At 33.3% G+C, this 72,089-nt stretch overlaps 4 protein-coding genes and 1 non-coding gene across 6 annotated transcripts; all 5 read left to right on the top strand.

Annotated features, from left to right (window-relative positions):
* Positions 1-11,420: 11,420 nt before the first annotated feature.
* On the top strand, positions 11,421-20,965 carry LOC115991485 (ubiquitin-like modifier-activating enzyme atg7). Of its 2 annotated transcripts, none has more exons than XM_031115221.1 (14): positions 11,421-11,713; positions 12,436-12,653; positions 12,851-13,042; positions 13,143-13,197; positions 13,304-13,398; positions 13,521-13,710; positions 13,831-13,936; positions 14,021-14,165; positions 14,241-14,399; positions 14,484-14,672; positions 14,814-14,945; positions 15,034-15,149; positions 15,251-15,410; positions 20,511-20,965. In XM_031115221.1, exons 1-14 carry the CDS (start codon positions 11,587-11,589, stop codon positions 20,673-20,675), a joined length of 2,049 nt encoding a protein of 682 aa, XP_030971081.1. In that variant the 5' UTR covers positions 11,421-11,586; the 3' UTR covers positions 20,676-20,965. The 2 variants fall into 2 exon arrangements, with proteins under 2 accessions (XP_030971081.1, XP_030971079.1); XM_031115219.1 differs by having other exon boundaries at positions 13,521-13,729; positions 13,820-13,936.
* Positions 20,966-23,218: 2,253 nt separating this feature from the next.
* On the top strand, positions 23,219-23,289 carry TRNAG-GCC. The gene has a single exon. It is a non-coding gene; the product is annotated as a tRNA-Gly (tRNA).
* A 10,570-nt stretch (positions 23,290-33,859) lies between these two features.
* Positions 33,860-38,469, top strand: LOC115992518. Its single transcript, XM_031116726.1, has 2 exons — positions 33,860-34,514; positions 37,432-38,469. The coding sequence occupies exons 1-2, from the start codon at positions 34,036-34,038 to the stop codon at positions 38,279-38,281; spliced, it is 1,329 nt and encodes a 442-aa protein (XP_030972586.1). The 5' UTR covers positions 33,860-34,035; the 3' UTR covers positions 38,282-38,469.
* Positions 38,470-48,091: 9,622 nt separating this feature from the next.
* Positions 48,092-52,144, top strand: LOC115989395. The gene is made up of 4 exons (XM_031113067.1): positions 48,092-48,717; positions 48,923-49,553; positions 50,090-50,265; positions 51,445-52,144. Exons 1-4 carry the CDS (start codon positions 48,601-48,603, stop codon positions 51,646-51,648), a joined length of 1,128 nt encoding a protein of 375 aa, XP_030968927.1. The 5' UTR covers positions 48,092-48,600; the 3' UTR covers positions 51,649-52,144.
* A 5,514-nt stretch (positions 52,145-57,658) lies between these two features.
* Positions 57,659-60,187, top strand: LOC115989396. Its single transcript, XM_031113068.1, has 3 exons — positions 57,659-57,741; positions 58,265-58,440; positions 59,958-60,187. The coding sequence occupies exons 1-3, from the start codon at positions 57,696-57,698 to the stop codon at positions 60,147-60,149; spliced, it is 414 nt and encodes a 137-aa protein (XP_030968928.1). The 5' UTR covers positions 57,659-57,695; the 3' UTR covers positions 60,150-60,187.
* Positions 60,188-72,089: the final 11,902 nt, after the last annotated feature.

The raw sequence follows: 72,089 nt of genomic DNA, 5'->3' as shown, positions 1-72,089 counted from the left end.
GACTAACAACCGTCCGGTGATCAAGGCCTAGCCTTTCAGCCCACTCTTTACAAATTTTATTGTTTGGGCCTTTAACATACGAACCCAATACCAGTTTGGGATCGTTACAAATTGAGTCCTTACATATATTTATATAACTTGAATAAAGGTAATTTCCAAACTTAAAGAAATAGAACCTAATATATAAAAAGTACTATTGCAGCTTCACCGAACAATAAGTATCTAGCAATCTCAACCTACATAAAAAATGACATATTCATTATATTATTTAATGAATTAAAACTAATAAAAATAATATATATTTATTCTAAATATCCATTTTGGTACTATAATGTGTACAAGAAAAAAAATTGTGGTACAATGTGTGGTATTCTTCGCTCACACATGTATAATGTTTTATTTTTTATTTTTCTTTAGTATTATTATTTCATTTTGTTGTTTGCTTTTAGGGTTGATTTTTTTTTTTTTTTTGCTTTAGTCTTAGTGTAGTCCGTGAGTACTAATACACAACAAAATGCAAGATTTGGTAAAAGTGTAAAACACATCCTATAACAAAAAATATTAATAAAATGCAAGATTATAATAAAATAATATAAAATAAAAAAAACCAAAACGCCACGGCCCAAAAATAGAACCCAGCCCACAGCCACAAGTCTTTGAGTTTTAAAAGCAATCAATATCATTGGTCATCACTCAGCAGCCACAACAACCCACAAGTTCCACCCACTGATCCACGAGATTTATAATATTTGAAATAAAAAAACCCACACATCAGAGAGAGATACCTCAGCCGTGAGTGTGAGAAGTAAATGATAGACTAGATCGGAGGAAAAGTGGAGCCGCCAACAAAAGAGATTTAACTTTTTAGAGTAGTGACCACTGACTAGTGAAGAGGAAGAATGAGGAGCAAAAATTGCAAAGAGAGAGAGAGAGAGAGAGAAACGGTATGGGTAAAATTTTGGGATTTGGGATTTTTTGTGTGTATTTATTTGTGATTGTTTTGTGAGTAATTTTCTTAGAACGGATTTGCATCTTATTTGGTTGTAAATTTTGGTTTGTCTAAGGTTAAAAGTGTTATTTTTGGGACAATTAATTTTGTTTAGACCAAAGATTTTTGGTCTTGTTTTTGGGGTTTAATCAGGAACCATTTTTTTTTTGGCTAACACCTCTTTTTTTCCAAAATTTTGGAGCCCCCTTTCCACTTGAGGGCCTTAGGCAATGGTCTAACTGGCCAAGTGAAAGGGCTGGCAAAGTGTAATTTTTGCATGGGATGTGGGTGTTAGAGGTGTGGTCTTTGAATGTGACTCCCGAATTGTTGTTGATGCAGTAAATGATCTATTGGTAATATTATAGACGGCATTTGGCAAAAGTTGCAGGACTTCCGTAGGACCAAAGTTTCTCATATTTGTCGACAGGATAATCGCCTTGCTTATATTTTAGCTCAATATGCTTCTCATATCGTTGGTTTTATCATTTGGATAGAGGAAATTCCTTATATAATTGAGTCTGTTGTGACTCAAGATGTATTGTTTTTATTATCTAAGTTATGGTCTTCTTATCAATAAAAAGATTGTGTTAAGGCTAGGATTTTGCATGGATATGACGTTGGTTCATTATTTATTTATTTATTTTTATAGGTTTTTTGTTTGTTTGTTTCATTGTTGTGTCGTTGAATGTTTTATTTCTTTAAATTGTACGCGGTTACTTTATATAAAATAATAATAATAATAATAATAATAATAATAATAATAATATAAAAAAATTGTATGTGGGCCGTGGTAGCCTAATTATACTGGCTATTAAACATTAGGAGACTAGTTTTTAGGACAAGGAAATGTGGGTGTTCTGGATGTTATTTTTGAGAGTGACTCCAAAATTGTTTGTGATGCAGTAACTGGATGTAGTGAACCACCATCAACAATAAGCACTCTAATTGAGGGGATTAGACTAAAATTGCAAGACTTCCAGAGGGCAAGGGTATCACATGTTTTTTGACAGGGTAATCGCTCTACTCATTTATTGGCACAATATGTTAGACATATTGTTGGTTATGTAAGTTGGATAGAGGAAGCTCCTTATATGGTTGAGTCTACTACGACTCATGATTAGGGGTGGCAATTCATGTTCACGGATCGGGTTCGTGTCGTGTTAAGCCATGAGTATTCGGCTATATAGGTTGACCCAAACCCGACCTGTTTAGTAAACGTGTCAGGAATCCTCAACCCGAACATGACTTGTTTATTAAACAGGTCGACCCGACTTGACATGTTTAACTCATTTAATTAACAAGCCATGTAAAGGTCAATACAAATTACCTATTTAACAATCTATTTGATTAATAGATCATACCAAACCTATATAATTTTTATCAATTCCGATATATCTTTAAAATACAATTATAACTATAAATATAGTAATAAACATATAAAACAAACCATTAATGAAGCAATAATATCAAAATAAATAATAACTTTACAAGATAAATGGGTCAAATGGGTTAGACAAGTTCGCATGTTGAACACGAACACGACCCGTTTATTAAATGAGTTAGCCGTGTCAACCTGAATATGACCCGAACCCATTTAGCCTCAACCCATGACCTTATTTATAAATGGGTTAATTGTGTTGGGTTCGCGGGTTGTGCCAGATTTTGCCACCCTAACTCATGATGTAATGTTGTTAACTTTGTCTTAATAAAAGTTACAGTCTTCTTATCAAATATATATATATATATATATATATAGCTCTTAAACTAATACTGACAGTGGTAGATTAAAAGCATTGTCTTTTTTTTTTTTTTTGAGAAAGAGTTTCAACCTATGGCGTCCGCTCCTAATGATAACTCTTTATCATCAGGCTAAGACACCAATCAGTTTTTGGTGTAAGCCGGGATTGAACTCTAGATCTCTTATACAACCATCAGAGACTTTACCAGTTGAGCTAACTGGAACCCACAAAAGCATTATCTTTTAATTTCACCATTTGTGAGATTTTTTTTTAGGGCAAAGTTTAGTTACAAACTTAGTTATAGTCTAAGGCTAAAACTTATATTAAGATAATTAACATTATTACATATTTTGAAAATCTAATCATTGGATTGTATGTTTTTTATGCTCTTAACACACGGGTTAAATTTTGTGTCAATCGGATGTTATTTACTATATGATCCATAAACTTATTTTTTATGCATAATGTTATACTACAAAAACTTACAAATTAAACAATTGATTGATGACTAGTTGTTAATTTCTAATTTTCTAAAAATTTTATTCTTTTTTTATATTTTGTCTTTTATATTGTATTTAGGATTAAAGTAATGAATGTTTTGTTAGAATATACCTAAACTCATGAGACGTATACTTTCATTTTTGGTTTAATATATTTTATCAATTTAATAAAATTGATAGTTAGCCTGCATAATCTTTCATTATAGTAAAATTAAATGACAATTCTATTTAAATCTCTAGATTTGGAGGGATGAACACCTACAGCAAACTACCCTGACAGAGTGACACTTAGTATTGGCAGACCCAAATTAAATAATTTTCTTAATCATGGTACTCACATCATCTCAATGCAAAAAAGATTTCCAGAATCCCATTTTAATTCTCATTACAAGCTGAAAACCTTACGTAACTGTAGTTCTAGGAGCAAATTAAATTCATTTTACCCCTCTCAAATGAATAATAAGTCCAACCATTTTTCGCAAGTTGACCAATTTGTACTAGTTCTCATTTGGATCTACAACTGATTTTTTTTTTTAATCTTTCACTAACAATTTGTCATATCAACAAATGTCAAATATTGTGCCTATAGTGTATAGGCTTTATCCTCATTTATTGTATTGTGCTCTTGAAACACTAAATAATTACTCCAAAACTTTTTTACAGTACAAAGTTGACTATAAACTTAGTTGTAGCATAAAACTACAATTTCATTTAATATCTTTATATTGGATGTGAGTTTTGATAGATTCATCATTAAATTACATTTTCTTCTTATATCCTTTAAGTCAACAAAATTTCCAAAAGATCCAAGATTAATAACTTTATCATCAAGTTTTTGTAGTTTAAAATTATTTATAAAAAATAAGCTTATGGATGGAATAGTAAATAATATCATATTAAGTACAAAATTTGACTTGTGCATTAAAAATGTAAAGAACATGTAATCCAATAGTTAGATTTTAAAAATATGTAGCTATGTTAATTTTTGTAGAGAGAATTATATAATCTTAGACTACAACCAAGTTTGTAGGTTTTTTTTTTTTTTTTAATGAAGCCAGAACCAACCAATTTTCATTAATTTAGAGAACTAGCATCCAAATACAAGGCATCCACCATAGGTGGAGGATCCTCCTCCAACCAAACAATGTCATCATCAATTAATCTAGCGAATCTAGCCAAAGCATGAGCGACACTATTAGCATTGCGCCTAACACAAATAGTCGAAATGGATCTAAAGCCTGCAGCCAAGCACCAAATATCATCATAAATTAATCCAAGCCGTGAAAGATTCGGTTGAGCCTGGGAAACCGTCTACATCACCAATGCCCTATCACCTTCCAAAATTATCTCCATGAAGCCAGCATCTATTGCAAACTCGAGGGCTTTATAACATGCCATCACTTCCACATCGTCACTATCCCTTACAGCACCGCCCTTCGTAGCAAGAGCAGCCATTACTTCGCCCTTTTCATTCCTAATCATAGCCCCATAGCCCGAAGCAACTCCCTCATCAAAGCAAGCGCCATCAAAATTCAATTTGAATAAATTTCCCTGCGGAAGCTGCCATGTCTGTTGTGGTGGAAACTGAATTGGAGCTGGCACACTCAACAGATCTTGTGCTTCCATATACTCCCTTAAATAATCCAATGCTCGCTGAGACGACCTTGAAGGATGCTGGAATGCACCCCTATGCATGGCTGTATTCCGCTGATTCCATATCTGGCAACAAGTGACCCAAAACATATCCCATTCCTCACCTGAAAGCTTCGGCATTAAACCTGCAACTAATTATAGAAAATCAACCTGCGCAGTACTTGATTTTTGAAGTTGACTTAAACTCCCAGCCCAAACATCCTGTGTCGTCCCACAGCCCCACAACACATGCAAAACTAATTCAACCTCATTCTAACAGAAACAACATCGTGCCTCCTCTACTACCCTTCTGCATGCCAGATTTTCTTGTGTAGGCAAAATGTTAAGACATGCTCACCATGAAAATTTTTTAATCTTGTTAGGAACGTTGGCCTTCCAAATATGTGACCAAAGTGCCCCATTCGTTCTTTGCATCGATGTCTCCCCAAAATTGCTCTCTTCCATCCATAACTGCTTTGCAACATAATACCCGAACTTCACTATATAATTGCCCTTTTTTGCCATCACATCTTGAACCACCCACCTGCTCAAAGGAACTTGGAGAATAGCTTCTGCATCAAACGGATGGAACATGGCAGTGATACGTTCTTTGTCCCATTGGTGATTCGGCCAATCAATTAAATTTGAGACCCTCCACTCCCAAATCTCCTTCTCCAGTTGAAAAAGAATTTTTTTTGTTGGTTGATTAGGCAGCCAGCAATCCTTTAAAACCCGAATGGAAGCCCATTACCCACTCTCCAATAACATCCTTTCTTCATAAGTGGTTGAGCCGCAATCAAACTCTTCCATACATAGGAACTATTTTGACAATCCTTCACCTCAAGTAAATCACACCTTGGAAAATATTTTTCTTTGAAACAACTATACAAAAGAGAGTTTTTATCCTGCAATAACCTCCAACCTTGCTTTGCTAGCATGGCTAAATTAAATGATCGTATATCTCTGAAACCCATTCCACCCTTTTTCTTTAATAGTGTTAAAAACTCCAATTTTTCCAGTGTATTTTCCTCTTCTCCCCAATTTGTCCCCACCAAAATCTAGCACACATAGCGTCCAACTCATCATATAATTTCCCAGGTAGCTGAAAAACCCCCATTGTATACGTGGGAATGGATTGAGCCACTGCTTTATAAGAACCTCCTTGCTAGCCTAAGATAACAACTTCCCCTTCCAATCTTGCATCTTTTTCCAAACCCGTTCCTTAATGAAAGCAAAAGTATCATATGTCATTCTTCCTATCAAAGTAGGCAGCCGCAGGTAAGCAACAAACTTCTCCACTTCCTTTACCTTTAGTTTGTCAATTATCCATGTTTTATGTTCCATATACACATTACTACTGAAATAGGTAGAAGACTTCTCCAAATTTATGCATTGGCCCAAAGCTTCAACATATAGCTGTAGAGTATCAGAAACAACCTGTACTTCATTTTTATTAGCTTGACAAAAAAATCAAAGAATCATCAGCAAAAAGCAGATTAGTTACAGATGGGGCACTTCTACATACTGCCGCTTCGTGCAACCTCCCTTCAAATTTGGCTTTAGGAAGGAGCGACGTAAAGCCTTCAGCACATATTAGAAACAAGTAAGGGGACAAAGGATCACCTTGTTGTATACCCCTAGTAGGAATGATATTCCTATACGCTTTGCCATTAATTCAGACTGAAAAAGAGGGTGTAGAGACACAGCTCATAACCCTGTCCACCAAAACCTTTGGAAACCCCAGTTTAATCATCATGCCTTTAAGAAAGCCTCATTCCACCTTATCATAGGCCTTACTGACATCCAATTTAAGAGCTAAGGCCCCCTTCTTCCCCTTTTTTCTAATATGCATGGCATGCAAAGTCTCATAAGCTACTAACGCATTATCAATAATAAGGCGTCCAGGTACAAAAGCATTTTGAGTAAGAGAAATTAACTGTGGCAATATCAACTTTAACCTATTCGCCAAGACTTTTGAAATAATTTTATGGGATAATTACAGTAAACCCACCTGAGGTTAGGCCCGTTTACACTATGCTTACCCGTGGTTCAAAACTTATCACTTTGCCCACCTGAGGTGCCTTCCATTAGGGATCTGTTACCTACCTCTCCGTTTGCCATTAGAAAAACACATTTTTAAAGAAAAACAAACATAACAAAGATCAAAAAGTTAGGACTTTTTATTGCTTAAGAACTTCTTTGAGAACAAAACACAGGAATAGCACAGATCAAATGCTATTCCTGATTAAAAGTGATATCATTGAGCATTTGTTTTTTTATTTTTGTTTTTTTTTTATAGATCTCTCCAACTTTTATTCAAACCAAACCAAACCCAAAAAAAAAAAAAATTCCAAATCCCAGAAAACACAAGCCACAAATCCAGAAAAAAATCATATCTCGCCGACGCGATCGCGATCAACGTCGCGATCTCGCCGGCGCGATCAACGTCGCGATCTCGCCGGCGCGATCTTGCGAAGGCGAGATCGCGATCGACGTCGTGATCTCGCCTTCGCGAGATTGCGCCGGATCGAGATCGCGATCGACGGCGCGATCTCGCGTTTTTCGCAAGATCGCGACATCGCGATCTTGCCTTCGCGAGATCGCTCCGGATCGAGATCGCGATCGATGGCGCGATCTCGCGAAGGCGAGATCGCGCCGTCGCGAGATCACGATGTCGCGAGATCACGACGTCGATCGCGATCTCGCCTTCGCGAGATCGCGACGTTGATCGCGATCGCGCCGGCAAGATCGCAACGTTGATCGCGATCTCGCCTTTGCGAGATCGCGCCGGCGAGATATGATTTTTTTCTGGATTTGTGGCTTGTGTTTTCTAGGATTTGGAATCTTTTTTTTTTTTGGGTTTGGTTTGGTTTGAATAAAAGTTGGAGAGATCTATAAAAAAAAACAAAAATAAAAAAACAAATGCTCAATGATATCACTTTTAATCAGGAATAGCATTTGATCTGTGCTATTCCTGTGTTTTGTTCTCAAAGAAGTTCTTAAGTAATAAAAAGTCCTAACTTTTTTATCTTTGTTATGTTTGTTTTTCTTTAAAAATGTGTTTTTCTAACGGCAAACGGAGAGGTGGGTAACAGATCCCTAACGGAAGGTACCTCAGGTGGGCAAAGTGATAAGTTTTGAACCACGGGTAGGCATAGTGTAAACGGGCCTAACCTCAGGTGGGTTTACTGTAATTATCCCTAATTTTATATATCACATTACATAGACTAATAGGTCTAAAATTTGCCATTTTTTCTGGTTTCCTTACTTTGGGAATCAAAACAATATAAGTATAATTAATGTCAGACACCATATGACCAGTATGGAAAAAATCTAACACAACATTAGTCACCTCATTACCGACAATATGCCAAAATTTTTGATAAAAAAGTGCATTCATAACATCGGGTCCAAGAGCCTTTGTTGGTCCCATCTAGAACAACGCTGCTTTCAATTCTTCACTGCTATATAGTCAGGACAACACCTCCAACATATCATTAGTTATTTTTCTGTTAACTGTGTTAAGGCATTCCTCCATTCCTTCGATGCCACCTCCGCCACTTCATCCACTTCCTCCACCCATACCCCATTAGCATTCTTAATTCCCTCAAGGAAATTCCTTCGCCTTCATTGGGAAGCCTTGGAATGAAAAAATTTAGTATTTCTATCCCCATACTTTAACCATGACACTCGGGATCTCTGACGCCAAAAAATCTCTTGCTTAAGCAATAAATCATCCAACTGTTTACTCACTTCAAGAAATTTACTTCTGCTATCTTCGGTCATCTCCTCTGCATTCAGCACTTCCAATTTCTTTTGTAATCTTTTAATTTCCTCTATTTTAGGTTTAGTCTTTAAAGAACCCCACGCATTCAAATCAGCCCCACAGCCTTGGATTTGGTCCATAACACCCCTCAAACCTGGACTGCCATGCCCACCTTTTGTCCATGCCTCATGCACAACTTCCTCACAATCATCCCGTAACAACCAACTCTCCTCAAACTTAAAACCACCAACCCCCCTTCCCCTAAGCCGCCTATCATTCATAGTTCTCAACAGAATAGGAATATGATCAGAAGCATGGCTGAACAAGTGAGAAACTGAACTGGCAAGGAACTTTTCAATCCAATCTTTGTTAGCAACAACTCTATCCAATCATTGTTTTGTGTGGGTTGATCCTGGCCGCTGGTTTGTCCAAGTAAATTTATGCTCAGTAAAACCCAAATCTGTCAATTCACAATTCTCCAAAGCAACTCTGAAATCCTTCATCTGATTATGGTAAGGTGCATTGACACTTTGTTTTTCCGATGTGTGAAGTATGGCATTGAAATCCTCAATACAACACCATGGAACCTCAACAAAAGACTTTAAATGAGATAAAAGTACCCACGACTTCCGCTTTTCATTTGCCTCTGGCCATCCATAAAACCCTATGAGATACCACACAAAACCATCCTTCTCCACAACCTTAGCCAAAATATGGTTATTAGTAAAATTAATAACATCTAAAGTCACCTCCTCCTTTCAAAGCAAAGCCAACCCTCCACCCAAATTAGGCTTTTTCACTATTAATTTATTTTTAAAAGGTACATCATCACAATGCTTCTCAAATCCACTTTGATCCAACCTTGTTTTCATTAAGAAACATACATCGAGAGCTTGTTCTCTCACTAATTTGTGAAGGCTTTGAACTGTTCAAAGGTTTCCAAGCCCTTAGCAGTTCCAACTTAAAAGCCTCATTGCTCTTGGCAAGGGTGTTGCAACACCCCTACTGTTTCAAACATGGTTAAGTCCTCACAAACCTTCCCTTTTTTTCTCGATATTCTTGTCTACCTTTGCCTCCCCATCAACTACCATAGCCAGGTTGTTTCTTTTTCCCAAAATGGATTTAGCCCCCTCTTTTAATACTCCCACAGGCCCAACATCCATTCGGACTAGTCTGGTCCATGTAGAGGGCTTTTTAATGTTATTCAGCCCAACTCCAGCATCACTAATTTGCACGTGCTCTTCATGTATTGTTGGTGCCACCTCAAACCTCTCATGTAAGCATGGTTTCTGCCTTCCCAAAATTAAGGAACCCGAATCTCCACGTCCCTTATCCACGTCTCCACTCCTTTGATTCTCGACTATGTTCCCGTTGCTAGCCCAATCTTTTCCCACAATTCCGGTAGCACCCCCCACGCCCTCCATAACCATTTTGGTATGTTTTCTCCCTTCCCCACCACAGCTAGCTCCCACCTCCGCCATATTTTGTGAAGCGGACTGGCCCTTACTAACACCTTTCTTTCCCTCATGCTCATCATCCTTCATAACTTCCCTCCTCTGTGGTGATCTTGTTCTACCCAATGAAGCCTTTAGCCAATCTCCATAATCGCATTCAACTTCAGTCCCAAATTTTGTTTTGCTAAAATACTGAGCACAAAACTGTAGTTCATGCCCAAGTAGTCCACAGTAATGGCACAATATAGGCAATCGCTTGTACTTAAGATTCACCCAATATTTTTTCACATTCGAACCTGCTAAGAAAGCCCCATTGTGTATCTCTTTTTCTAGCAGAATAGCCACCTTAACCCGCATAAAAAAATTCTACCTATCATTGTTATGCCGTCTCTCGACCTCCAACACCCTCCCTAATCGGTTCCCCACCTCCTTCGCTTCCCAGGCAAATCTCATCTCGAAAGGCGCCCCCCCATATTTGTATCTATAGAGCTATTGAATCAAACTTAACATTCGTCGCCGTCATCCCCGACTTCCATCTTGTTAATAGTAGCGCTTGATTATCAAAACTCCATAGACCTCCAATATAAACTCTGTTCAACTCAAATTCAGATCTGAACTTAAACTGAAACAAGTTTGACCCTACTTCAACAACTTGCACACCATCCTCCAGTCCCTAAGCTTTTTTGAGTTTCACTAGAGCTACTCTTTTATTAAAAGGTTTGCAAGTTAAAAACTTCACTCAAAGCACAACTTTCTAATTCTTCTTGTTGACCTTCATTAGATATGTTAATTATCTCTTCTTCTTCCAAGGTTAACTTCATCTTCTCTAGGATTTGTGAAACATCGTCTGCTATGTTTGTGGACTCCACGGCAAAAGAAAGCAACGGCAAAAAGAAAGCAAAAAAGCAGCCCCGTAGGAAACCCTAGGGAGAGAATTCTCGTGGAAAACGAGAGAGAGAAACTCCTACAAAATAGGAAAGGTATGGTCTCAACCAAGTTTGTAGTTAAACTTTATTATTATTATTATTATTATTATTATTAATAACAAGAAATGTTATATCCGCAACAAATGCTAAGTGGCAGGTTGTTAAGAGTTGTTAATAGTAGGTAAAAAAGTAATTTTAATTATAAGTTTATTTTTTGAAAACAATTGTAAGTTTAATTTAGAACCAATAACAATTTACCATATATGATTTAGTACGAAAATGTTGTATAAGCAGCCCTTCTCATAAATAATTAGTCCCAAACCAATTGTATGCCCAAATCCAAAAGCTGACTTGGCAATAGTTGATTGCTCCTAAACTTACTAACTCTAAAGTCTAAACCAAAACACAACAAAAGCCAGTGCCAACGAGGTATGTTTCTATTCTTACTCTACCCATAAACATGTGAGAAATGAGAATCAGAGTCTCAATTGAATTGAATTCCTAAAGAAAAGAGTATAATAAGAAAAGAAAAACAAGAAACGAAAAGAATAGCTTGGTTTTGTGTTCGTGTTTGTTTAGTAATGGCTAGCGAATCCATAGTGGTGTTCGCGCAATTCCAAAGCGCGGTTGACGAGGGTTTCTGGCACCGCTTTTCTTCTCTCAAACTCAACAAGCTCGGCATCGACGACTCTCCCATTCCCGTCACTGGTTTTTACCACTTCTTCTTCTTCGCTCTTTATTCTTCTTTTCTTTTGCATCACCTAATTAGGATTCAGGTTTTGATTACTATTTTTTGTTTTTTTTTTGGGTAATAGTTTTGTATTTGTGAAGGTTTTAATGTCTCATCGGATCATAATTTGATCATATGAATTACTAACTAGTAGAAATAGTAATTCAATATTGTTTCTTATTTGAATTAGTACCTTTGGTCATATGTATTGGTGTCCCATATGATGTTCTAATTGGTGCATTAGGTCACTTGGGTCGTTAAAACTTTGTTTTTTCGGGGGGAATTTATGTTATTAGATTCATTTGTGTGAATGTAGAATTCCCAAGTATTGAATGGTGCCTTATGAACAAGAATTCAGATTTTTTTAGTGTAACTAACCTTCCTGTTTGTGCAAAAAATATGAATCTTATGTCTCATAAACATTTGCTTAATGTGTTGTCTCAAATCATTATTAATTAAACTGGTAAAGTCTTTCATTGTCAAACAAGGGACCTGGGTTTGAATCCCGCTTACATAAAATAAAAACCCCCATTGATTTGTTGGCATAATGGTAAAGAGCAAGCATCTTGGAGCGGATACCTTAGGTTTCAAATTGTATAGTATCTATCAAAAAAAGTAAATATATTAGTGAGAAACTAACCCTTATTTGTTTTGTGATATTTTGTTGTAATCTGGGGTACAAACTGACCTTGTTTTGCAGGTTTTTATGCTCCTTGCTCACATCCTCAAGTATCAAATCATTTAACTCTACTAGCTGAGTCTTTGCCTTCTGAATCGAATGAGCAATCTTCAACAGCTGCCACAAGTGGTGGCAACAGAAACAGGTGCCCTGTCCCAGGCATTCTTTACAACACGAATACAATAGAAAGTTTCCATGCCCTTGATAAGAAGAGTTTGCTAAAGGCAGAAGCAAAAAAGGTGCTCCTTGTAATAGGTTTAGTTCCTTAATTTTATGTGCAATCAGTTTGTACTCTGTAGCTCAATTTCTAAGATAAGTGCCGATTAGCAATTATGGATGTAATTGTTGTGTAACTTTATTGAAAGTATAAGAATTCATTTTGACCAACTGTGTATGAAGATCTTACATAAAAATTTTCCATCTTGTTGATATTTAGATTTGGGATGACATTCATACTGGAAAAGCTGTGGAGGATAGTGCCGTACTTTCAAGGTTCCTTCTTATCTCATTTGCAGACTTGAAAAAATGGACGTTTCACTACTGGTTTGCTTTCCCTGCTCTGGTGCTTGATCCTCCAGCAACCTTGGTTGATTTAAGGCGAGCTTCACAGTATTTTAGCTTAGAAGAGGTGCTGAGACTGATAATTGTTGGAAACTATTTTAAAATGAGAAGCTAACTATTTTAATTAAATTACGTTGTTCATGTTTGATTGTTTTTGTAACATGCAGGCAAAATCTGTTTCAGCGGTTTGTAATGAGTGGCGAAAGTCAAGCTTAACAGCCGGTAGATATGCCTCCTCATTATTTTGAACTTCTTTTATTTATTTTTTTAAGGAAGATTATCTCTTATTTATGTTCCTGTTAATGTATGCTCAATTTGTCCGATGCAGATGTGCCCTTCTTTTTGGTCTGTATTGATCCAAATTCACTAGCTACGGTTAAGCATATAAAGGATTGGGAAACCTGCCAAAGTGATGGTAACAAGGTTTGTCTATGACTCCTCAAGTTATTTGGAATGCTTAATGGGATTTTGCTACTAGAAATAGCTTTATGTGGGATGTTTAATTGGTGTGATTTTCTTAAAGCTACTATTTTTGCTATTGGCAGTTGCTGTTCGGTTTTTATGACCCATGTCATCTTCCAAATAATCCTGGTTGGCCTCTTCGCAACTTTCTTGCACTTATTTCTGTGAGATGGAATCTCAAGTCAGTTCGCTTCTTGTGCTATAGAGAGAATCGTGGTTTCGCAGATTTGGAGTTGTCCCTTGTTGGTGAAGCCTTGATTACAGTTCCACAAGGTAGAGCGGCAAAAACTGGGTAACAGCTCTTTTCTGATTGATAGTTACTCTCCCTCCTTCTGCAGTTTGAATTTGTTCTGTTTACCTGACCTTTATAACTTATTGTTAGTAATGGTTTAGGATGGAGGGATCATCAATGTTTACCAAACGCAGTGGGGTGGGAACAAAACAAAGGGAGGCAAGTCTCTAGGTGTATTTGCCTTGCTAAATCCATGGATCCAACTAGGTATGGCTTCATTAGTATCACTCTATTGTCGATAATGGTATTGTTCGAATTGTTACTTAGCATTTTGAGACATTCTATCTTCAGGTTGGCCGTATCTGCAGCAGATTTGAACTTAAAACTAATGAGATGGCGTGCTTTGCCATCTCTGAATTTAAATGCCTTGTCATCTATGAAGTGTCTTCTACTAGGAGCAGGTACACTTGGATGTCAGGTTGCTCGCATGCTTATGGTAAGAGCTAAAATAATTTATGATTACCGTATCTGATTCTATCTATCGGGTGATAAAATAATATGCTTATTACAGGCTTGGGGTGTCCGGAAAATTACACTGGTTGACAATGGCCGGGTTGCTATGTCGAATCCATTGAGGCAGTCCCTATATACATTGGATGACTGCCTCAATGGTGGGGAATATAAAGCTACAGCAGCAGTCAAAAGTCTCGGTCGGATATTTCCAGCTGTGGTAACTGATTTTACCCTTTGATGGTTTCCTATAAAAGATGTTTATTTTTCAAACCATGCATATGTTCCATATTTCATTTTACAGGATGCAGAAGGTGTTGTGATGGCTATACCAATGCCTGGGCATCCTGTGCCTAGCCAAGAAGAGGATAATGTGCTTGAAGATTGTAGGCGCCTGCATGATTTGGTTGATTCTCATGATGCTGTTTTCTTGTTGACTGATACAAGGGAAAGCCGGTGGCTACCAACACTTCTTTGTGCCAATACTAACAAGGTCTGCTCTTGGTGTAATCGTTGTTATATTTGGCATTGCATTCTCCAATAAGCTTGGTTCACGTCTTGTTCAGGTTGATTTATTTGATCAACTGCAATAATAAGGTGTATTTATTTAGAAATCAAATTCCCTTGTTTGCAGATTACCATAACTGCAGCTCTAGGATTTGATAGCTTCTTGGTAATGCGCCATGGAGCTGGTCCTTTTAGCTCTAATGATGAAAGGCAGAGATTGGGCTGTTACTTCTGCAATGATGTGGTTGCACCAATTGATGTAATATTCTAGAAAACCTGAGATCTGATTTGTTTTTTATGTTTTATTTATAACAAGATCACCCATTAGTCCCATGCTCTTTTTGCAGTCAACTGCCAACCGCACTTTAGACCAGCAATGCACAGTTACACGACCAGGACTTGCTCCAATTGCTTCGGCCCTCGCTGTTGAACTTTTGGTGGGCATCCTGCATCACCCTCAGGGGTAAAGCCATGTGAACAGATCTTGATTATTTGTTACTTTTATGAGTTTTGAAATGATTTTTAGTTGACCTGGCATTTGGGTGTTCAACTGTACACATACAGGATATTTGCTGATGGTGAGCTTGCAAACTCCAGTAATAGTGGAAGCAGTGAGCAGCCTCTTGGTGTTTTACCCCACCAAATTCGAGGTTCCCTCTCTCAATTTTCTCAGATGACACTTGTGGGTCACTCCTCAAACAGTTGCACAGCTTGTTCCAGCACAGTAAGTTTTGCTTGCTCATTTGATTACTTCTTCCTAGCACCACTTTTACATCTACTTCCTCCACTTTCATCAGTAACTTCAATCATCCTGTACATGGGAGGTTTCTCGTATGTTCTTCACCTTGGAGGAAAGAGGAAAAGTTCTTTCTTTTATAACTTAGTAGACGTGTGAGATGAAAGTCTCATGCATGGTTTTGATTTGAATGAGAGAAAATAGATTCTACAATATACATGGTGGGTTTCTAGTTGAGATATTAATGAAAAGCCTGCAGTTTAGCTATTGAATCAAGTCAAAGTAAATGGTTGACAGAGAGAAAGAAATAAGAGAGAGAAATAGAGGGTAGGAAGTGGAAACCGATCCTTTCATATTCCATATCAGTTTAATCAGTATCCAGGTACATCATTGTATTTATAGAGGCTTACTATCAATGGTTTTTAAGTTGGGTGAGATTAGCTCACATGCTGAAGAGATTAACCCATGTGCTGAATAAAGTAAGCTACCTAGCAGATGCTTAACTGAGTCTAACTTGTTAACAGACTAATCATCAATAACAAACAAGTTGTTACAACCAGAAGTAGTTGCACAGACAGTTTCAAATGAAAAACGGTTACATGAGCTGTTAAGCAGTTTGACTGGTATCCTTATCCCCCTGCAAACGAAAGGGCACAGAAGGGACCATGAGTTCGTCTTCAACAATTCGAAACACTCAGAACCGAGCTCATTAGTAAAGAGATTCGCAACCGGATTAGAGGTGGCAATGAATTTGAAAACTAAATCTTTGCAAACCATACACTCTCGAGTGAAATGGAAGTCAACCTCAATATGTTTCGTTCAAGCATTAAATGTGGTGACGCAGGGCAATCGCCAAAACGTTTGCACACTAGATCCAAGGTGCAGTATGGAGAAAAATGCCTAAATTCATGAAGAACCATGCAAAGCCAAGATACCTCCACAGCCGTATTAGCAAGGGAATGGTATTCAGCCTTGGTGGAGTGCCGATTGAATGGATCACCAACCCAGTTGGCATAAGCAAAGATGGAAAGATGGAGAGAGCCAGGTTTGAAGTGAATACCATGACAAAGAGTACCCTTGAGATACCAAAGGATTCTCATAGCAGTGATAAGAGGAAGACCAGTTGGAGCTTGCATAAATTGGAAAAATTGATTCACAGCAAGGTAGAGATCAGAAAGTGTAAACTCTAGATACTACAATGTTCCCACCATGCTCTGATAGGGAGAAGGATCAGAAAGTAGAGTATCATCAAGAGTCTTGCAAGATATCAAACATATTATGACGATTCAAGGTGTTTGAATCATACTTTTCTTGATGAACGAAAATACCCAAAGGAGAGGACTCAATTTGTAGACCCAGAAAATAGGTTGAGAGGTTTAAATCCTTAAGTTCGAAAATGGACCCCAACTGATGATTTAAACTTGTAATGAAGTATCATTGCCTGTAAGAATGATGTTCTCCACGTGGAGAAGAAAGAGAGTAATGGAGTGATCATTTCAATGGATTAATAAAGATGAGTTAGCAGTAGAGGCATGCAACCTAAGGGTTTTTAGGTGAGAAGTAAACCTCTTAAACCAAGCTCAAGGTGCTTGTTTGAGATCATATATGGACTTATGAGGTTTACACACATGATGGTGATTCTCAAGATCAATGAATTTATGAGGTTGGACCATATAGATCTTTTCCTTTAGATATTCATGCAAAAAGGCATTCTTAAAATCCAATTGACGAATAGACCATTGAAATTGGACAACAATGGATAAGATAATGCAAATAGTAGCAGGTTTGATAACTTTTTTCATTTTTCATTTTTAGCTAGGTAAATAGGGGGAGGGGGGCTGGTGGGGTTTGAACCCCATTGCCCAGGTACCACAAGAGGTACTTGGACCACTGGGGTATCCATCGAAATCCAGTAGCAGGTTTTATAATTGGGTTGAATGTTTCAACAAAGTCCAAGCCAGGTTGTTGATGATAGTCTTTGGCTACTAATTGAGCCTTAAAATGAGCAATGCTGCCATCCGGATGCCGTTTTAATTTGTATATCCACTTGCATCCAACAATTTTTCTTGGATGGCAGAGGAACTAAGGACCAAGTACCTTGTTTCTGTAAGGCTATAAATTCAACCTCCATTATCTGATGACACTGAAATCTTAGAAGCAATAGCATAATAAGGAGGCTCAGTTCTCAAATTGTCAATAGTGGATGAGTGAAAGCATTTCTTTTTAAAATGCCCTACTGAAAAACATGTTTGCATAAGGTGTGTAGGTAATGGAGGTGGAGCAGGATAAGGAGATGATGGTACCAAATGCAGTGAGGAAGTTGATATCGAATTCAAGGAAGAAGAAGGAATGAAGTTGGTGGAGGGAACAAGGAAGTGGACTGAGAGCAAGGCATAGCAATCAAAGAGGACGGAGGAAGTGACTGAGAGGATGATGGAATTGGACCAAGTATAGAAGGAATAGACAGGGAAGAATAAGGGAGTTGAAACCTAGTGTTGGATTATGATGAGGAGGAAGGTGGAGGAGAAGTAGAATCTAGATGAGTAAAAGGAAAAGAGGATTCATCAAATATAATGTCCTGAGAAACAAAAATTCTGTTAATAGGGAGGTCTGAAAACAGATGTCCTTTGGAATTAATGGTGTATCCAAGTAAAATACATTCCTTGATTTAATTTTCAAGCTTGTGTGTATTGTGAGGAGTGAGGATGAAGAAGAGGATAACAAGAACACCCAAATCTTAAAAGAGGTGTAACCTGGTGGGGTCCCCAAAAAAAAATTCCCATGGGGAATCAAGAAGATGTCAGTGATGACAGCATAAGATCAATATGAAAAAGGGATATTTGCTTGAGACATCAAGTTAAGAGAGGTTTCAATTATATGTCCATGTTTATGCTCAACAATTCCATTTTGTTTGGGAGTATGTGGACATGTAATTTGATGGGTAATCCAAGAGAAGAACATAGGCTTTGAAACTCATTACTAATATTCACTACCACCGTCTGAATGTAAAAATGAATTTTGGTTGATGATAAGTTTCTGTAATGGCTTTAGATTTAAGTTTGATAGAGAATAACCAAGTACAGAAGGTAAAATTATAAACAAAGATTACGTAATATCTTAACCATTAACGAAGGTGATAGGTGCAGGATACTAAACATCACTGTGAATTAATGGAAGAGGAAATGTGGATTTAAAACTAGAAGCATCAATTGGTAATTGAGTCATTTTACAACAATGTTTCTTGATGAAAAATTTTGAGCTACAGAATGCCAAGGAAATATTTCAAGAGCATGCTTGAGAATTCTATCATGTGGGTGGGCAAGACGATCATGCCAAACTTGATTATTGACTTTAGCACCAATGGAGGCAGGAGACAAGAAGGAAATAAAAAGCGAAGAGGATTTTTCACTCTTGCATTTGTTGATGAGTCTCCTCGTAGATTTGTCCTGAATAAAGAAAATATCAACATCAAATTAGAAAGAACGGTTGTTATCTCTGTATAACTTATGAATGGAGAAAATATTAGATACGATTATAGGGATCCCAAGAATGTTACAAAGTTAAAAGTGTGTGAGGGGGTTCTAAGTTGAGCATCACTGAGATGTGTAATGCTAAGTCCTTGACCATTACCAACTGAGACTACCTCCAAGCCTTTCTACTCATTATGGAGAGAATGTGATAAGTGGCACCAGTGTCACTGAGCCAAGATTGCTGCTCTGTAGTAAAGAATGCATGTGCAGCAAGTTTTTCTGGTGGCTTTCGGCCTTGAGAAGAGTTATCCATCCTATGATAACAATCTAGAGTAATGTGGCCTCAGATCTGACATGTTGTTGATATAAATTACTGCCAGAGAAGTTTTGATAGGAAGGTTGGGGATTGCTGCAATGAAAATCACTGTTAGAATTGTTATTAAAACCATGACCTCGACCTCGACCTCAACCTCTGTGGCTTGTTGATCTTCCACGCCCTCTATTGTTTGGTGAGTAAGAATATTGTGTTCCATTTGCACTGAAATTCTTGTTGCCATTTGAGGTTGCTGTCATGGCAATGAGATGAGGATGTTTCAGAGATTGTTCCTTTGAGAGTAATAAAGCATGAAGGTCTTCGAAAGCAAGGGGCTCATTTATGGTTCAAATAGCAGAACGGGAATAATTTGATGAGGCAGCCCCTTCAGCATGATATATTCTAATTCCTCATCATCTATGTGCACGGATGCTGCTGTCAATTTATCTCGGGCTTCCTAGATCCGTTGAAAGTAGGCAGTAATTGAATCATTCTCCTTCATATTGTATAGCTTGCCTTTTAGTTTGAGTATATGAGATCTAGAAGACACGTCGAACACCTTTTGAAGAGTTTCTCATGGACCCCAAGCAGTGTTTTTTCCAACAACCCATGTCAGAGCTGAGTAAGAAAGTGTAGAATATATAGCAATGAGAAGAGCTCGATCCTTAGCAATCCATTGCAGATATGCTGGATTCTCTTCTCCACCGTTGTCTTGTAAGTATTGCTAAGGACATTCAAAAGAACCATCCACAAAACCAAGCAAGGAGAATGCTTCAAGAATAGAGATCATCTGGTGTCTCCATAAGATATAATTGGAGTGATCTAGTTGTACTGGTCTGAGATTAGAAATATCTGAAAGAAGGAAAATAGGGCTTTGATTCAAAACGTTGCATTCTAGTATATACTTGGCAAAGTGTGGCTCTAATACCATGAAAACCTGTAGTTTAGCTATTGAAGCATGTCAAAGTAAATGGTTTGAGAGAGGGAGAGGGAGAGAGAGAGAGAGAGATAGAGGGAAGGAAGTAAGGGACTGAACCTTTCGTATTTCACATCAGCTGTACAGTATTTAGAGAGGCTTACAATCAATGGCTTTGCAGTTGGGTGAGATTAACGGACACGCTGATGAGATTAACCCATGTGCTGAATAAACTAAACTACTTCACAGATGCTTAATTGAGGATGGTTAATTTGTGCATTTTGTCTTATAACTTGCTTTTGCTCTTCTTGTTTTTATTTATTTATTTATTTAATGGTTTCTTTTCAATCCTTTGTTTTTATTAATATACATCACAACGAATTGTTCAGGTGGTATCAGAATATCGAGAAAGAGGAATGGAATTTACCATCCAAGCAATCAATCATCCTACCTATCTAGAGGATCTCACTGGACTAACTGAGTTGATGAAATCAGCCAGCTCCTTTAAACTTGACTGGGATGATGATGATGATGACGATTGTATTGAAATTTGAGGAATTCCTTAAGCTGAATTGCATTATTTTTCAATTAGTATCAGACTAGGTGCTTCACATGTGGAGCCTAACTTAAATCTCTGATTGATTTGTTCACTTTATTTAGGTTCACAACCATTAGGTCAAATATGTTTGTTTAACAGCTTTCCGACCATAATCCAGTAGATATTTATAGGCGTGCTATCATCTGGTCTCATCCTTGTCATCTACTGGTATGATAGACACTTTGACGATGTATTTAATATGTGTCAATAATATTATTCAAATATTATTGTTGTCCATTACCTGTCTCTTTTTGTATTCTTTCAATTATTATTATTATTTTGGTTTTGTTTCAATGGCAAAATTTTGTTCATTTAAAAGAGAATTACAAAATTAGGTTGAAATATCACTGACATTCAAAGCGTAATTACTATGGTCTTTTAGACAAAGGCTCGTCGATTTGATTTGTGCCATGCGAAAAGGTTGAAGGTTTATATCGCAAAACGCCAAAACCTTATAAATATATATAATATACATTTTATAAGGTACAAAAAAAGAGAGAAAAAAGGCAGATCCCACGTAGAAGAAAACAGCAGTGACACGAAATATTGAGAAAAATTCACTTAACACTGACTGACTGACCCACCAAAGAGGCAAACACCAAAACATTTTTATTTTTACAGCATTTCAATATATATTTAAAATTTATACAACACAAGAATTTTGTTTTGGAATCAAAGAATAAAAAAGAGGAAAGTTGAAAGAGTTTATGAAATAAATTTACATGGGTAAGCATCAAGCACCTTTCTCTCCGGCCTTCTTCTTTTCCTTCTTTTTTCTCTTTCTCTATCAATTCGCTCATGGCTTATTTATTATTATTATTATTTTTCTTTTTTGTTTCTTATCTCCAACCTTATCTCAATCCCTTGGATCCTGTGTTTGAGTTTATCAACAGAGGTAACTCTAACTATTCAAATCATAAATTGTCTCTCTCGTATTTGTTTTATGATTTACTCATAGCTGCTCTCTGTCAATTAGTGGATTAGTTGGTAAAGCAGACTCCTCTGCAGCGTTCTTCTTATCCCTCAAACGCATGTCCTGTTTTCGTGTCCATCAATAGAGTAGAGTTGGCTGACCAAAAAAGCTAACAAAGAGATAAGATCAAATAAAATAGGGGCAAAAGACCAAACGACCTATGCTCTCTAACTGTTCAAATTAAATTTTTTTAAGGATAGTGTAAACCTATCTACACACAATAAACAAACCAACCTAGCTCTCCTTTGTCCGTTGCTTGGCTGTAAATTTGTTAACACGAAATAACCAAGCAAGGTGATCGACAAAAGCACTATTCACAAGCTCATTCGCGCTTTTTATATAGGTAATAGATAATTAAAAAAACTGCCTCATTCCTTGTACAGTACTAAAACCCTAGAGCCTCCACTATCTTTCTTTCTTTTTTTTCTTTTTTCTTTTTTTTTTCCTCCTTTATCTATTGATTTTTGAATTTCAAACTTTGAGCTTTTGTTATAAACCAAAATTTTAAATACTTTGAATAATAAAGAAAAAAAATCTTTAATTCCACTTATTTTTTAAAAGCAATGAAGGCAATGAGACTTATATTGTATACAACTTTGTAGGTATATCATTTTACTCTTAACACTTTTAGATTGATTTAAAAAAAAAATTATTTTAAGGAATCAAAATTGGTGTCTAATTAGATAAACCTCTTACTTTGATTAAATTAGACTCGGTATGAAAGAATAAATTATAGTCTGAGTTTATATTAGATTTTGTATGACAATTGTAGTTGTTCACAACTATATATTTATTTTACTATTAATACAGATTAATATATTTAGGTTTTACTTTAGAGATTAAATTCTATAAGGACGTGATATAAAACTCATGTTTTATCTCTCCAATCCTAACATGCCACATTATTTTATCACATATTTAAGAATAAGCACAATCATGCCTAATCAATTCTAATACCCATATATAAATTCAACCAAATTGAGAATTTATTGAGATATTATTAAGTGTGGCAGGATAATTGAATTTTAAGTAAAATACTAATGTGGCAAACACTTATTGGATGGTGTAAAACATGGGTTTTACACCCCCATTATTTCCAAATTCGGACTCTTTACTTTATATTGCCTTTTATATGTGTCACCCGAACTAAAATCTTGACCCCATCACTAGTGATATGTATAAAGACCATTAAATGCGGATAGACACTTCTTACTTTGAGTATGAACTATAGTGCAAGGGGTTTTTACCCCTCCCAACCCCTCTACTTACTTTGTGAATCAGAGATTTTTAAAAGATCAGTGAGGAGTGATCATAGCATGGATTAGGTTCTTAAATATTTTGATGCTTGTCTTGGTAAAATAAAGTCGAGTTTGGGGTTGCTATGAACTTATCTGTTCATGAAGATCTGTGTCCTCAATTTTGCGTTAAAACAGTCCTGGAATTTGCATGAGAGGAAACATAAGTTATTTTGGCATCTGTTTTTTAAATTTAGATATATTTCTAGTATAAAGAAGTCAAACAACAAAGCACCAGTGGTCTAGTGGTAGAATAGTACCCTGCCACGGTACAGACCCGGGTTCGATTCCCGGCTGGTGCATTTATTTTTCTTTTTTCTCAGAAATGAGAAAGCTTTTTTATTATTATTATTATTTTCTGTTACAGAAATGAGAAAACTGTAAACCACATAGCTGGTCAATTAGCAATAATATACTTTTTTGGTCGCTAATCAGGACTGCGCTAGAAGTGATAGGATCTCAATTCTCATGGAATTAATCATAGGTAGAAAATACATAGTAAATGGGACCATCATTATTATGGGTCCGGTAGACCCCAGAAGGTTAACTTCAACTTTAAGCAAGACTTGCACATTTTTGTCTCCAAATCTAGTCATGAAGATCTGAAAGACTTGTGACTAAAGGTAATCCCTTGTTTAATCTGCAAATAGCTTTTTTAAAACAAAAAAACAAAGCCATTCAAGTTCAAAAAGCATCATGAATTCTGTTTTGCTATATGTTTATTGGGCAATGCAAACACAGCCCTTTGGTAAGTTTTAGTGGAACTTCTTAATTCCATTTTCCCATGTACTCTCACATAGAAAATTAAACTTCAGTTTGGCAGCTTTGAACAAGCCAGCAGCACTATTTGATTTGATCCCTGCCTAAATTTGTGTCTTGGACTACCTAGTTGGTGTATTTTACAAGTAATTGTAAAGTTTCTGGCAAGCCAAAAATGCTTCTATAATTCTGTCTCAATGGTTTTCAACCTAAAGAGGGCATCATAGCAACCATATGATAGTTTGACCACAAGGCAGGTGATTGTGTCAAATTTTCAGAAACAACATCAAAAAATTTGCTAAAACAAATCACGTAACTACTTTACTGTGTGTTTGACCATGACTTTTAAATTGTGTTCTAACATTTGGCCGAAGTTGGCAAGCCAGAGCTTGGCTACCAAAACACCAATTCAAACGTTTACTTTGCTCAATGACTTGAAAATTGGAAATGGAGTGGTCAACGATGAACTTGAATAACACTTCATTCCCGTGAAGCACGAAGTGAACTTGCTCCAAATTGTGATAACACAACTTAGCATGCATGTATAATATATTATAGAATTTCAAGGGAAGCTTCAAAAGGCAGAAAAAAGGAGCAGTATTTTTAAAAAGGGTAGGATTTGGAAGAGACTTAAAGTGCACCTCTAAAAAGTTGAGGTAGTGGGTTTTGCAAAATTATGTGTGATAGGGTGAAAGAGTCTAAAAATCCATCATACTAACATGGTCATTGGGGTAATGTCACCCTATCAAATGCTCTATCCTTTGGCAGTGCACTTGTTAGTTGTTGAAATTGACAATTTGTTATCATCTGACTGCTACTTCCACCTCTGCTTATACATTAGTGGAGTGTCCATATTTTTTTTAGTTACATTCTTTTCACTATCCGCACCTTATTGCAATTATGCCTGCCGATAGGCACATTACTAATGCCTCAATTTGATATGGTTGGCTAGTCTAGGCACTATCACTGCCAATGAAAAGATTTTGCCAGTTCTAAGGCATGATCATTTAATGAGTTAGAGCACCACACACGTCGGTTTGGAAATTGCTTATTTTCAATAGCTTATTTATATAAATGAGACAAAAAGTTAAAAACTAGCTTATTTTCAAAAAATAGTTAGATTATTTAAAATAAAGCTGATACAAAAAATAATGTGAGACCCACAAATAGTAGATTATTTAAGCAAAAAACCTAGCTTATAATTTCTTGCCAAACGCACTCTTCCACCCATTTTTTGAATATGACACTGATATCTAGTTCTCACCTCTTGAAGGCAGTTCAATTTATAGTTATTCAGATCTTCAGAAGGTAATAGTAACATGTAAAACCCTCTTTCATTAACATGCTTGTACATGATCATGTATCATTATCAAATCAATTACCAGTAAAAATAGAAGTGAATTGTTGTGTCATGTTTGTTCATTCTTCGACGGGGAAAAAAACAAAACTACAATCAATCATGATTTGTAAGTGATGCCCTGATGGGTCGCTTTACCAAATTACCATACCAACATTTAGAAAAGAATAGGAAAAATGGAGAAAAAGCTGCTGCTTGTTGAGGCTTGGCAAATGTTAACTTGAGCTTAAGCTTATGTGTACTTCTAGATAAATCTTGACTAGAATAAAGTCTTCAAATAAAAAGGAACAAATTTCAAAACCATTTAAGATCTTTTAAAATTCTTAAAGTAACTTTCTTTATTATGAAATTTCTAAAATTTCTATTTATTCATTTTGAATGAGTGGATTAAATTTTATAACTTATTAACATTTAAAAGAAAACATAGACTATCACAATTTTGGTTTATAACCAAATTATTATTGATATAATAAAATTCAATCTACTAATTTTAAAATAAATAGATAGACAAGATTTTAGGAATTTCACAGTGGATTCTACAAACTCTAAAGGATGATAATTCATTTAAAAACATTTGTGAGATGGTTTGATAAAAAAAAAAATGATTTGGATCTCATGCAAAAATTACACGGTGCAATTATCAAGTAATTGTAAAAGTTAAAAAAAAATTATGATACAAAGGCTGAGAATAAAAGTAACTTTTTAATTTTTAACTACATCCTAGCCATTACAAAGGAAAAAAAATTATTAACCAAGTTTTTTTTTTTTTTTTTTAATGAATAAGGAATTAACCAAGTTGTTATCACTACAGAATTTTGACATGTGAGAAGAAGATAAGATGAATCTAAAAGAGTCACTATCAAAGTGTAAGGATGATGGTGGTGGTACACATCATTCAAGCACCATTCCTTTTGTATTTTTTTTGGGCTTCAACAAGTCTAGGTTTATTACGATGCGTTTGTATAAACTAGTGGAAAACTGTATTTTAAGTTTAAAATCAGTGTTTGTATAAAAGTTATGAGGAGTTATGATTGCCAAATAAAATTTTGAGTTTTAAAAATGCTTTTTTTTTTATGCTCTTAAAATGCTTAACCGAATTAACCGTTAGCCATAAACCGTTTCTCTCTTGTTGTAGTAAACTATTTCACACGTGAAAAAATGTTATGGGATAGATAGAAGTATAGTGGTGTATGACGTGAAATTATAATAGCACAAAATCGAAAGGTCTAGTTAAAGAACTTCTCCCAAAACTCATACCCAAGATTTTTTATTTTTTTATATAGTGAAAGTTGGGTCAATAATGGTAATCTGGTTCACAAAGTGGTGCACTAATGAAAGACTCAATGTGCCGACTGCCGAGTAGATTCTTGACTAAAATGGTAGGCACGGCTACAATTTTAATCATATTGTTAATCCAATTTTTTGTGAATCAAATTTTATTTCATATGTGTGTGTGTGGGGCAAGTCTTATCTATGTGCAAATGGAGCATGTAGGATGCTAAAACTTTGTTCAATTATTTTCATTCAGATTCACGTTGGCGGCTCTTAAAGGCAACACACAATCAACCACATGGACTATTAAAGATGTGACGGTTTTTTTAATTTTGTTCTTTCTTTCTTTCTTTTGTATAAATGAATTTGGCCTAAAATTTGAATAATTCCTTCAAGTCAATGAGCCATTAAGTCAAGAACCAGTAGCACGCAGCCTTTCCGTATTAATAGTAAGCCAATTATATGCAAAACCTAGATACTAATTAAATTCTTTTTTTTTTTTTTTTTTTGTTGAGAAGAATTAAATTCAAATTTTTGATTGTATTGACCAAGTACAAAAAATATAATATTATCTTTTTTAAAGATAATTTAAGTTCAATAAAATTATATATTTGACTTTAATTGGGAAATTTAATGTATTGCACATGAGTTATTGTATCTAAAATTTACCCATCATATATATTTTTTTTTTTTTTTTTTTTTTTTTTTTTTTTTTTTTTTTTTTTTGAGTTCACTGGCATATATAATATAGAATAATATGACCATAAAAAATTAAAATTGCTGGGGTGGTATTTTATGACTGGTGCACAATAAATATTGGGGCAATAAAACAATGTGTGAGTGATGTTACATGAATCATAACTTGACATTATCTAATAATCATGTATCAAATATCAATTTCATGTAAAAGAAAAGAAATATTTTAAAAATATTATCAAATTTATTATATTATCATACCAATATGTATGGTATGTCGTGCAAATTTAACTATATTTAAATAATTATGATAAATAATTTAAATAAATATTTTATTTTACTTTAAACTTATTGAAAATTTCACTAATAGAATTTTGATTGGAGAAGAATTTTAAATATTTAAAACCTAGATGATTGAGTTTTACCTAAATTAACTATACTAATAATTGATAAGATAAATAATTTTAATTGCAATATAATTTTTAACTTCTTAAAACTTAGCTAAAAGAGTTTTAGATAAATTAAACTATCCTCTCAATTAATAAGATAAAATAATTTTATAATTAATAAGAGAGTAGTCACTTTTCACTAAGAAAAGATAGCTACTTGGCGTAACCTAACTTCTAGAATTCAACTTTTATTCTATAGTTAAATGATATGATTTTATCAATCTATGTTATGTTTGTAAATTTCTTTATGTTGTTAGGCTATTAACAACTATATTAATTTCCTTATGAAGAAAGAAAAAGGTCATGTTAACAGGTACTCTTAAAACATTTGTTAATAAACCATTTTAGGATAATTTTGATACTACTTTTATGGGAAATATGAAAAACTGTAAGAAAAAAAATCAATTACTTTTTCTTTACAATAAAAAATTTCAAAAAAAAAAAAAATCATAAACCAATGTTTTATGGCATCTGTTAACTTTTCCCTAAACAAAACAACTACATTAATTCCAAGATCTAGAACAATAATGAATTTCACAAGTACATAAAAACATAACTGAATAAATTTGGAACTGACCTAGATCCATTGTTGGATTTTTCACAAGATACAGTCTTTGGTTAAGGAAACTTAATTTCTTAATAGGATATCTTTCTCTCTCTTCAACCCTTCTTTTTAAATTTAGTTAGTGTGATGGAAAATAGAATATCTTGTATGGATAGAGATGACTAGTTTCCTTGTACAACTTAATTTCCACTTACCCATCAAAGTAGAAGTTATTTTAGAAACCGCTCCTCTTTTGATCAATTAGATAAATACACTTAAAGATATGCAATTACATCCTTATTAAACCTTTAACTAATCCCATGTATGTTATCAATATTAGGAGTGTACATAGGTGTGATGGAAAATAGAATATCTTGTATGGATAGAGATGACTAGTTTCCTTGTACAACTTAATTTCCACTTACCCATCAAAGTAGAAGTTACTTTAGAAACCGCTTCTCTTTTGATCAATTAGATAAATACACTTAAGGATATGAAATTACATCCTTATTAAACCTTTAACTAATCCCATGTATGTTATCAATATTAGGAGTGTACATGGGTCATGTTGAAGAGTTTTTTCATCCTAAGACAATAAGGTCAGGTTGAGAAATTCCAAACACAAATTAGGTTGGATTGGGTTGGGTTGGTGAGTTGTGCTTTCATGTTTTATACCTTACAAAAATTTGGACTTATATAAACTACTAGTGAAAATCCCTTGTGTTGAACAACTTTAGTCCTCAATTTTTTTAATATATATATCGAGAAACAATAACTAAATGAATTATTATTACATAATTTTAGAACTCATTTCTAGCTAAATGAATGATTATTATTATTATATAAAATGCATAATTTTGTATATTTTCCTTATATAATATCTCTAATTAAAATGTTCAATAATTTTTTTTAATTATAATTCCTTTTTTATTAATGAAGAGAGTGATTTGAACTCAAGCAATTAAATCTTTTCTAATACTTGCATAAATAAGGTTTTCCTAAAATAATTAACTCCAAACTTAAGATTAAAAAATCAATTGTATATGTACACTTAAAAGAAATCTCATTTTTAAGTCTTATTTTGATATTTAAATCATTTGTTTTAGTATTGATTTTATTCAAATGGTTAGCACCCTAACTCATACAACTTTAGTAATGTCTATAATTATATTGTTCTTCAGTCTTTAAGAACACGTATATTAATATTACACATGAAAAAATAATAAATTTAACATTTAAAACATTTGAAAACATTAAGCCAAAATCTTAGTTCATTAATGAAAAACAATCCAAATTTCTAAACTTAAAAAAAAAAAATGAAAAAAAAGTTAAGTAAAGATAGACTTACATAGGAATTTGGACCGATGGATCTAATTTAGCCAAATATTATCTATGATCTAAAAGGATATAGAAGGAGTTCTAACTGAAATTTAGTTTTAGACTTTCGAAGAAATATAGTCATGAAAAATTTCATAGCAACCTTAAATTATATGATCTAAAAGGACATGGGAGGAATTTCGCATACTAAAAAATTAACACAAAGCACAAAAAAAATTTTAAAATAGATAAATATTGATAAAGTCTTAACAATTAATAAGTAAAAATAACTTGAAATCATATTACACTACAGCACATGAAAGACATATTTTGAACTAGATTTTTAGTAGTGATAGTCAATTGAAAAAAATCAAAACACTTACAAACTAAAATAACCAAAACCTAAAACACACAAAATAGTTCAAAAGTTGAGAATTTTAAAAAAATAAATAAATAACTTGCCTAAGAGAAACTAAGAACTTAAATGGGTATCCCTTATTTTGCTTCTTTATAATAGATTTCCTTTGACATAATATTCATACATGAAAATTTAGAAACAAATAACAATAAGAAAGATGAATTTGTTATATAAAAACTATCATATACAACTTGAAAAAAAAATTAAATTAAATTAAAACAAAAATGTGGGGTGCAAGAAGGATTTTATGGAAAGACCATTGGTGAATATATATAAGTTTTGTAATTTTGATAATAGATTTTTAGTTGAAGTAGGATTTAAATTTCTGAAACCTAGATGATAAAGTTTTAGTTAAATTAAATTATAATTAAATCTTATCCCTTGAATCAAGGAAATATATCCTAACAATTAATAAAATAATTTTTAAAATACTTAATAAAACATAAGATGCAACTTGGGTTGGGGGGGGGGGGGGGGGGGGGGGGGGAACGTGGGGTGTTGTGTGAGTTTCCAGATTTCACTTAAGAATTTTTTTTTTTTTTTCTAGGTAAGGAAGTTAAAAAAAATTATAATATACTTTAGTTTGAACAGAATTTAAATGATAAAGTTTTATGCAAATTAAACTATCGTTAATTTTATCTCTTAATTTGAGAAAACATATTGTAACAATTAATAAAAATTATTTTAATAATTAATGAGAGTAGTTTTTATTAGGAAAAAATAGAGAGAGAGAGAGAGAGAGCATCATATAAATTTATCAACCCCCATGAATCTATGCAAAATGTAAATCTTTCTAATACAAATACATATGCATAAGTTGCAACTTGAAAAAAAAAAAAACAAATAAACAAAACAAAATGTGGGATGCAAGAGAGATTATATGGAAAGACCATTGCTGAATATATATGAGTTTTGAAATTTTGATAATAGATTTTTAGCTGGAAAGACCATGGTGCATGTTTTGCTAATACACTTATTGTTATTTTATCTAAAGCAATTGATAAGAATAGATAAGTTGTTATCTCTATCAACCGAAAGTTAGATGCATGTTACATTTTTTTTTTTTTAAACACTTATTGTTATTTTGTCTAAAGAAATTGATAAGAACAAATAGGTTATTGTCTCTATCAACTGAAAGTTAGATGTATGTTATATGTTTTGTTAAAACACTTATTGTTGCTTTATATGCATGTCACATGTTTTGTTAAAATTGTTATTTTAACTAAAAGGCATGTTTCATGTTTAGTTAAAACACTTATTGTTACATTATTTAAAGAAATTGATAATGTAACAATAAGTGTAGATGCATGTTGCATGTTTTGTTAAAAAACTTATTGTTATTTTATCTAAAAAATTGATAAGAACCAATAAGTTGTTATCTCTATCTAAAAAATTGTTTTTATCCAAAATATTACTGGATTCAAGTTACACCTAGTATAACTCTAAGTAATGTTATACCATCCAATAACTTGTTATAAAATTCATATTTTGAAAATCCCACCATTGAATTGTATGTTTTTAACATTCATGCCAATTTTCGTGCCAATTGGATGTTATTTACTATTCGATCTATTAACTCATTTTTTATGTATTATTTTAAACTACAAAAACTTAAATTTAAACAATTGATTAATAACATAGCTATTAATCTTTGATTACTTTAAAATTTTGCAAGTATAGAGAATATACGAAAATAATATAATTTAATGGTGGATTTGATATATATATATATATATATATAGGGTTGGGTTCAAGTTACACCTGGTGTAACTTTAAGTAATGTTACGCCACTTAATATTTTTTAAATGAATGCGAATTTTGACAAATTCACCGTTAAATTACATTATCTTTGTATATTCTCCAACCTTATAAAATTTTAAGGTGATTAAAGATTAATAGTTATGTCATCAATCAATTGTTTAAATTCAAGTTTTTGTTGTTTAAAATAATGCATAAAAAATGAGTTTATGAATCGAATGATAAAATAAGTTGAAAAAACTATCAATCCAAGACTAAAAAGTAAAATGTCACTTTTTTTTTTTCTCTGTCCATGACCAAAGATCTGTGCTACATTATGCAACAGGGTTTGTAACTTAGCTATTCCATTTGAAATTAGCAAGATCGATTGAATGATTTCATTTCTTAGCTTATTATATTTGTGTGGTATAAACAATTTTAAGCGGATCATCATCATATATGAACGGTGATTTCACCCTTCTTGCTAAGAAATCTTGACAATCAATCACCATGCTTTCGAGAACGTGGTTGAGAATAGAAAAGGAAAAATCTATGATGCTATTTCGTGGTATGCATGCCACGTCTATAATCTGTAATCAATATGATGACAAAAAATCTATGATGCTTCGCGAGAAAATCAATGCTAATGCCCTTCATTCTCACTCACATGCCATAACTGTGGCTCACACCTAAACCAAGATTAATTCATCTTGATTTTAAATAAGTGGGATTACAAACGAATTCTTTGTGACATTATTTAATGAACATTTAATATTTTTGTCAATATTTTTTCTTACATTTAGAAATGAATATAATTATTTGTGTAGATTCATTTAATGTGTACACTTGGCTTGTAAAAGATAGTGGATGCATTTAGTACTTTTGTTTTGCCTTTTACTTTGGTGCAAATAGTTGATATTTTTGGTTCAATGATTTAGTTAAGCGAAATCTTTAAAACATTATTTTAGGAGAATTATGTGTTCTTTTTCTAATCATTTATTTAACAAATCAACTGCCTAATTATGTATTTGCCAACGTTGTTTTTGTGGGTGATTCCCAGTCTCTTTTGTCAGCTTTGCAACTTGATAAGGATATTTTGCATTTGGATGGGTTGTTAATTGAAGATGTTCATTTCTATTAATTGAAGATATTCATTTCTGTTCTAGACTGTTTAATCAATTATATTATTCTCATACTAAGAAAGAAGGTAATAAGATTACTCATAGTCTTGCTCGGTATGCTTTACATATCTCTGACTTTGTTGCGTGAATGGAGGATGTTCCACCACCAGTTATTTCTGACTTAGCCATCTTTATTTAATATAAGCATTTTTTTTTCTCAAAACAAAAACACAAAAAAAAAAAAAAAAACTGCCTAATTATGTGTTCTTTTCTAGTTATTTATCAAATAAGGTGAAAAATTAATGAATACTATTTTAAACAAGGATTTTATTAACTTAATTTCTTTAAATTCTTAGGGATTGTAACTTAATTTCAATCATGTAGCTGTTTTGGTCAGTGCAAAATAGACCATTTTATCTTTGGAAAAAGTTTACAAATGTCCTAAGAGTATTGGTTTAAGAACTAATTTTAAAAACTTTTTATGAGAAAAGAAAAATGTAACTAATTTTTTTTACAACTTTTTATATTTTCCATGAAAATTGTATTAAAACTTTCCTAAAATAGTTCATTAACAAATTCCCTAAAGGCGCCATTAATTAGACTCTTTATCTTTTTTAAAAGTTACAACATTTAAGAAATTATATTTAAATTTTTTCTAATTAATTTTTCCTAGTAATATTTTCCTGTTTCTAAAATTTGGAGCAAAGACAGAGTGCAATGACCAAAATTTAAAAATCATTGCGGGAGTGATACAATCTAATACTTCGAGAGGGAGTATAATGATGGGTTATTCCCTTTTCTCATATAATAATAAATATTTAATTATTAAATTCAAATCAATGTGATAAGAGAGAGTATATCTCGTTGCGTTACTTTAGTAGTTAATTATCTCGATAGTTTAAGCCATCGGATTATGAATGAGTTGAGCATGATTAATATATAAGCCCTACCTACACATTTTCTTAGTGCGTACTCACTATACATTACCGTACTAAAATTGCCTTTTTAAATCACAATTTCAAAGTAGAGTTTACAATAGTGAATGTGGACTAAGATTTTCTGTATTTTTATCTCAAATGGCCATTTCATAATATGGGGTATTATAAATATGGGCATAATGGGAATTTAAAGCTCATGATCCCTCACTTTGTCTTAAATATCCGTCACGGTCTGTGAGTTTACAATGGACAGCACTGTTCCTCTGCATGTGCTTTGTGCTTCCTCTCGTTTTTGCTCTCAAAGTCGTCTTCCTCCTTGTCCCACTCATCCCATATTCCCCTTTATTTTTTTGAAAGTCAGGCTCACAGAAAAACTTATACTATAAAGAAACAAAACCCACTAACTATTTCTCTCTCTCTTTTTCTCTTTTTCTTTCACTATGTGTCCCTCACAACCCCCAAACATGTCCAATTCTTCTTCTTCTTCTTCTCCTATTTGGTTATTGTCTTACATAAAGCTCCAGTTCTTTGGTCGAGTCCGAAGGTTCCTACGATCAAAGGCGGCTCGCAAGCGATACGGGTCGACCACAGATCGATTCGATATAGTGAGTATCAAAAGTAGTGTTGATGATGATGAAGACGTAGTAGTACAGCCAGTTATAGGAAGAGAGAAAAGTGAGGATGACTCGGCCGTGGTGCTACAGAGGTCGGTGAAGAAGCTTCACTTTGGGAGGTGGGAAGAGAAAGAAAAGGCGGCTATGGAGATTGAAAGGCTTGCAAGAGAAGATGGGAAGACTAGGAAGTTGATGGCGGAGCTGGAAGTTATACCTGTGTTGGTGGCTATGGTGGCTTCGGATGTGCCTAGTAGAAGGCTTGTTGGGATCACGGCTTTGATTGAGCTTGCTCGTGGAACTTACACGTAAGTTTTACTATTTCTTCATTTCTTTATTTATTTTTGAAGAAAGGTTTAGAGATATAATTTTTTTTCATAATTTTGATGGGATAGATCGTCTGTTGTTGAAAAAAAATCGTAAATTTATTATTTGTATTAAAATAATTGTAAATACTCACGGTCAATAATTGTGGCATAAGTTGCGTTCATAAGAAAATCAATTATTTTTATCGTTTTGTAGGATTAAATCCGTGGTTCCCTATTCTAGTTGTTCACATATATGTTTTTAGATTTCTTTTTTTTCTTTTTTTTTTTCCTATTGGTATGAATATATTATAGAAAGTTGGAAAAGGGTGCATCATGCATAACTTCCTCTTTGATATTTCAAGCATAATAATTGACCATACTATATATCATTCACCAGCTGCATGTATGCTTCTAATTAGTTGTGCAGTTAATCATCTTGATGCAAGTGGAATTCATCTTTGGAACAAAGAAAATTGAAGGCATGAATGGATTTTATTGAATAAGTTTTAAATTTCCTTCTTTTTATTTATTTATTTTTTCATGGAGTAATATTATAAATTTATGGAGTCAGCAATATTTGGTTTGGGTGGTTATAGGAATAGGAATGCGTCACGTGTAGGTCCAGTGGAAGATTTGCTTATATTCTTTTGTAACTTTTTTTATTTGCCAAAATAGATTAACTTCTAATCCTTTTTGTCTAGGTTTTAGCTTTGATTGGTTGTATAAGTTTGTTAGGACAGATGGGTGAATAAAAGATGGGACCCCTACATTTTGTTAGGTTAGGGACTAATTAGGAAGAGTATTTAGTGATTAAACATAAAAATAAGCTTTCCTTTATAACTCCTTATTTCATTCAAAATTTTTTTGCACAGTGAAAACATTTTAGTGTATATTAGCCTCATCACACGCGTGTGCAATGAGGGTTTTTTTTTTTTTTTTTTTTTTTTTTTGGAATTTTGGATTTTTTTTGAAGATATAAATTAGTAAAAGAATGTCATATTTTGTATGCATTTTAAGTAGAGTTAGAGATATATTTTTATTTTGTTGTCTTTTAAGTTTATTTTCCCATCAAATCTAAGGTTTAAGGGTATTTTTAAATCACATAAAAACCTAATTATATATATATATATATATATATATATATATATGAAACAAAGGTGAACCCACGTGGAAAGTATTTATATTTATCTTAATTTTTGGCGTTCTCCGTTTATTTTGATATTTTCCTAACAATGTTGACATTGTTGAGCTCAAGATGGAACCCTTATGGGCACCACCACTCTTTGACTCTTTGAGTAGTGATAATTCATAATTAATAGCCAGGGATTCACGATTCACTTCACGTGGTAGTTGGCATTGCTACCGGATGAGGACTTTTGGACCCTCTATAATTCCTAGTTTTTTTTCATAAATGTTGCAAAAAACAATGGGACATAAATGTTTCTAAAAAGGGCAATGATGAATGGGTCTTCATGCACTTCTCGATCTAGCTAGGCTGTTGCACTTATAAATATATATACTCACTACTTTAATAATGATAATATTAATTGTAAGTAGGAGAGATGGGCTCTCTGCTCCTTTTCATTTTACTATTTTTCATGCGAATCTGTGGCAATTGACATCTACATTCAAGGGTGGGATAATGGTTACCTAAAACCTTTTATGTAGAAGTATATATTTTTTTGACATGGATGTAGAAGTATATTGGTAGATAGTCTTTAGAAAAAAAAAAAAAAAAAAAAAAAAAAAAAAAAAAAAAAAAAAAAAACCTTGTATGTAGTAAAAATGGAACAAAATAAAGGGCTTTTTCGGCTTAACACATTTGAATCTAATAATTAGGGATTCAATTAATTTTTTTCTTTCTAAAATCTTTATTACTTGTTAAGGTGGTAAAATTTTCAAATAAGTATATCACTAACATTATTTTTATTATATATGCACAATTACAATAAAGCATGTCACTAATTATAAAATTGTTTGAAACATGCAGCCCATCGATCAAAGCATTGCTCCAACCATCATCCATATAACTAGGGCTTATGTGCTTTCTAACATGTGTTCATGCATTTCCTGAATTGTTTGAAATAGACCAAATCAGTAATTATAAAATTGTTTGAAATACATCAAAGCACCCGACCATCATCCATATAACTAGGGTTTTTGTGCTTTCTAACGTGTGTTCATGCATTTCCTGAATGACCCATTTTAATTACAAGAAAAAATATATATAAAAAATTTAAGATCATATAGAACATCTTGATCATGGATGGAATAAACCATTACTAGCATAGTATATGATGGGGGGTATCGTTAGCTTTAAAGAACCAAAATATAATTAAGCAAAATGTGCCCTTGAATCAGAGCGCCATAAGGTGCGCTGACTGTCCTCTAAGTTCCACAGCGGTAGGAAAATTAGGACAGGGAACAGTGTTTTATTGAAGCGACATATTTGCCTTTTAAAAATTAGAAAAATCAGAGTCTATGAGATTTAGCGTAGTGGTTCAGATTCCAATAATAATCTTTAGACAAATGAAAACTCCACTTTCCGACACAGATCTATTGACTTCATCCAGATTGGAATTCTTTAAATAATTTGGTTAGTTTTGATCAGAGAGATTTATTTAATGGGTACCCCTTGAATATTTTATAGGAAATTATGCAATCACAGGCCACCACTTGTTTTTTTTTTTTTAAGCTACCTTAACCTATTATTTTTGCTTGTTTTATTTAAATAACCAATTCAAGTTTCGAGGTCTTTAGATTCTCAAAAAAAAAAAAAAAAAGTTTCGAGGTCATTATTGACTCGAATTATGTGTCATTCTTATTTTCAACCTTGGTTAGATAAGAGTTGAAACATGTTGTGCTTCTGGTCCTAATCTTTCTTTGTCAATTTCTCTCTCTTTTTTTGTCCAATCAGGAACAAGGTGCTCATGGTGGAGGCAGGAATATTATCCAAACTACCAAAGAACATTAATATTATAGACGAATCAACGAGAAGTGAATTTGCTGAATTGCTCCTATCATTGTCTTCTCTAGCAAACAACCAATTCCCTTTTGCCTCATCAGAAATTCTCCCATTTCTCACAAGCATTCTAGAATCATCAAGTTCAAGTGTTGAAACTAAAGAGTTGTGTTTGGGTACTTTATACAACTTGTCCACAGTGTTAGACAGTGCAGGACCTCTAGTCTCTAATGGGGCGGTACAGACCCTCCTGATGCTCACCTCAATAAAAGAACTATCAGAGAAAGCCCTTGCAACACTTGGGCACTTGGTGGTGACCTTAATGGGAAAGAAGGCATTGGAAAATAGTCCAATGGTGCCACAAAGCTTGATAGAGACTTTGACATGGGAAGATAAACCCAAATGCCAAGAGTTATCAGCTTACATTTTAATGATTTTGGCCCATCAAAGCTCAGCCCAACGCCAAAAAATGGCTAAGTCAGGAATTGTGTCGGTACTACTTGAAGTGGCATTATTAGGTAGCCCTCTAGCCCAAAAGAGAGCACTAAAGCTATTGCAATGGTTTAAGGACGAGAGGCATGCAAAGATGGGCCCACATTCTGGCCCACAAACAGGAAGGATTACAATAGGTTCACCTATAAATCAAATGGAGGCTCAAGTAGGAAAGAAAATGATGAAGAATTTGGTGAAGCAAAGTTTACATAAGAATATGGAAATGATAACACGGCGTGCCAATGCTAGCGAGGACAGTTCTAAGCTCAAGACCCTTGTGATCAGCACAAGTTCTAAGAGCTTGCCATACTAAAGATTTACTAACATACTTCAATATTCAGGCTTCCATCGGGAGATAGCATGTGTTAGATTTGAGATTATACATGGGAAAGAGGGATGTTTTCCCACAGAGATGCATTCCTAGTGCAGTATGAATTGTGACATTTGTATATCATGGACAATAAAGATGAAAGTTTTCTTAAGATGGGAAAACAATGAATCTTCCCGGTAATACATTGGATTTGGTCACCCACAAGTTGTGGCTAAACTTGAATGTGTTACCAAGAGAAAAATTAACCAATTCCTTTTTTCAACAAATTGAATTTTTGGGACTAATAATGTTCCCTAGGATCATAAATCACAATTAAAATCTTACTCATATTCTTTTTTTGTTTTTGTTTTTGTTTTTGTTTTTGTGTTTTTTATTTTTTTATTTTTTTTTTATTGGTTTTGAGTTTGGGTCCCAAATAATATTACCACCACCAATATTATCAAATCCCAAATAGCAATCACACAAGAACATGAATATTTACATGGAAAATCATTTCTCCTTGAATAAAAAAACCATGAGACAAACTTCGAATCAATTTCACTATTCTCAAATTAATTACAATATCTCTTATGTATGTCTCACAACTAAAGAAAAACAAGCTCTCACATACACTCTCTTTGTGTCTCATGGCTAAAGAAAGAAACTTCATTGTTTTTCTTTACTCTCACACACACACAGTGCCGGCTGAATAGTGGAGCAAAAAATGAGGTTGCCTAAGGCCTCAAGTAAAAAAAAGGCCCCCAAATTTTAACCAATAGGGTTATTTATAATCAATAAATAAAATAATATTTTTTTACCAAATGAAAAACAAATAAAAAATAGAGAAAAATACAACGTCCACAATATTTTTTATAACACTTTTACAATCATGCTAAGTAGCAGGTTGTTACAACCTGTTATTGATGGCAAAAAAATAATTATAGTGATATTTTCAAAGAGAAAAAAAAGAAAAAAAAAAGAAAAAAAAGAGCAACTTAAAACCTAGGATTTGTTGTAAAAAAATATTGTGAATATTGTACTTCTAAAAAAAATAAGAATAATAATAAGAGTTTAGTTAGCAAACTTTTACTAGTTCTCATCTAAGTTCACCACTAACACCACTCTTTTACTTACTATTATCAATCTACCATATCAACAAGTATGAAAAATTTTGTCAAATTTTTTTTGTTTATAAAATTTCTAAAAAAAGAAAAAAAAATTACGTAGTTTATGTTAATTAGTAGTAATTTTGTATCTAAAACAAGATAATCAATTTTTGCCTTAGGCCCCCAAATACATCAAGCCGCCCCTGCACACACACTCTTTGTTTCACACTCTATATTCTCTCTCCCCATAGGGAGGACCCTTGACCCAAAGCTACCAAATTCTTTGTAATATTGTTTATTTATTAGACTTTTCATATTCCATCTTGGACTAGGAATACATTACTTTTTTAATAAGGAATAGACTTCCTTTGATACTAAAGAATATTCTTTTTCCTTATAAACAAAAGAAACCTTTATTAATTTTTTCTTTTTCAACTAAGTAACTTAATTGACTTTTTAAGCCTCAATTAGAATTTGAGGCAATTTCCCTACATTAAGGCGATACTCATGTTCTGTTATGCTCTACCCACAGGAAGAAGTTTATTTGAAATGCTTATTTATGAGCTTTTCCCTATCATTAGTTAAACTGAACATCTATGACTGACTTTTGGGTCAAATTTTACAACCAAAAAAGTCAAGAGTCAGTATGACTGACTCTCTTTTCCCCTTGTCCATCCGATAAAGAAGAAAGCCTTTTCTAAAGTGGCAGATCTCATCAACTACAATATTAATAATATTAATTACCTATTCTAACAACCCCACTCTTATTTCAATCAAATATTATGATCAACTCCATTGTTGTTGTTGTTTCCCATCTGTACTTATTTAAGGGTAATTAAACTCGAGCATTGGACCCCATAGCTCCAAAACTTCCAGGTTTCAACAGGGGGCAAAAACGAGTGATCCAGTATTGTTCTATCGTTTTTTATTTTTTTATTTTTGGGAGAAGATAGTACTGTTCTATAAATTAATAGCTTTTGTAAGGAAAGGCATCAAGTTAAAAAGTCGGAACTTTGATCTTTTGTGCTCAAAGATTTTTAAGAAAATAAAATTTACAAATATAAAATATTTACAAATCTAGATTGCTCATTCAAGTAAATTTAGAAAAATGTTTAATTAATAACCCAATAGTTATGGTGTTCTAAGTGGTGTTTAATGTATGTGATTTGAACCTACCTCCCTCCCCCTTATTATCTATCAAGTAAAAAGTGTTTCTAAATTTATGCATTTTTATGCTATGATTTATATATGTAAAATTCAACATGCAAAGGTTAAACTAAGATTACCCCATAACGTGTGGAACCCATGTTATTAAAATCTCAAATAAAGAGATAAGCGAAAGCCAAAAGAGAGCAATGGTAGAAGGCTAAAAGGGCTTTTAGTGTGACTTTGAGATGTGGAAGTCACGATTTGCTATGAAGGCAACTTTGGGTTGAAATTGTGATTTTGCTGCTTTATTTCCATTAATTAAGTCAACTCAGTCCAGCTATTTGTCGTTGGCAAGGACCACTATGGTGGTTCACAGTGATGGGTAAGTTACTTGATCTCAGTGATGGTGGCAAGGGTTTGTTAGTGGCTGCAGCAAGTACCACGGTGATTGCTTAGGAATTTAAGGTTTAGGTTATTGCATCGAAGTGACAGTAAAAGAAATCAAAGGCTTGGTTTTATTGGCTCTGATATCACCTTGAGTGTGAGGAGCAATGTGAAAGATATTGTGGTTTATTTAATAGCCCAAGAGGCTTAGAGTATATTGTAGGTCCAACTAGGGTTATCCTAGCTGCTATATATACCATGCTTAAGGTTCATTGTAATACATAATTGAGTATAGTAAAAAACGTAGCAACTAAAGGCTTGTGTTTTGGATGTATGTCATTTGGCCAAACCACACAATCTTTGTGTTCTTATTCTCTCACTTCTCTACTTCTCTACATCAATATATAGGAAATTGATTCTCAATTCTATGGAATGGTGAAGTTAAACACTTCATCAATATTCTAACACTCCCCCTTATACTATGCGCCCAAACTCTCCCTTAATAAGTGGATCCTAAAAATGAGATTTTTAACTTTTTAAATGAGAGGTAGGGTTGAGATAAAATTTGTACTCAGTATCACATGCTTTAATAGCATGTTAGAATCTCAAATAAATAAAGAAGCAAAAGCAAAAAAGAACAAGAAGTACGTGGTTTAACCTAATAGTCTACATTCATGAGAAAAAACCTAAATGACTACTTCTTTAATATTCCTAAATTGGGTTAAAAAATAAAATAAAATATAATAAAAATAATAAAAAACCTTAGTAGGGTATATATAGGAGCTACTTCAAACACTACATGGACTGAAAATATAATTAGTCCTCTTGAACCATAATATATTTAGCACAAACCACAATATCTTTTAACACATAATAAGTTTTCACATCTAATTGTTGGCGCATTAGAGACATGAAGTTGGTGAGCATTTGGCAACACCACTAGTTACCCATAAAACACCCAACTAGGACCTCTTCCCTAGTTATTGAATCTATGGAGGAAGCTACGATGGACTCTTTAATTGATGCTTCCACAAGACAATGGAACATGGACATGGTTGATGGCATTTTTGTACCTGGGGAGGTTGAAATTATTAAGAGAATTCCACTGGCTAGGTGTGCTTCAATGGATATAATTATTTGGCCCATGACTCTCAAGATGGGAAATATTCTTGTCAATCTAGATATATGTTTTTGACGGAAGAGACTGATGGCAATATGTTTATTGAGACCCCAAATCCTAACAAAGAAATTTGGAAGGGTATTTGGTCCTTAAGTGTCCCCAATTAAGTCAAGAATTTCATTTGGCAGGGCTTGTAGGAATTCTATGCCCACAAAAACTAATATGGTATGCCAAGCTATTCTTGATTGCCTACTCTGTGACTAATGCAAGGCAGCCTCCAAATCTACTCTGCATGCTTTTTGGGTGTAAAAATCGCATTTTATAACCCTTATAACTCGGGCCCCTGTTCCTCAATGATGTTAGAATTCTAAAGCCCAGGTTTGGTTTAGGGTCCAATCAAATTGAAATTGACTTGAGAAAAGTATGTTTGAAAAATATAACTCTTTTGTGAATTAAATAAGTTATTTTTGGAAAATAAAGACCACGCATACATAAGCATTCGTACACATGTTAGGGTTCTGGAAACTATGAAAGACAAGTTTTCTACATTTAACTTTGGGTTTTGGAACGAATCCCACATTGTCTGGGAGTCGTTCCAAACTTCCATTTTTCAACTATAAAAAACCATACATGGTTCCTTTTCAAAACACAGAGAAAATCCTAAGGGAAAATATAAGATTCGCTAGAAATAGTGAATTAAAGAGGGAATTTTTCACAAAACATACTTAAGTCAATATTTTTCTGATTAGGACCTATTCTGATCTTGATCTTTGAATTTCAAGATTTGCTAACTAATCTTATTTTGGTTGTAAATAGATTGACTGAGGAGCCTTTTGTTTTGGAGGTAAAGGATCTAGCTTTTCTTGCCTGCTTTTTCTTTGTTTAATTGTGCTTTTCTCTGGTTCTTTTGCTTCATATATGTTTTAATATGTTTTTTTTAGTCTAGGTTTAAGTAGCTTTTCTGTTTTTAAGCATGCTAGGTTGCTAGATTTAAAGTTTCTGTTTGTTGTGTTCTTGTTTTCTAGGTTAGGGTTAGGGTTATGGCGTGTATGCGTACGCATGCCTTTTGCATGCACATGTATACTCGAAGTATGCGTACGCATATAATTGGGCTACGCACGCAGCCCTATGTATGCACAAGCATATTCATGCACAGAAACCCTAATCTAAACCTTTTGCTTCTGTTTCTTTACTTTATCTGTTTAATATGCCTTTATCCTGGTTTGTTTTCATGTTTATATGTCTCTGCTTCCATGTTTGTTTGCCTTGGTTGTTCTTTACATGCTAGATTAGGGTTTTATCTTCCAATTTTGTTGTTTTGCCATGAACATGCATGTAACATGACCATGTATTGATACATAGGTGTTGTGATGTATTAAGGTAAATAAGGTAAGTCATGCATTCATATGAACATGCATTTGTTTGAAATATGCTTTCGATGATAAGTGTGAACATGCTTGGTTGAATGATGAGTTCTTGATGTTTAGATGCCTATAACCCATGTTTGATTACTGTCATGTCTATATTTCTACATTAGATATGATATAATAAGATGCATGATAGATGTATGCTAAGGTTTGTGATAAAAATCCAATATTGCTTAAATGTATGTTAGTGTGTGTGAGTGAGTCTAGAATACAAGTTTTGAATATGTTTTTAATAAGATTAAGACATAAGACATAATAAATGAAAACCAACCTATAAGTCGAGCGGGGTTAGGTGTCTAACACCTTCCCATTCCCATACCTAAACTCCAAATACATGCTCTGGTAGTAGAATAGTCCTTCCACGAAGGACGCTATATTTATGGTTCTTAGACCTAATCTAGGTGGTGACTCCATTTTTCCTTCTCCGTCTCGGTCCACTCAACCAAGGTGTACTCCCCCCCCATTGCGCCCACAGTGAGCATGCCCTTAGCTAGGTCCGGTATGGTCTACATCTAATGCCTAGGATTTCTGCCTTATTACTTAGTTTTGGATTTTAAAGAGCTTATGTCTTGGATTCTACAAAAGCACCAAAGCCTAGAGCTGTTTGCTATGATTGCTTGGTTAAGTTGGACTCAGGGAAATTGAGTTAGAATGAATAAACCCAGTTGCAATGCCAAAGATCGGTTTGAAGAATTTTCCTCAGTTCAACCTCCCAAGCAACCCCGAGTTCCTAAGCCTCTTAACTTATGGCAGCCCCCACCTCCTGATTTGTTTAAGATTGATTTTTGATAAGGATAAAAGAAGTGGTCAAATGAAAGACAAGGGTGATGGTACCTATTTGGCCGTCAGCCTTTGTTTAACAAACTGACAGCGCTATGAAGTGAAGAACTCCATAGACAGACGGGATCATAAAGCTGAAGGTCATCCTCAAGATGACGGTACATAGACCGAAGGCACAATATAGACTGACGGCACTCGTCAAAGAATGCTTGCTAACCACGTTTGCGTGTATAAGTAAATGACTTGCACTCCACGTTTCGTGAAACCTAAGAGGGATTCCTATATGGAAAGGATCCTGCGAAATACGCGCAAGGAGACTCCTATAAGGAAAAGACTTCTACTCCAAGGAAAATGGGTCAAGCCCTACTACTATAAAAACCAAGCACCCTCACGAACTAAGGTACGCATAATTTACCATCTCTAGCACTCTAGAGCAGTGAGAATAGTTCTGACTTGACCTTCGGAGGGTATTTGGCCGGTACCACACCGGTACTCTCTGCTAGGTCCTTTCTTTTCGTTGTGCAGGTGCTATTTGTAGCGCGCGAGGATCGTGTGACTTACTGGTGGGATTTTCGGCCTCATCAATTTTGATGGAGTAGTTTTTAGCCATGAGAATAAATCCAACATTGGAGTGGTTATTCGCAAGAACCAAGGCCTCATCATTGCCTCTTTATCTCAACAATTCCCTCAAACTTTCCAAGTTGAGGAGATTGAAGCTCTAGTTGCTATTCGTGCACTTAAGCTTGGTTTTGATATAAGTATTGCCTGTGATGTGTTAGAAGGAGATTCAATCCTCATCATGAAGGCTTAATTTGAAGAAGGGTGGGCAATCTCTGACTTATTTTTCTCCTCTCATTTAAGATACTGATTTTTTTTTCAAGATTTTTTACTCAATTACTTTACTCTCATACTAGGACGGAAGATAATAATCGTGCTCATAATCTGGCTAAATATTTGATTAATGTCTCAAAATGTGTTGTGTGAATGGAGGATGTTTCACAATAAGTCTTTTCTGTACTTTAGGTTGATATAGCCGGTTTTTTTTAATAAAAGTGTTCTTTCTTCTCAAAAAAAAAAAATAAATAAATAAATTGACCATAATTGTACACATCCTTTCTTCAGGTAGAGAATAAATCTGTGTATCATAGTTTTACTATTTTCTAAAATTAAAATTAAAATAATAAAAAAAGACGTCAACCTAGACTCTTTTTTTTTCCCCTTGGTTTTGGATATGGCCAGACTCCTAAGTCCAGAGTAGATCACAACAAAAATTCGAAATTTAACACTGAAATAAAATTAGCTCTTTATTGTAGCCCAACTAAGGTGGCCACTTTGATTTTGAAGTTGAGTCCATGATCAATTTTAGCCCACCATACTTTTCTAAAAGCAGCCTAGCTCCAAATAGGAGAAAGTAAGTTAGTTACTTTGTTATTGTTTGGCCCAGCTTAAACCAAATTACTAATATGTGAACAAGTCTAGAAAATTGACCCCCTTACGGTATAGTTTGGGAGGATTTAAGATTTTTAAAAGTTTGTACGATATATTGTAAAGTTTTACTTATTTTAAAAGAAAATTTTAAATTACATACTGAAGAATACTTTAAAATCCTAAATGATTTTTAGGAAACAATAATTTCAGGGATATAAAAAATTTATTAAACAACTATTAAGTATTAACATGAATTTATCCTTGGTGATAAAAGATTAAAAGCAAATGGAATTGACATTGAATCAAAAAACAACATATCATATCAAAAGAATTTCAAAATCTTATAATAAAAAAAAAAGAATTTCAAAATATTGTATATATATCTTATAGAGTAGTACACTACAAAATAAACAAAAATTGAAACATTGGATTAGATAGGTAACTTCAGCCTTTTGAAAACGTAACCTTTTTTTTTTTTCCTCAAGAAACGTAAGAAGCCTATCAAAAGATCAAGAGATGGATTTGGTTCCGTCTTGGAAATAATACGAATTAATTTGTTTCGTCTACTTCCAATTGGATGTAGAACTCTATCAGGAGACTCCAAATTTTGGACTAATTGACCACAGGAAAGTATTAATCATATTTGCACTAAATCCAAAAAAGACTAATCAAGTTAGAATTAAGGCTAATGATATGCTATCATGGGACTTAATATAAGCTTACATAACCTTGATGTTATGAATCTTTTCCCTCCTCATTGTAATTAAATAATAATGGTTTCTTAAAAAAAACAGTGAGGTGGATTTTTTTTTTTTTTTAAGGGAAAAATACAATTAATATTTAACATTTTTGAGATTTGGGTTAATACTTAATACTAGTCAAGTGAAAAACTTTTCAAAACTGATTAACTTAGTCTCTAAATCAAACTTAATTTTTAAACCCTTACTCATTTTAATAACCTTTTTCAATATAATTACTAATTAGAGATTAACTTGATAAATTTTGAAAAGTCTTGAACTTGACTTATATTACCTATGGGTAAATTAAGTTCCCTATATCAGAACAACAAAAAAAAAAATACAATTATAAAAAGTCAACTAGAGGAAGTTCTATTTTAGTTAGAAACGGAGTCAGTGTCACGAAGGCTTGTGCGTGTGATGATTAGTAATAGGAAGTAAAGAAGAACACCTTTTCCTTAAAGAAGTAGAAGTATGGAGCCAATGAAGTTTTACCAACTTCGTTCCTTTTTTTTCCTACTCTATCCTTTCACTTTTTTGTTAATAATAGGATTCTTTTATTGCTATTTGTTACTTGCTAGACCTCTGCTTCTTTTATAACTCTTCAAAGCTTCTCTCCTTAATCTTCTAATTTTTTTTTCTTTCTCTGTTCTATTGAGCTTTGGTGAATTGGGTTTCCATAGAATCTCAGAATTTTCAAGGATTTTGCTTCTGGGTGTTCGACTATTAGTACCTGTAAGTGGTGGTCAAACTTATCATAATTTGATGCTCCTTTTTTTAATAAAAATTTTACGTACTCGATGTAGCTCTCTTGCTTTTGTTTAACTTTTACAAGCTTTAATGATACCGTGACTTTAAAACGCATTTGCATGTTGATCTTTGTGGTTTACTAATGTTACATTGCGGTAGTTTATGGCTTTTGATCATCTGCGGTATTGGGTTCTTTTTCAATGTCAGTGTTTGCTACTCTCCAACCCCTCATTCTCGTTCAAGTGCCTTGAAATTCTTGACCACTAGACCACAACAAAGTTGTACGTCAGAGCCAAAGTATAAAGAAAAATAAGAGGGGATTCATGGTGTTTCATGTTTGTATGGTGCTCTTGCATGACAAAGTGACGCAAAAGAAAAACAATTTGAGTCCTAAATTCTAAGTTATTTTGATTTCTCTATATCTAATGTTGTTTTGGTTTCCAGTTATTGAATGAGTTGTCTCATTAAGCTCGGATAAATTAAACGGACTCCAAATCTGACAATTAAAGTTATGTTAAAGCTGGATTTTTTTTTTTTTTTTTTTTTTCAGTTTGGCAATAAAACCTCAGCTTTGGCGAAAGCATCTGTGTCTGAATAATTATCGGGGTTAGCATGAGCATGAATAAGATTATGATGTTGGGATTGTTTTTGATTATGGAAAGTTAGAGCAACCATGGTCCATGATTGATACTTTTAGGGTCCACAGTGGCAATGTGATGATTAGTCAAGTTCAGTTTGTTTTAGGGGTGTTTGGATGCTCTTCTAAATGAAGAGTTTTGGCTTTAGATATTGCAAGAAGTAACTGTGTTGATTTTTGGCCCCACTCTCCTTAAAAGTTTCATGAATTACAATTTCAAAATGTGATATGAATCTTTTGTTTCAACGAGAGAGTTTGCAGCATGAACCCAAGATCAGTTTGTTCATGATTTTTAACTATTAGGATTATTAAAAAAATAACTATTATATAGGATGAGTTCCAACATGTTCTGTTGTACTTTCTCCTGTGCTCCAAACCCGAATTTTAATGAATGAACACCGATAGGGTGTCTTGTCTTCTTTAGCAATACCTGAGCAAATTTGTTGTCAATGCTTGTCATACTTGATTGCTTTACACGGCTGTATGTCAGCTATGCCCGTGTTTATGTGTAAATGTTAGGCTTGATTTTAGCTGGTAGACCATATAGGGCAATATTCTTCAAAAATCGACAATTAGATGTTGCATTCACTGGATTCGATTGTTTTGCTTTTATGTTTATCATTTGTCCTGTTTCTTTGCTAATAGTCCAGCAATCTCATATATATTGCTAATATGTCTTTTGAGCATGTTGAATACTCATTAAACAGAATAGTTGCAGCGTAATCCCGTGAGTGGGAGGTGAAGAAATTGTGATTTTGGCCTGCATCTGAAAGGTGGATTATAGCTTAGTTGTTTGTGTTCAATATGGAGGACATGTTTAAAGTCAATATGGAGGACATATCTAAAGTCATTCCATGGGTTGGGTACATATTCCAGAAGTTAGAAGATATGTGTTTGGAAATGGATGAGATCGTGAAGCAGGTATCCTTTTAAATTTCCTTTTGACCTTTTTATGCTGTTTTTGTTTTATGTGGTGGTTGAATTTTGGCTTTCTATTGAATGTAAATGTTATGTTGATTGTGCCTTAGCAGCATCTATATCTTGACAACCTCATGGGTGTAGTACTAATTTGGATGTGTGCTATGTTGCTTTGGTTTCTCTTATACTTGACTGCATTCTTGAACAGTATGAGGTTCAAAATGATGAAAGCCAGTTGGAGATGGAGAATGGGAATGTTAGAGAATGTAGCTCAGAAGTCATGCAAGATGTGCTCCCTCCATCTTCTGTGGACATAGAGAAAGAAGAAGATTCTGACTTGTCTGTGGCAGGAAACATTGATGGAACCACCCATGAAAAGTCTGGAGAATGTATTGGTGAAAAACATTTTAAAGAGGGACCTTCCAAAAGAGATCATTTGCTAGATTCATCTTTTGTGGAACCTATAAAGAGCATGGATATTGGTTTATCTTTTGAGGAAAATGTCAATACTGGTACGAATGTAAAGGTTGAATTTAGTATCAACAAAAATCCTACTAAGGAGAAACAAACCTCTAGAAAGAAGAATTCAAGAGTGAGACAGTTATCCCATCAATTCCAAGCTGATAATGAGATGACATTAGATAGTAGAGCGGAAATGTTGCTGCCATTTCTAGATGATGTCAAAGGGTCTAACTCTTTCAAGAAAATAGCAGAAGAGATAGATGCTGATGCTTGTGATGACATACTACCCCCTGACTCTGTTGGTTTGGTTGAGTCCAGGGAGAGTAAAGTCATGGAAGTTGAACTTCGCTGTGGTGATACCACAACACAATCAATTGGTAAGTACCTTATTGTTCTTATTGTTCTGGATCTTCTGACCTCTCAAGAAGGGGCTATTATATTATTTTTATGAATCAGAGGCTCTGATTTGTGCAGAAGATGGTAGTCATTTTATCTTTCTCTTCATATAGCATTTCGTATAGCATTTATTTGCTTGGAGATATTATTGATTTTCCTCCATTCTCTTGTCCATGCATATGGGTTGAGGATTATATGGATATTCTTTTTTAGTAGTACTTGTCCCAAAAAATAATTCTTTCTTTATTAGTAGTACATATTGTTTATTGCAGTTATAAGATTTTAGATGTGAAGCTTATAAATGTATAGTTCATTTACGTGTGTTATGCACAGTTGTACAGTGTACTATGCTTCCCTACAGAAGTTTTTAATTAAAGGCTAAATAAAAAAGTTCTCATTTTTTTTGTGCTCTTTCTCCCTTGTTGCAATCAGGTGTCCACTATGAATTAACACAATAATTACACAATAATTGTAGAGGAATGTTACCATATGTTTTTTTTTTTCTGCATTATTTCAGAGAGGTATTGTGGATCCGTTGATGAAGGGTCTAGAGAGGATGATGTTACCAAGCAAGGCATACAAACTGTTCAACCATCTGATAAAGTGCAGCTTGATGAAAATTCTGTTATGGTACCATATTGCAGTGAACTTTATACCGTCTCTTGTGAAGAATCAAAAGACCGTTCTTTCAAGGTACAACTTTCTTCCTTTCTCTTTCCTAATGCTTAAGCCGTTAGGAAACGATAAATCTAATCATTTAACCATAACTAGCGATGTGCGTGCAACTTATTATGAGTTTTTTTTTCCAATATTTCAATAAGTTTATCAAGAATCTTTCCAATAGAGACATTCATGATTTAGATCCTCCAACTATCAATGTATAAAAAAAATTGAATAAATTTCCTTGTAAGAAATTATAATATTCAGTTATTTTATAGACAAAATAGAAATCACTATATGTGTGTGTTCACAAATTGAAAATTACATGATATAGTGGTTAATATAAATATGCATGTTTCATGCCTACTAAAAAATGTATGTATATATCTTTCAATTATTATTTTTTACATTCTTAATTATGTGTTACTAATTTTTTTCCTTTCTGTTGGACATTGCTTCAATTGTTGCATAATATAGGGTTTCAATTGTTTCTCACATATAAAAAAAATAAAAAATTCTCATATAAATTTTAGAAAAATTATATTAAATTTCATTATGCTATAACAAAATAATTATATTAAATTTCATTATGACACACACACACACACACACACACACACACACATATATATATATATATATATATATATATATATTATATGCCTAAAAAGAGTTAGGAAATTTAAAGAATTAAGATTTAAGTTGTTGCGTCAATTGTTGTCAAAGCAACTAAACAAGAGTAAGAATGTCATATTCTTATTTATTTATTTTTTTTGTTATTATTCCAACTAAAAATTATCTTATACAGAGTTTATAAAAATAATCATATAAAAAAAATTCATTTGATATAAATAATTAATGCTCAACTATCGATAATTAATATATGCATTTACTCTATTGGCTAATTTAATAAACTAATACTTTGATATAAATACAAACTTTGTTGATTTAGAATCCTAAATAAAGAGAACTTCAAAGAATGCACCACATGTCATATATATATATATATATATATATATACACGTGATTCTAACAGATACTTTGAAACGAACATTCCAAGTAATAGTAATATACAAGTTAACAATATTTGAGTTGGAAATAACCTCCAGCTAGCATTTTAGCTGTGTAGTGTTATAGTTGGAAACTAATTAATGCAATATCGCAATATGGATAATAACTCGTGTATTTCTCTTGTTTTCCTGGTTCTTTCAGAAAGACTCTAATGAAGCCTTTGCTTCAAAACTAGGGTTGAAGAAGAAGAAGAAGAAGAAGGAAGATGAGCAAAATGCAACCTGTTATGATGATTTTAATGTAGAATTGGATCAACAAAGAGGAAAAGGTTCCAAATCATATCTTGCTGAAAACCCTGATACACCAGACCAAGAATCCTCTGAATCTGACTGGGAGATTGTTTAAATCAATTACCATTATGTCTACAGATGAGTGGGTAGTTCAACTGGTTTGGTGGCCTTGATTATGCTGATGAAAATGCGGATTAACAAAAGTTTCCTCTTTTTATTTATTTATTTATTTTTATTTTTTACAAATGCTTTAAATTATTTGATATCTTCAATCAAATTTACACTGTTAGATACAGTGAGTCCTTCTTAAGGCGGAAGATATCCATTTATTCACAGGTGGATTTTTGGTTCAGATATACATATTTCTTTAGAAAAAGATCCTCTCCCATTCAAATCATCAATTTTCTCCACTTCCTTGGAGTTTAATCCATTTTTATTTTTAATTTGCTTACTAGAGATTTCATATTTCCATAGAAGGAAAAATTAAAAATATTGAGGGCTTCCCAATCTTCTCCAGTATTCTGCAAGAGCATAAGGATCTTTGAAGGATAGACGAGAGTCTCCTTCATGCCATTGTCCTTGGTAAGTGTATCCATTAATGAGAACGAGATGTTTTGAGGGTTGGACATTCATCCAATTATCTTTTTCCCATTTTGGCAAGGTGCTCTAGTATCTGATGGAAACAAAGGGGTTGTCAAATTTTTTAATAGCCATCTTCAGCGCTGTGTTCCACCCCCTTTGTGGTATCAGAGCCATTCTTTTCTAGCCAATGATAGTGTTGTTGTGTCTCTATTGTTTGTATGTGTCTACCCGAAACTTTGATACTCCTTTGTTGTGTTCCCTTTTTACCATCATTGGTGCCACCCTTGTCGGAAAGTGAATTCCCAAAACCGAACAGTAAGGCCCATTTAAGCTAGAGAAAGTGTGTAGGGCATGAGAGGTATAGGGTTGACTAGGGTATGTGTTACGAAATACAACGGTGTTAAGAAAAACATGATAATTGAGTGTTAAACCTAGGATAGTATGGATAGGTTATGGAGATCCAACTCATCTGTCAGCTCCAGGATTGGTTGTCCTCCTAATATTGTAAATGAAGAAGATCACACTGTTGAAGAAAATGAGTTTCCAGATTTCCAAAAATGGAATATCCCTAAGGTTGATACTAAGTCCATCTACAAGACTAGTTGGGTTGAAAATACTTTTTATTCTCAATACAAAGTTAGAACTGTTGAACAAACATATTCCAATTCAAAAACTCATGAAAAATGTTGCTTGTTTTCTAAAAGAAATATTAATGATTTTCTTGCCAAAAAATTCAGTTATTTGCATATTGGTCTTGTTCAAGTTTCTGTTAAACCACTAACCTGAAAGGGTATTAATGCTTCTGTTCTTATGTGTTTAAGAGATGCTAAATTCAAGAACTTTTCTGATAACATAATTGGTATGATCATTGCATCTTTGTATGATGGTCCTGTTTATTTTGATTGTTATCCTGATATTTCTCTTGCTTTGGATGATCCTAATATTGTTAAAGCTTTGACATTGAATATTTTGACATCTGGTTATAACATGGAAGAAGGCAGCAAGCCTTTTGCTTTGATTTATTGTATTTATTATAGAATTTTGGGTACTCAATTGAATCCTTGTGCTAGGATAAAGAGAGAACCTGTTGGTAAGACCATGTTAATCCAATGTTCAACATCTGATGCTAGAATCTAAGTTCCAAAAATGATTCAATGGGAAGATGTTAATCTTCCCAAAGAATGGTTGTCGGAACAAGAATCTCCCCCTGCTAAACCTGTTTTTAATGAGTTAAACCTCACCCATATTCAACAATATCTTGATGGCATTGTTAAAATAAGTTTTCATGATAACCAACCCTTAAGGATCAATGAAGGAAGACATTCCTTTGCTAGATTTGAAAGTATTTCAAAAAGAGACCAAGATCTCAATGATTTTTTACAAAAGAGTCTTGAAAAATCTAATGGTCTAAAGCTAAAAGGAGTTTCAAGTGATAACTCCCAAGTTAGCACTGCTTTTTACTCTACTAAAGCAGAACCTTCCTCTCCTTATAGCAGAACTATTATAGAAGAAGAAGAAGAGACTAGATCTGCTAGATCCATGTCTCATTTGCTTCCGATTTTCCTCCTATTGAAACCCCTATTTTTCAAAGTCAATTAAGAGTTTTAAATGTTTTGAATGAGAACTTTGAAATTGATATGGTTGCTTTGTTTAATGAATTTGTTTCTACAAAAAACAAAGATAAAAGGAACAATTACCAAAGTACTTTTGCTCAGTCTGAAAAAGACTGTGTTAAAAGAAAAAGGAAAGAAAAAAATGAATCAATTGAAAAAACACATTCTGTTTTTTGATTTTCTTGAAAACTATTATGTTTCAAAGGATGAAGTTTCAAAAAATTATTTGAATGTAATAAAGAAATCAAATTTTGTTAAAGAAGATAAAACCATTGTTAGGTCTAGCCACTCGCCCCTTGAGACAGTTCTTGTAAACTGTAAAGGGACTGAAGTGAAGGCCTCTCCTTTCAAAATAGCTGATGATAGAACCCATGTTCCTAGTATTATTGAACAAAAAAATTTTACTAATGAATCATTGAATGTTATTGGTCAACAGCTTGACCGTATTGAAGAAAAAATTGTTGAAAAAATTGTTGCTTCAAAACTTAAGAAAACTTTGATTGATTTACCCAATCAAAGGGAAAAATTGAATTTTAAAACCTCTCAGGCTAAAACCCTTGAGATTGTTGAGAAAATGCTTTCTAATTTAAAAGTTAAAACTGAGGGTACTTCTACAAGTGCTGCACAAACTATTTCAAGAAATGAAAAAGAAACTGTTTTTGCAGAAAATACAGATTTTGACTCATTATCTTTTGTTTCTGTTAAAAAGACTTTTGATGATGATTTGCCAGAAATTAAAAGATTTATTGGAAAATCCAATCCCATGTCTTTTACAAAAAATTGGTATTCAAAACCTACTTCTCTTGATATGCAGTTTAAAGAAAGATCTTTTGAAACCCAATTTTCTGTTTCTGCTGATAAACTTTATAAATGGAATATTGATGGTTTGTTTGTACAAGAAATCATTAATAAAATGGATCATATGTCTATGGTTGGAATTGCTTATATGAATAACCATAATCTTGACCACCCTGAAATTGTTGGCCTTCTTGTTACTGGCTTTTTTGGCACTTTTCATGGATGGTGGGATTCATATCTCACAGAAGATTCTAGAGAATCTATTAAAACAGCTGTTAAAAATAATGATGAAGGTTTGCCCATTTTTGATGAAAGTATTGGTTGGGGTATTTCTAATGGTGTCAATACCTTAATCTATACTGTTTTTAAACACTTTGTTGGTACTCCATTTAATATTTCGTATCGAATTTTTGATTATCTGAACAATTTGAGATGACTTGCTATGTCTGATTACAGATGGTATCAAGATATTTTCATTTCCAGAGTTATGCTTCAGAAAAATTGAAGCCTTATTGGAAAGAAAAGTTTATTGATAGTCTGCCTCCTATATTTGCTCATAAGGTAAAACAAGAGTAAATTAGTAAAAATGATTCCATTGATTTTGATAGTTTAACTTATGGTGATATTTTAAGCACTATTAAAAAACTTGGTTTTAATATGTGCAATGATGAAAAACTGTTAAAATACTAATTAAGAATAAAAGAAAAACTAAATATAAAATGGGTAATTTCTGTGAACAATATGGTTTGCCCCCTATTGCTCATTCCAGGCAAAAAGGGAAAAAACATGATAAAAGTTACAAAAATTATAACCATAAAAAATAACCATAAAAAATATAGAACCAATTTTGTTAAACCCAATGATTTTTATTCTTAAAAGAAAAATGTTTCTAAAAAATAGGATAAACAGAAATCAGGTAAAGGCAAATGTTTTAATTGTGGTAAACCTGGGCACTACAGTAAAGACTGCAAACAAAAACCTGGTAAGTTAAAAAATAAGTTTAACATGTAAAATAATGATGATAAAGACCAAGAAGATTTATTCCGATTCCTTGAATTAAACAATTCGTCTGATTCTTTGGAAGACGATTTTTCTTCCTCAACTGATTCTTGCTATCAATTTACTCATGAATCTTCTGGTTCACCTAATTTTAAAATTGGTTGTAGAGATTCCTGTTGCAATGTTATTAAAACTGTTAATGTTCTCACCAAAAGTGAAGAAAATGAAAGTTTGTTAATTACTTTGATAAGCCAAATTGAGAACCCTGAATTAAAACAAGAGTATCTCAATAAGCTTAAGAAAAATTTAATAAAAGATGAAAATGTTAAAAAAATAAAATCAACAATAAGCTTTGAAGAAACTTTGGAAAGATTTAATAAAACGAAATCCAAATATTTGACTGTTAATGATCTTCAACATGAAATTAATGTTGCTAAACAAGAAATAATTGAATTAAAAAACGAATTTAAAAGCATTAAAAGTGATAAAAATAATCTTAAACAAGAATTGTTATTGTTGAAAATTGATAAAAACCTTGATAAACACCGATCTAATAATGAACAAGATGAGCACAAAGATAGAGATGAATCCAGTCAACAGGCTCTTCTTTCTAATAAAGGTATTGCTGATGATTCTCACCTTAATCTTGTTGACAAAATGCTTCCTCCAAAATGGTTTACAAAAGTTAAGATTGTTGTTTCCCATGATTATCATTTCAATGTTATTGCTATGATTGATTCTGGTGCAGATATGAACTATATCCAAGAAGGATTAATCCCTTCCAAATATTTTGAAAAACCAACTGAAAGATTTGTTTCTGCTAATGGTACTCAAATGAAGATTAAATATGAATTGAATAATGCACATGTTTGTCATGATAATGTCTGTTTCAAGATTCCCTCTATTCTTGTTAAAAACATGACTGATAAAGTGATTCTTGGAATTATCCTTTTCTTGCTGAGCATGATGGAATTACTACTGATCATTTTGGACATAAAGTAAAATTCAAATTTGCTTCAAAGTTTGAAATTGACACTAATAATGCTTTAAATCTAATTCATGCCACAACCAAACATCTAAACTTCCTTAAGTAAGAAGTTAGATACAAGAAAATTGCTGAACAGCTTTCTAATAAATTGTTGCAATCAAAAATTGATAATTTTCAAAAAATTATGATTGATGATGTTTGCTCTGATATGCCAAATGCTTTTTGGCAAGAAAAGGAGCCAATATAAATACCACTAGTAAGTGGATTATAGATATTTATAACACCAGTAGGTGGAATAGTATGACTTCCTTGGCATAGAGGAAGAACAAGGGAAAAGCACTTGCACAGGGCTATTCTCAAGACAAAAGGGGTTTAGCTAGACTTCCTTTTCTAATGCATGAAGGCACATCCTCCAGGGTTAACCTGGATGGATCAAAATCCCTTCAAGAATTTGTCCTGGCAGAGGTGACATATTCCAGTGGTGACATGGTTATTGCTTTGCAGGAAGTTTTGTCTAGAAGTTTGCAATTCCATAATGGAACCTACACAGAACTACCAAATTCTATTAAATTTATCCTTGACAACCTCCAAGCTGCTTTTACCCTAAAACACCACACCCTTTTCCAAAAAACCCTCCAAGCATTGGAAATTCACCTAGTCAATACTACTGCCATAAATGAAGCCTATGTATGTCAACCCTTTGGGAAAGAGAATATCCATTCAAAGGATAAAAAGACTATAATGGGCACTGATTATGCTAGATTAAGTCTTAAGACCCAATCTCTGTTGAGAAGTGCTATTGACAACTTGCCAACTGAAATACAATTGTGTATTTTAGAAAGCAAGGCTATGTTTAGATCTTTTGACCTTTGGTTCGAATATTTCAAGATACTTATTACAACTGCTGCTCCTGATCTTGCTAATTCGGATGATCTTAGTGACATCCTAAAGCAAGCCTATTGGGAAGAACACTTTGAGAGCAGTCTCAGAGTGTATGAAAAGAAGCATCCTTTTCCTGGTCTTCTGGTCAGCTATGAAGATGGTTCGGATGTTGTTGATAGGGATCCTAATTGGTTGTCCCAAATGTTTGAGTATGGCTTTATCAGACTCATAAAATTAACGAATCATGACATACTACCCCCTGACTCTATTGGTTTGGTTGAGTCCAGTGAGAGTAAAGTCATGGAAGTTGAACTTCGCTATGGTGATACCTCAACACAATCAATTGGTAAGTACCTTATTGTTCTTATTGTTCTGGATCTTCTGACCTCTCGAGAAGGGGCTACTATATTATTTTTATGAATCAGAGGCTCTGATTTGTGCAGAAAATGGTAGTCATTTTATCTTTCTCTTCATATAGCATTTATTTGCTTGGAGATATTATTGATTTTCCTCCATTCTCTTGCCCATGCGTATGGGTTGAGGATTATATGGATATTCTTTTTTAGTAGTGCTTATCCCAAAAAATATTTCTTTCTTTATTAGTAGTACATATTGTTTATAGCAGTTATAAGATTTTAGATGTGAAGCTTATAAATGTATAGTTTATTTATGTGTGTTATGCACAGTTGTACAGTGTACTATGCTTCCCTACAGAAGTTTTTAATTAAAGGCTAAATAAAAAAGTTCTCATTTCTTTTTGTGCTCTTTCTCCCTTGTTGCAATCAGGTGCTTACTATGAATTAACACAATAATTACACAATAACTGTAGAGGAATGTTACCATATGTTTTGTTTTCTGCATTATTTCAGAGAGATATTGTGGATCCGTTGATGGAGGGTCTAGAGAGAATGATGTTACCAAGCAAGGCACACAAACTGTACAACCATCTGATAAAGTGCAGCTTAATGAAAATTCTGTTATGGTACCATATTGCAGTGAACTTTATACCGTCTCTTGTGAAGAATCAAAAGACAGTTCTTTCAAGGTTACGTCTTCCTTTCTCTTTCCTAATGCTTAAGCAATTAGGAAACTCTAATCATTTAACCATAACTAGCGATGTGCAATGCTATGAATTAACACAATAATTACACAATAACTGTAGAGGAATGTTACCATATGTTTTGTTTTCTGCATTATTTCAGAGAGATATTGTGGATCCGTTGATGGAGGGTCTAGAGAGAATGATGTTACCAAGCAAGGCACACAAACTGTACAACCATCTGATAAAGTGCAGCTTAATGAAAATTCTGTTATGGTACCATATTGCAGTGAACTTTATACCGTCTCTTGTGAAGAATCAAAAGACAGTTCTTTCAAGGTACGACTTTCTTCCTTTCTCTTTCCTAATGCTTAAGCAATTAGGAAACGATAAATCTAATCATTTAACCATAACTAGCGATGTGCAATGCAACTTATTATTAGTTTTTTCCTATATTTCAATAAGTTTATCAAGAATCTTATATCTTAATTGGTTGGCACATCAATTTCCAATAGAGACATTCATGATTCAGATCCTCCAACTATCGATATATAAAAAAAATTGAATAAATTTCCTTGTAAGAAATTATAATATTTAATTATTTTATAGACAAAATAGAAATCACTATATGTGTGTGTGTTCACAAATTGAAAATTACGTGATATAGTTTTTAATATAAATATGCATGTTTCATGTCTACTAAAAAATGTATATATCCTTCAATTATTATCTTTTACATTCTTAATTATGTGTTACTAATTTTTTCCCTTTCTGTTGGACATTGCTTCAATTGTTGCATAATATAGGGTTTCAATTGTTTCTCACATTAAAAAAAAAAAAAAAAAAAAAAAAAAAAAAAATCTCATAAATTTTAGAAAAAAATTATATTAAATTTCATTATGCTATAACAAAATAAATATATTTATTCTATTACACACCCACCCACACACACACACACACACACATATATATATTATATGCCTAAAAAGAGTTAGGAAATTTAAAGAATTAAGATTTAAGTTGTTGTGTCAATTGTTGTCAAAGCAATTAAACATGAGTAAGAATGTCATATTCTATTTTTTTTTTTAATTATTCCAACTAAAAATTATCTTATACAGAGTTTATAAAAATAATCATATAAATAAGTCATTTGATATAAATAATTAATACTCAACTATAGATAATTAATATATGCATTTACTCTATTGGCTAATTTAATAAACTAATACTTTGATATAAATACAAACTTTGTTGTTTTAGAACCCTAAATAAGAGAACTTTAAAAAATGTGTCACATGTCATATATATATATATATATATATATATATATATATATGATTCTAACAGATACTTTGAAACGAACATTCCAAGTAATAGTAATATACAAGTTAACAATATTTGAGTTGGAAATAACCTCCAGCTAGCATTTTAGCTGTGTAGTCTTATAGTTGGAAACTAATTAATGCAATATCGCAATATGGATAATAACTTGTGTATTTCTCTTGTTTTCCTGGTTCTTTCAGAAAGACTCTAATGAAGCCTTTGCTTCAAAACTGGGGTTGAAGAAGAAGGAAGATGAGCAAAATGCAACCTGTTATGATGATTTTAATGCAGAATTGGATCAACAAAGAGGAAAAGGTTCCAAATCATATCTTGCTGAAAACCCTGATACACCAGACCAAGAATCCTCTGAGTCTGACTGGGAGATTGTTTAGATTAATTACCATTATGTCTGCAGATGAATGGGTAGTTCAACTGGTTTGAAGAAGAAGAAGAAGGAAGATGAGCAAAATGCAACTTGTTATGATGATTTTAATGCAGAATTGGATCAACAAAGAGGAAAAGGTTCCAAATCATATCTTGCTGAAAACCCCGATACAACATACCAAGAATCCTCTGAGTCTAACTAGGAGATTGTTTAGATCAATTACCATTATGTCTGCAGATGAGTGGGTAGTTCAACTAGTTTGGTGGCCTTGATTATGTTGATGAAAATGCGGATTAACAAAAGTTTCCTCTTTTATCTTTTTTTTTCTTTTTTAATTTTTACAAATGCTTTAAATTATTTGATATCTTCAATCAAATTTACACTGTTAGATACAGTGAGTCCTTCTTAAGGCGGAAGATATCCATTTATTCACAAGTGGATTTTTGGTTTGGATATACATATTTCTTTAGAAAAAGATCCTCTCCCATTCAAATCATCAATTTTCTCCACTTCCTTGGAGTTTAATCCATTTTTATTTTGAATTTTCTTACTAGAGATTTCATATTTCCTTTGAAGGAAAAATTAAAAATATTGAGGGCTTCCCAATCTTCTCCAACATTCTGCAAGAGCATAAGGATCTTTGAAGGATAGATGAGAGTCTCCTTCATGCCATTGTCCTTGGTAAGTGTATCCATGAATGAGAACGAGATGTTTTGAGAGCTAGACATTCATCCAGTTATCTTTTTCCCATTTTGGCAAGGTGCTCCAGCATCTGATGGAAACAAAGAAGCTGTCAAATTTTTTAATAGCCATCTTCAGCGCTATGTTTCGCCCCCTTTGTGGTATTAGAGCCATTCTTTTCTAGCCAATGATAGTGTTGTTGTGTCTCTATTGTCTGTTTGTGTCTACCTGAAACTTTGATACTCCTTTGTTGTGTTCCCTTTTTACCATCATTGGTGCCACCTTGTTGGAAAGTGAATTCCCAGAACCGAATAGTAAGGCCCGTTTAAGTTAGAGAGAGCGTGTAGGGCATAAGAGGTATAGGGTTGGCTAGGGTATGTGTTACGAAAATGCAACGGTGTTAAGAAAAACATGATAATTGAGTGTTAAACCTAGGATAGTATGGATAGGTTATGGAGATCCAACTCCTCTATAAGCTCTAGGACCGGTTGTCCTCCTGATATTGTAAATGAAGAAGATCAAATTGTTGAAGAAAATGAATTTCTAGATTTCCAGAAATGGAATATCCCCAAGGTTGATACTAAGTCCATCTACAAGACTAGTTGGGTTGAAAATACTTTTTATTCTCAGTACAGTTAGAACTGTTGAACAAACATATTCCATTTCAAAAACTCATGAAAAATGTTGCTTGTTTTCTAGAAGAAATATTAATGATTTTCTTGCCAAAATATTCAGTTATTTGCATATTGGTCTTGTTCAAGTTACTATTAAACCACTAACCCAAAATGGTATTTATGCTTCTGTTCTTATGTGTTTAAGAGATGCTAAATTCAAAAACTTTTTCTGATAGCATACTTGGTATGATCATTGCATCTTTGTATGATGGTCCTATTTATTTTGATTGTTATCCTGATATTTCTCTTGCTTTGGATGATCCTAATATTGTTAAAGCTTTGACATTGAATATTTTGACATCTGGTTATAACATGGAAGAAGGCAGCAAGCCTTTTGCTTTGATTTATCATATTTATTATAGAATTTTGGATACTCAATTGGATCCTTGTGCTAGGATAAAGAGAGAACCTGCTGGTAAGACCATGTTAATCCAATGTTCAACCTTTGATGCTAGAATCCAAGTTCCAAAAATGATTCAATGGGAAGATGTTAATCTTCCCAAAAAATGGTTGTTGGAACAAGAATCTCCTCCTGCTAAACCTGTTTTTGATGAGTTAAACCTCACCCATATTCAACAATTTATTGATGGCACTGTTAAAATAAGTTTTCATGATAACCAACCCTTAAGGATCAATGAAGGAAGACATTCCTTTGCTGGATTTGAAAGTATTTCAAAAAGAAACCAAGATCTCAATGATTTTTTACAAAAGAGTCTTGAAAAATCTAATGGTCTAAAGCTAAAAGGAGTTTCAAGTGATAACTCCCAAGTTAGCACTGCTTTTTACTCTACTAAAGCAGAACCTTCCTCTCCTTATAGCAGAATTGTTATAGAAGAAGAAGAAGAGACTGGATCTGCCAGATCTATGTCTCCATCTGCTTCCGATTTTCCTCCTATTGAAACCCCTATTTTTCAAAGTCAATTAAGAGTTTTAAATGTTCTGAACAAGAACTTTGAAATTGATATGGTTGCTTTGTTTAATGAATTTGTTTCTGCAACAAACAAAGATAAAAGGAATAATTACCAAAAGTACTTTTGCTTAGTCTGAAAAAGACTGTGTTAAAAGAAAATGGAAAGAAAAAAAATGAATCAATTGAAAAAACACATTCTGTTTTTTGATTTTCTTTAAAACTATTATGTTTCAAAGGATGAAGTTTCAAAAAATTATTTGAATGTAATAAAGAAATCAAATTTTGTTAAAGAAGATAAAACCATTGTTAGGTCTAGCCACTCGCCCCTTGAAATAGTTTTTGTAAACTGTAAAGGGACTGAAGTGAAGGCCTCTCTTTTCAGAATAGCTGATGATAAAACCCATGTTCCTAGTATTATTGAACAAAAAAAAATTACTAATGAATCATTGCATGTTATTGGTCAACAGCTTGACCGTATTGAAGAAAAAATTATTGAAAAAACTGCTGCTTCAAAACCTAAGAAACCTTTGATTGATTTACCCAGTCAAAGAGAAAAATTGAATTTTAGAACCTCTCAGGCTGAAACCCTTGAGATTGTTGAGAAAATGCTTTTTGATTTGAAAGTTAAAACTGAGGGTACTTCTACAAGTGCTGCTTGAACTATTTCAAGAAATGAAAAAGAAACTGTTTTTGAAGAAAACACAGATTCTGACTCATTATCTTTTGTTTCTGTTAAAAAGACTTTTGATGATGATTTGCCAGAAATTAAAAGATTTGTTGGAAAATCCAATCCCATGTCTTTTACAACAAATTGGTATTCAAAACCTACTCCTCCTGATATGCAGTTTCAAGCAAGATCTTTTCAAACCCAATTTTCTGTTTCTACTGATAAACTTTATGAATGGAATATTGATGGTTTGTCTAAACAGGAAATCATTAATAAAATGGATCATATGTCTATGGTTGGAATTGCTTATATGAATCACCATAATCTTGACCACCCTGAAATTGTTGACCTTCTTGTTACTGGCTTTTCTAGCACTCTTCATGGATGGTGGGATTCATATCTCACAAAAGATTTTAGAGAATCTATTAAATCAGCTGTTAAAAAGAATGATGAAGGTTTGCCCATTTTTTATGACAGTATTGGTCGAGGTATTTCTAATGGTGTCAATACCTTAATCTATACTGTTCTTAAACACTTTGTTGGTACTCCATCTAATATTTCGTCTCGAATTTCTGATTATTTAAACAATTTGAGATGTCCTACTATGTCTGATTACAGATGGTATCAAGATGTTTTCATTTCCAGAGTTATGCTTCGGAAAGATTGTTGCAAGCCTTATTGGAAAGAAAAGTTTATTGATGGTCTGCCTCCTATCTTTGCTCATAAGGTAAAACAAGAGTTAATTGGTAAAAATGATTCCATTGATTATGATAGTTTAACTTATGGTGATATTTTAAGCACTATTAAAAAACTTGGTATTAATATGTGCAATGATGAAAAACTATTAAAATACCAATTAGAGAATAAAAGAAAAGCTAAATATAAAATGGGTAATTTTTGTGAACAATATGGTTTGCCCCCTATTGCTCATTCCAAGCAAAAAGGGAAAAAACATGATAAAAGTTACAAAAATTATAACCATAAAAAATATAAAAAAAATAGAAACCAATTTTGTTAAACCCAATGATTTTTATTCTAAAAAGAAAAATGTTTCTAAAAAATATGATAAACAGAAATTAGGTAAAGGCAAATGTTTTAACTGTGGTAAACTTAGGCACTACAAAAAAGACTGCAAACAAAAACCTGGTAAGTTAAAAAATAAGATTAACATGTGAAATAATGATGATAAAGACCAAGAAGATTTATTTATATTCCTTGAATCAAACAATTCGTCTAATTCTTTGGAAGATGATGGCTTCTCTAGTCATCAAAGGTGCTGATGATCTAAACCTTTAAGGGTGGTCTTGGAGTCACAAACAGGAGAGTTTGTATTGCTAAACCTTTGAGTGGGATCTCAAAGTCACAAACGTGGGTGTTTGTGTTTTGCGAAGGCCAAAGAAAGAAGTAGTCTGTGGACTCGGAGCTATCATGGGGTGGTGGTAGTAAGTTTTCTACTAGTAGGTAGCAATAGAATGTTAGTGGTCTAAGTTCTATTGTACAAACTTCAATTCTTTCATAGTGGATTTGCTTTTTACCTCGAGGATAGTTAGGTTAAATCCTTCTCAGGTTTTTTATTGATTTGGTTTTCTTGGGTCATCATATCATTGTATTCTTTATTTTTCTGCTGCTTTACATGATATGATTGCTTTGTTTTAACCTAGATTTGAATAATAAACCTAAGTATTCACTTGGTTAATTAATTAGGTTAAACAATCTAGTTTTACAGGGGTCTAAAAACGTTCAGAGATTCATGTTGCAATGTTATAAAACTGTTAATGTTCTCACCAAAAGTGAAGAAAATGAAAGTTTGTTAATTACTTTGATAATCCAAATTGAGAACCCTGAATTAAAATAAGAGTATCTCAATAAGCTTAAGAAAAATTTAATAAAAGATGAAAATGTTAAAAAACTAAAATCAACAATAAGCTTTGAAGAAACTTTGGAAAGATTTAATAAAAAGAAATCCAAAGATCTTACTGTTAATGATCTTCAACATGAAATTATTGTTGTTAAACAAGAAATAATTGAATTAAAAAAAGAATTTAAAAGCATTAAAAGTGATAACAATAATCTTAAACAAGAATTGTTATTGTTGAAAATTGATAAAAACCTTGATAAACATCAATTTGATAATGAACAAGATGAGCACAAAGATGGAGATGAATCTAGTCAACAGGCTCTTCTTTCTGATAAAGGTATTGCTGATGATTCTCATCTTAATCTTGTTAACAGAATACTTCCTCCAAAATGGTTTACAAAAGTTAAGATTGTTGTTTCCCATGATTATCATTTCAATGTTATTGCTATGATTAATTCTGGTGTGGCTATGAACTGTATCCAAAAAGGATTAATCCCTTCCAAATATTTTGAAAAATCAACTGAAAGATTGGTTTCTACTAATGGTACTTAAATGAAGATTAAATATGAATTAAATAATGCACATGTTTGTCATGATAATGTCTGTTTCAAGATTCCCTTTGTTCTTGTTAAAAACATGACTGATAAAGTGATTCTTGGACTTTGATTTATAAATGCTTTGTATTTTTTTCTTGTTGAGCATGATGGAATTACTACTAATCCTTTTGGACAAAAAGTAAAATTCAAATTTGCTTCAAAGTTTGAAATTGACACTGATAATGCTTTAAATCTGATTCATGCTACAACCAAACATCTAAACTTCCTCAAGCAAGAAGTTAGATACAAGAAAATTGCTGAACAGCTTTCAAATAAATTCTTGTAATCAAAAATTGATAATTTTCAGAAAATTCCAATTGACAATGTTTGCTCTAATATGCCAAATGCTTTTTGGCAGGAAAAGGAGATGATATAAATACCACTAGTAAGTGGATTACAGATATTTATACCACCAGTAAGTGGAAAAGTATGAATTCATTGGCAGAGAGGAAGAACAAGGGAAAAGCACCTGCACAGGGCTATTCTCAAGACAAAAGTGGTTTAGCTAGACTTCCTTTTGTAATGCATGAAGGCACATCCTCTAGGGTTAACCTAGATGGATCAAATTCCTAAAGGTAATTTGTCCTGGTAGAGGTAACATATTCTAGTGGTGACATGGTTATTGCTTTGCAAGAAGTTTTGTCCAGAAGTTTGCAATTCCATAATGGAACCTACATAGAACTACCAAATTCTATTAAATTTATCCTTGACAACCTCCAAGTTGCTTTTACCCCAAAACACCACACCCTTTTCCAAAAAACCCTCCAAGCATTGGAAATTCACCTAGTCAATACTACTGCCATAAATGAAGCCTATGTATGTCAACTCTTTGGCAAAGAGAATACCCATTCAAAGGATAAAAAGACTATAATGGGCACTGATTATGCTTAAGACCCAATCTCTGTTGAGAAGTGCTATTGCCAACTTGCCAACTAAAATACAGTTGTGTATTTTAGAAAGCAAGGTTATGTTTTGGTTCAAATATTTCAAGATACTTATTACAACTGCTGTTCCTAATCTTGCTAATTCGGATGATCTTAGTGACATCCTAAAGCAAGCCTATTAGGAAGAACACTTTGAGATCAGTCTTAGAGTGTATGAAAAGAAGCATCCTTTTCCTGGTCTTCTGGTCAACTATGAAGATGGTTCGGATGTTGCTGATAGGGATCCTAATTGGTTGTCCCAAATGTTTGAGTATGGCTTTATCAGACTCCTAAATTTAACGAGTCATGACCAAGCCAGTCAGCTATCGCAAATCATTCAAATGGCTATTAAAAAATTTGATAGCCCCTTTGTTTCCATCAAATGCTGGAGCACCTTGCCAAAATGGGAAAAAGATAACCAGATGAATGTCCAGCCCTCATAACATCTCATTCTCATTAATGGATACACTTACCAAGGACAATGGCATGAAGGAGACTCTCATCTATCCTTCAAAGATCCTTATGCTCTTGTAGAATACTGGAGAAATTATTTTAATAATCAAATTATTGATGTTGTTCAGAATCTATGGAAAGATTATCATTTCATAGGAAGCACAAAAAGAATTTTTGTTTTTGGTCCCAAACCTTATGCTACTGTTGTTTCTCGTATACATTTTGCAGAACATAGTAATCCAAGAAGCTTCATCATCCCAGGAAGAACTCCGGAGTATGAGTTACTTCTATATTGTGGAATTTGCAACCAATATGCTGTTTACCATGAGCATGAATGTAATGATGACCCTCCATGAGACCCTTATGATGGTTACCCATCTAATGCCCTTGATACTGATTAAGTCATCTCAGTGCAAACAGCTGAACTAGCCAATGCACTTGTTTCTACATTTGCTAAAACTATTAAGCCTTCTGTTGATAATCATGATTCTAAAGATGAACTATCCTTTAAAGCATCTGTTGCAAATAACCCATATTACCCCTACAATCAGGAACTGTTTGGTCATGATGAAGAAGACAATCCTGATTTAGCAGAAGAAGACACTCCTATTTGTCTGGTCTGCACAATGGCCAAAATGCTACAATATTTTCTTTGGTGAAGTCCAATTATTGTGCTACTTGCCCCCCTCAAAAGATGCTGCTTTTAATAAAGAAGATTCCTAATGATTATGGACACTTTGTTACTTTCGGAACAAAATGCCAAAAAGGTGAAGACTGGCTCTTTGAACTGAAGTTCCAGACTTTACTCCTACTTTCTTGAGTTGAAAAGTGAAAAGTTACTGTTCATTGTTACTGTTCATCACACTTTTTTAGCCTATATAAGGGGGGATGTCCCTTATTTTAAGACTCAGATTTTTCTTACAGAATTTTCTATAGGAGAGTTTTTCTTGAGAGAATTCCTTAGGACTTTCCTCTAGAATTTCCTCTACTACTTCCCTACAAATCTTGTAACTAGAACTAGTTTCAAGCCTTGTACTATTAAACTATTGAAATCCTGTAATTACTACTGCTGTAAATACTGTTGTCTATTTTCAATAATAACTACTTTCAACTTTATGTTTAATATACTTGCTACTACCGCCTTCTTGGCTGGTTCTATTTTAATTATTTTATTTTCAAATTGTTGCCACTGCCTTCTTGGCTGGTTTTACTTTGATTACATTATATTTTCAATATAATATTACTATGCTTTTGCCTTCAGCACTGTGTTCCACCCCCTTTGTAGTATTTTAATTATTTTATTTTCAAATTGTTGCTACCACCTTCTTGGCTGGTTTTACTTTGATTACATTATATTTTCAATATATATATATGGGACAAAAAGGTCATCATTGTCAACGTGGGCGGCATTACTTTATGCTTAGGGGGTTCAAGGGGTTCAAATGTTCAATTGAACCCCCTAACTTGATTTTTTTTTTTTTTAATTTATATAATTTTTTTATTAGTATAATTTACGCCTGAAGATATGTTTGTACACTCTAGCTTAAACCTTGCATACCTTAACCACATATCAGCACAACCCAAAATCAAACAATAACATAGATCACATGTCTCTCTAAGAGTAAAAAGAGAATGTTTGTAAGTCGTGTCTTTTTTTATTATAAATTTATATTATTTGTGTGTGAATGTGGGTCTAATACTGATTGTGGGTGTTATTTTTTATTTCTTATTATGTTATGTGTGAATTGTGATGTATGTGAATGTGTGTTGTGTACTACAAATATAATGTAACTTTATATAATTTAATAATTAGAAAATATGAAGGGTTTGTTACATGTGTGTATATTATTATCATGTTATAATAACTTTTTGTTATAAAGTTAGTGATTCAAGAACCAAAATAATAAAATTAGTAATTGTTTAAGAATTTTATTAGTTATGTAGATACTTAGTGTATTATTTATGTATGGATGAATGTGGTTATGTGGGCCAATTTAATACAAACAATAAGTGTGACATTTGCGACGAAAGAGAGACCAGAGGACACATTCTATGGAGCTGTAATACAACAAAGGATACTTGGGAAGAACTGAAAGTGAGGCATGCCATTCGGATCCCACCCCTGGAGGACTTCATTAACGTGCTTTTGTGGCTGCAAGAGCACTCTGGTGTTAATGATTGGGAGGTCTTTGCTGCTGCGGGATGGAGTCTTTGGAACAACAGGAATGTTATTAGACACGGAGGACAGGAAAATAGGGGAGAGAGATAGCATTGGATGCACGAAGGTATGCTGAGGAATTCCGAGCTCACATGCCTAGTGACCCCCCAAAATTCATGCATCCCCCTAAAAGATGGTCTCTGCCACCACCAATTGGTATAAGGTCAATGTGGACTAGGCGGTCTTCAAGGAGCAAGGTAGTATAGATGTGGGGGTGGTTATTAGAAATGCTAAAGAAGAGGTTATGGGATCAATGAGTAAGAAAATATGTCTGCCATTGGGAGCAATTGAGGCTAAAGCAAAGGTTGTCGAAGAAGGTATTTTGTTGGCATGGGATCTGGGTCTAAAGAATGTTGTTGTAGAAGGGGATTCATTGGCAGTGGCACAAGCCCTTAATGGCATAGCCACCCCTGCCATTTCTATCCGAAAGGTATTTGAAGGCATCTCCTAGTGGCTTAAGAAGTTTGATAACTGGAAGATCTCACACATGAGGAGAAGCAGCAATACAACTGCACATGTAATGGCTAAAGAAGCCAAACCAATTCTAGAAAGTGTAATCTGGGTGGAGGACTCTCCCCTATCTATTGCTGACCAACTTATGTATGATGTACTGTCTATGGACTCTGTCCTAGTTGTTGAATGAAATTTAAGAGCTTTTCATCATTATTAAATAATAATAAAAAATACAGTGACAATGGGTTGAGTTTTGTTATTTAATTTGAAATATTTTTTATAAAAATAATGACAAATAGATAATGACAACTTCATAAAAATTAAAAATGTTATACAAACTTAATAAAATAAAATGGTCACACTTACCAACATTAACAATATATAATGACAATTGATATTATACTATATTGTAATGATTTTAAAATATGAAATCTTAGAAGAAATTGTAAAACTTCATATATTTGCCTTTTTTTTTTTTTTTTGTTCGATAACTTAATATGTTCAAAATCTTTTTTTTATTAAATTTTTTTTGGTTCAAGTTTCTTAATGACCCCCTAAACAAAATTCCTAGAACCATCACTAACTGTCAATTGGTGAATGGAAATTGACCATGATTGGAAAAATATGATGTAGCAAACAAAAATACTAAGATCAAGCCCATATGCTGACATGGAGCCCAGGTGGCGGCTGTTGATGGTAAGGACACCTCATGTCAGCCATCGTTTTGATTTTAGTATTTTCTGTTTTCCGTATTATACCTTCTCATTTATCAATTGACGGCATAGACATTTTTAATAACCATTTAAAGGGTTAATGAACTATTTTTTATAGTTATACAACCTGAAGGAAACTATCCTAACTAGCTAGTATCCATATGGATTTATAAATAGAAAAGAAGGTAAAGAGGAGCCCTTTTTTTTTTTAAGAAAAAAATGGTTAAGAGGGGGTGATTAGTGTTACATTCAGGGACGGAACCAGGACTTAAAGTTAAGGGGGGCAGTATTATTGTTAGTTATATGCATTGGCTTCAGCTTTCGGTTCTATTGCTTAGCCGACAAAGGTTTTCTTTTATTATTATTTTTTTATGTGTGTGTAGAGTGAGTCTTTTGTTAGTAAGGACAAAATTATTTTGTTTAAAGTTTTTTATAAGGCTGAATTGTTTGTTTTTGATAAAATTGGTTGATTAGTCTCAAATTTTTTTTAAAAACTTTGCTATTGCCTATTGGTAATTTTTGTTGTTGGGCTAATATTTTGGGCTTGTATATATATTTTTTTAGATTTTAGATCCTTTTTTTTTTTTTTTATGGACTTTAAAAGGAGGGAAATGCTAGATCTGCAAATTTTTGTTGTGACTAGTGGTTATTAGTAAGTAAAAAAAATGATATAAGTAGTGGACTCAAATGCAAACTAGTAAGAATTTATTACCTCAATAGTATATAAAAATGTTGTAAAAAAGTTTGTAACCGTAACATTTCTCTTTTAATGATCAATAAGGGGGACAAAATATAATTTTATTGAGTGAAATTGCTAAAATTAGTACCTAAATGTATAGTTATATAATTATATTATTTAAAAAAAAATTAGGGGGGGGGGGGGGGGGGGGGGGCATTGCCCCCCTAGTCCATGAATGGCTCCGTCCATGGTTACATTCCTATCCAAGCATAACCATAGTCGTCCCCAACGGCTCCCATGTTAAGACCTCATCCTGTAGAAGTATAAGGAGCACTAACATGTACTAGTGAGAAATGGGTGACTCAATCCCGAGGTACTTCGCATATTCGCATATAGAAGTCTCGTTGGCCTAAGGCCTTAGCTACTTGGCCACCAATCATATCAGTGTGTGGAGCCTAATTTAATAGGTGGTATTTGAACATTTTCATTTCAGATAAGTAGTAGGTCATGTTCAATGATAGTAGACAAAGAAGGGGATAATAATATACTAAAAGATTCATGGCTTTCTCATTCCTATTCATTAAAAAAAAAAATAAATAAATAAATATGAGTAAGAGCACTAGCATTAGAGTGTAAACACCCTCCGGTTTCTATTTTACAACCTAATTTTTTAAAACAAGCTACATCCCAATTGCTAAACCCAAATTATTTTCCCACCCCCCTACAGTGAGGTTGCAAGTATGCAACCTCATTGTTCACATGTTGTATTAAAAAAATACTATTATTTTATTAACTCCATTTTCTCTCTCCTCTAACTCTCTGCCTCACTTCTCTATCTCTATCTCTTCTCTTTCTATTTCTCTCTTCTCCGTTTCCCACTCTTCTCTCTCTATTTCTCTCTTCCTTTTTCCTTTTCTCGATCTCTCCCTCTCCGAATCGGTTTGTGCTGGGTTTAGTGGTGGCGTTTCGATGGTGGAGTGAATTGGTGGCCAAGTTTGGTGGTGGCAGATCAGCTTTTAGGCTTCAGATCGACATGGTAGATTGTCGTGGGTGGGATTCAGGTGGGTTCAGATCGCTGTGGGTGGGTGAATCGATGTTGCCGCTACTATTCTCATCTCTTTC

The sequence above is a fragment of the Quercus lobata genome, chromosome 5 (assembly GCF_001633185.2).
Source record: "Quercus lobata isolate SW786 chromosome 5, ValleyOak3.0 Primary Assembly, whole genome shotgun sequence".
NCBI lineage: Eukaryota > Viridiplantae > Streptophyta > Magnoliopsida > Fagales > Fagaceae > Quercus > Quercus lobata.
The sequence above is the reverse complement of the archived record's forward strand: the minus strand, read 5'-3'. Positions and strand labels throughout refer to the sequence as shown.

Bases quoted from the DNA above. Each gene is read 5' to 3' on its own strand.
- LOC115991485 (XM_031115219.1), top strand. From the start codon at position 11,587: ATGGCTAGCGAATCCATAGTGGTGTTCGCGCAATTCCAAAGCGCGGTT. The intron at 11,714-12,435 runs GTTTTTACCACT...CTTGTTTTGCAG, and splicing joins CTCTCCCATTCCCGTCACTG to GTTTTTATGCTCCTTGCTCA. The intron at 14,166-14,240 runs GTAAGAGCTAAA...TGCTTATTACAG, and splicing joins AGGTTGCTCGCATGCTTATG to GCTTGGGGTGTCCGGAAAAT.
- LOC115989395 (XM_031113067.1), top strand. From the start codon at position 48,601: ATGGAGGACATGTTTAAAGTCAATATGGAGGACATATCTAAAGTCATT. The intron at 49,554-50,089 runs GTAAGTACCTTA...GCATTATTTCAG, and splicing joins TACCACAACACAATCAATTG to AGAGGTATTGTGGATCCGTT. The intron at 50,266-51,444 runs GTACAACTTTCT...TGGTTCTTTCAG, and splicing joins CAAAAGACCGTTCTTTCAAG to AAAGACTCTAATGAAGCCTT.
- LOC115992518 (XM_031116726.1), top strand. From the start codon at position 34,036: ATGTGTCCCTCACAACCCCCAAACATGTCCAATTCTTCTTCTTCTTCT. The intron at 34,515-37,431 runs GTAAGTTTTACT...TTGTCCAATCAG, and splicing joins CTTGCTCGTGGAACTTACAC to GAACAAGGTGCTCATGGTGG.
- LOC115989396 (XM_031113068.1), top strand. From the start codon at position 57,696: ATGGAAGTTGAACTTCGCTATGGTGATACCTCAACACAATCAATTG. The intron at 57,742-58,264 runs GTAAGTACCTTA...GCATTATTTCAG, and splicing joins TACCTCAACACAATCAATTG to AGAGATATTGTGGATCCGTT. The intron at 58,441-59,957 runs GTTACGTCTTCC...TGGTTCTTTCAG, and splicing joins CAAAAGACAGTTCTTTCAAG to AAAGACTCTAATGAAGCCTT.